Source organism: Solea senegalensis, linkage group LG11, assembly GCF_019176455.1.
Source record: "Solea senegalensis isolate Sse05_10M linkage group LG11, IFAPA_SoseM_1, whole genome shotgun sequence".
NCBI classification, from domain to species: Eukaryota; Metazoa; Chordata; class Actinopteri; order Pleuronectiformes; family Soleidae; genus Solea; species Solea senegalensis.
In genome coordinates, this window is record NC_058031.1 from 8815553 (window position 1) to 8887641 (window position 72089).

Sequence of the window (72089 nt, forward strand, 5' to 3'; positions counted from 1 at the left end):
TGCATGCTGAAAAACAGATGACAAAATGCAAAATTATTAATATTGAAAAAAAAAAAAGCACAGGGTGATTATGTGTCGGAGAACTTCCAAATGATGCAGACCTTGAGAGACGGCACAGTGTCATCGCAGCCGGTGTTTCTGCGTGATGACAAAGGCTCTCCACATAACCACGCTACTAATTTCCAGTGGTAATTAAGGAGTCTTACATTCCACGCGATACCTGCTGAGTGAGTATAAGGAGCTTAAACATCAGATGTGTTCATTGGAAAGTGAGAAATAAAGACTTTGCCTCATCATATTAGTGCCAACCCTTAAAGTGACTGTTTATCATGAGGTAGTGCTCAAGGTTTTAATGAGCTCCTGCCTGTTCTAGTATAATTCCAATTAGTCCCTCCATCTCATATAATGGCATGATTACCTTGTGAAGCCTCCATTGTTTTTTGTACAAGGCTTGAAAGGGACCCTGACTATGTTAATCTGTTTCCCAGTGGCAGCACACCTGCCAGGCCAGTTACACCTGCAGAGTGATCACAGGTACAAGGTTCAGGGGATGGTATGGTATGATTGTACCCAGTCACACCTAGTGGACAGATGAGAACATGAATGTTAAAATCAGACTGGGACTGGATTCCTTCAGTTTTACAGTGGGGGTCTATACTGGAATAGGTTGTGCTGTATTCTTGGGTTGTACTGTTAATGGTAAGTCACCATGTGGCCTCCTGCAATCTCATTTTTGGACTCTAGTTTAGCCTAGGGCCTAGCAGGGTCCAAAGGGTCATTGGTTTTATTGCTTTTTTGGTTTGGTATACATATGGTGTCATGACTGATATAATGTCCATCGTTGGTTTACAATGTATCACATAAGGCCTTGTTGTCAAATTTGAATAATTTATTAACAATATGAACAATAACCAGTAAATGCTTCCATGCAGGGTTTTCCACCACTGAATAAGGTCACATGTCTGATGCTACAAACACGCCTATAGCGCTAGTTATCGCTTTAGTGCGAGTTGAATTTTGAAGAAGTGTTATTAGTTATTTTTGTAGTTACGTCGACGTCCTTATGATACATGTGGCGTGTGCTTTGCTACACACGCGTAACAGTTTACACGCCGTGGTTTTCTTGTTGACAAAACTCACAGGGAACGCAAACTATTGTGCTTTCAGGGAAGTGGGAGGGGTTTCGAGTTTGGTCAATGTGTCACCCAAATCGGCAGTTGCCATGGTTACTAACATTTAGTTGTGCTACAATGGCTACAACCACAACACTGTGTTTTTCCCCCCTCTGGCACGCCTTCAGGGCGTCACACTGGGGGCGTGGTTACATCCTCTATTTCGGTGACACCCCTAGAACTACTCCCCACATTCTACAGGCTGAAGAATCTCAGATCTGCACAAATATCACACAATAATCACTTTAAATATGTTTTTCAATAAAAATGAGAATAATTATGTAAAAATGACCATTCCCTCTAACATCGCGATTTTTTTCCGGGAAAATAATCGCAGTTAGATGTTTATTCCAAACCGTTCAGCCCTTCTGTGTTTGTATGCATTATTTGTCTCATACCGTTCTGTCTGAAGTGATGAGTTTTACCTCCCACCTCCTGACAAGCCAAGTCTGTTCTGATTAGTCAGGTCTGGTCTGATTGGTCACTCTGTTGTGATGAGTTAATGGCTTAGATGCTAACCAGATGCTTTCTGATTGTAAACACAACTGTAGCCAAGGGAACATGGTGTCGCTCTCACCTAACTAAGTTGAGCCGGACCAGCTACAGAGCAGAAATGTTATACGTTTAAATGCTACATGCTACATGGTGAAATTTGCGATTTTGCAATAAAAAACAATGATGCCTGAAAAAGCGTCACATTGACACGTTACAGTCACACCATTCAAAATGACATTCAATAAGCAGTTTTTAAGATGGATACCTGCACAATAACAACATTTAAGCATATTTTTGATCTGCTCATAGGAAAAAAATCTATTTGTGTAATAATTCAGCAATTCTTTAATACCTCAGTCAAAGTGATAACAAATCCTGTTGCTGTGTCAGCCTCCAAAGTGAGGCCCATTACCTCAATTTCATCCGCTGCCATTTCAGAGACGGAGAGGAGAAGAAGCGATTTTTGATCAAAACCCAGGCGAGAGGAGAATCAGTCATTAGCAGTAGACATTTGCACTGTCATCTTGTTTGGACAGCATGTGACTTCCAACAGTCCAGGTTCCCCCAGTGCTCTCCAAATACGACTGATTAACCAAGAAACTCACCAATGACACATATTTATTATTAGTGCACCTCGTAAAATTGCCTTACAAGGAAGAAAATGTGCATCACTTTGCAACACAAATGAGTAACTGAGCTAATGTTGCCAATTCTATTTTATCTCAACTGATTTAGAGCTCCGAGGACACTGTCATGCTTCAAGAAATGCCTCATTCAAATCTTTAACTGGGTACCTGCAACAAGAAGGACAATAGGTAATAACCAGAACCTCAAACTGAATTTAGCTTCTTTTTTTCCCTCAGATTTGACACTCATGCGGAATAAGAGACAGGAGGGAAGAAATGGTAATCTGCAAGAAAACCCTTAAAAGAATCAATTTGGCAAGGTGTCTGAAAATGTGACTTTATCCGGCACTGTGATTCCGACTGTCTCCTGTGAGAGTGGGATGACTGTCTTTCTTCCCTGCTGACAGGCAGACCCAGGCCAAATTGACAGTTCTTTAAAGCGCCTGACAGAAAGCCGCATTAATTAAGTCATTGCTGGACTTTAATTGTGTTAAGAAGTTGAAAAAAAAAATCTAATATGAGAAAAGGTTACCAAGTCCTCCGTGGTGTCAGATTTTCTACTTTCTATGAATATTAATGTGCCTAATGAAGACAATCTTCGCTTCATCTCCCCATTGTTCTGTATTCAGGTGCCAAGCTTTCACAGCCATTGATTTGTTGTTAAAGAACAAATATGTCATGGGAGAAAATGACTGCCATGCCTTTTATCTTACATTTATCAAGAAAAATGCCTCTCTTTTGAGCTGAAGTGCGGATTTCTTTTTTGTTTCTAAAGCGATTTTAGCTGACTGAATGTCATGCAAAAGTTGTCAAGGTGTGTTTGGGTGTTAATTAAATGTGCTCAGCCAATTTTGCTCTTGTGCTATGAACGGAGAACAAAAGGAGATCCTGATTCCATGAGGTGTGGTGGACAACAAATAAAGACAGAGCCAGCAAAGCAAACCAAGTCTTTGTCTTAAGTCAGTGGCATGGATTATTTTATTTATTTATTTTGTTTGAGCTTTTAGCCTCCAGTTCATTAGCATTCAGGTCAAAAATATACCTGTTTGTGCACATAAACCATGTTGAGTGCTATCGGAGCAGAGACGTGTGCGGTGGCTCAGGATTGCTCCGAGGTGGATAGCTGCAAAGGTGCAGCTGCCTACTGCTGCTGGCAGATAAAGTCATGTGATAAGATATTTGATGGCAAGTTACAAGTTCTTTGTGCCTGCCACAGAGCCCGGGGGGGAGAACAACACCAAGCATTCCCCACACTTCAATATTAACTGGGCGTCATGATTGCCAGGCATATTGAAGAGACAGAAATTCAAATGAACCTCTTTCCCCATGATAAGACGACCTGAGTCCTTGTGAAAGATGAGCTATGGCTATTTCTGGAGAACGAAGTGCTCGGTCTCGCCACAGGGCAAACCCTGAATAGCCAGGGTTGGAATTACTTGAAAAGGAGGACTGGCTGATGTACTTGGCACTTGTCATTGAAGGAGTGTCTTTTGTTCACAATGCCATAGATCTCCATCTGAAGAAACTGTACAAAGGAACCCATGTAGTTGTGAATCCTTTTGTGAAAAATTAACACCCGGATGTTACAGAGGGGAAAAAGGGATACTGTCAGAAAAATTTTTTTGCGAACCCGTCTGAATTTGCTGTGTATTTTTTGGGAAACCTGACTCACAACACACACACACACACACACGCATGTGGCTAGTGCATAGTGGTTGTTGTCACCACAGCTAATTTACTCAATGAGTACCCAATGTGCAAGGGATGGGGAACGACTGTATGTGGACCTTTCCGTTGTCCCTCTGTGGATGTAGGATCAGCTCTCACACATCATCAATTACCTCAAGGGGACCTTTGGTTTTATGTGTTAAAAGACTATATGGTAAATCAATATTTTCTTTCTTTCTTTTTTTTAATTAGTTAGCCACAAAACTTTTCATCTTAAGACTACATAGAATAATCAACCAGACTTTTATGATCTTTCAGTTTGTTTCTGTATATTTCCTCGACGCTGTTGTGGATGTGTTTACATTACTATGGGGGGGAATCTTGTTTATTATTATAAATATGATAATCTGCTTTTATAATCCATAAATCAAAGTTATCTCTGTGAATATACTTAACATTTATGTGGACAAAAAAGACGGATAGTAACTTTAATGGCCCTCCCCTTAACAATTTATGTTACATAAAGCAGATTTTTCAAAGGTAATTCTACAGGGGGAAGCTCGAGCTCAGATTTACTTTAGTTCCCATGTGCTGTGAACCAGACTTGTCTTTATTTATGGGGAAAGTTTAACTTCTGCTTTTGTGCTGTAATGATTATCATTTTGACACAGCGCCATAATATAGTTTTGAAATGAATCACATTAATGGCTATGTAGCGTCGATACCTTGCATTTTCTTTTGATGTATTTGTACCTGTATAATAATAACAACAATAATTAATATTGTTTTATTGTTGTTATTGCTTTGTTTCCGCCCTTAATTGTGACGACAGTGACCCTAAAAAGACACAGGAGAACAAATGAAGAGCAGCATCACAGAGAAAGTAATGAAACGTCTTTCAACAACACTTTGTCTCCGTTCCTTTGGCTAAGTCTGGGATACCTATTAACACTCCCTTTAAATTATTCATTCTGATGGATAAAACACCTCCACAATTAATTGCATGTGAGCCACCCTGCCCCCTTAAATCTGTTGAGGAGGCTGAAATTCACAGCGTGCACTCGTTAAAAATATAATTTCCTTTCACTGACTGAACTGGAGCTGACTGAAAAAAACAAAAACAACTTTTACTGTACTGTTCTGTAGGTAAAGACAGTAAAATAGATGGCTGCTGATTAATGGGCATATCATGAAATAACCTCTCTTCAGCCGCCCCCCGCAGCTGTACATCCTGAGGAGTAAAAGAAAAGAAAAGACGCCCTTCTGATATGAAGCGTTCTTTCCGTTTGTATATTCTGTTTCATGGGCATCCCTTCAGAGCAAATGAACAGCACATTTCCTCATGTAAATTACATCAGATTCCCCGTCTCGCACCATCCACTGTGAAAGTGACATTCAGTGTTAAACATTAATCTTAAATATTATCAACAAATGCAGTTTTAATTTTCGAGAAATAAAAACGAGGAGGCAATCTCCAGAGGTGGACTGATTTAGTGGCTATTTAACAAAACAATCAGACAACAGAACACCAGCGGTCCGAACAATTTATTCATTTTAAGAGCATTTATTATCCCGTGTTTACAATTAGCAGTGCACCGTTGGCACAAAAGTTTGCAACGCCGAAAACTACATTGGCATGCTTACATTTTATATGAGAATCGTTTGTAAAAAAGTGTTTATTATTATTATTATTTATCATCAATGTGTATCGTATATTTTAACTAATGTTAGTCGCATTGTCTGCGAACAATTCATACTGGCCTGTGATTTTTGTCTCAGTTGTTTGTTGACAATATTGCATGGTTTCATTTACTAACTACTGACTATACTGCCAGCTCCGCATTGATTTCATACTTGTTTTTTTTTTACGAGGTTTGCTCTTAACTGTACCGCTGTTTCCACCTGGAGAGTGATGGATAATACACTTGTGCGTGACATTCAAGGAATAAATGAGCAGAAATGCAGTATTGATGCGGGCTACAAGCATAAAGACAGACTGATGGCTGCTGCTAAACTGATGTTAGTGTTCGTATTGACATTTCTGGATAATGCTATTTTAAGAAGACATGCAATATAGAGGTGAAAGAAGTTATATTTTTAAAAAGAAAAAAAAAAAGTCATGCAGTAAGCAGAGGGGATAAATAAGCATTGTGTTTTTGTAAAAGTCTTTGTGCAGAGGCTCATCCAGGAAGAGGAGTGTGCTGCCCAGCTATTTATTGCTCTGCTGCTGAATGCAACGCTAGCTCAAAAGGCTTCAAATCATTGGGGAGATTGTTAGGCTTCTGTGAAAATTACGGAAATGCAGGGGAAATGGATGAGCAACACTTCATAACAATTAATCAGAGTCTGCTGATTAATAAAGTTCATTTTTTATTCTCGATGATTCAGGGGATTATCAAAAGGACACTGTCCTTGTCATTTTGATTAACAAACCCATCCTCGCTCTGGAAGAGGACGCGCTGAAGGGAGACGCTTTCTTTTGCCCATAAAATAAATATTGAATGAGAATATTAACTCGTTAACCTTGACAAGTATTTGTAATTTTCGTAAGGGGGTAAACCAGCAGATTCAGCACAAAAACTGCTGTGGGGGTTTGAGAAAAGGCACGGGAAGAGGGGTGGGAGGACGACAACACACAACAAATTAGAGAGAATGAAGAATGCTACTGCATGAATCCTGTCATTTTTATGGGCTGCAATGATTAATTTGTTTGTTCAAATTCTCAATTAAGCCAGGAGGAACTGGCAGAATTAGAAAAAGGAGAGCAGTGCAGTCTTGTCTTGGCGTTGCAAGCACCCTGGGGAGATATAGCCCTACCTGATCTCAGGTCATCAGGCTATTCCGCAGATAGCTCACACAGCCGGGGAGCAGGGGTGTGGCGTACGTCTTCAGGATTCATTTCAAATGGCACGGGGAAAGAAAAAAAAAAAAAAAATGTAGATCAAAATATTTCGTCAGCCCTCCCCCTTTCTGATAAATCATGCTGCCTTTTCTATTCATTTGTCCAGGTTGCCTTGTCAAAGGTAATGCCCTTAAAATGTCAATTGTCAGTGTGAGCATGCGTCGCATTGGATATAAAGTACAGTTCACCTCACACAGAAACAGCAGTCGGTCTCAGTGTTATACAGAAGGAAATAAAATATGGAGCTTGCACTTCCCTTTTCCCTGGAGGCCCCGTGCACTTATTATTTGTCAGAGTGACAGATGTTTTTCAAATGATGGCGTCTCATGTGTGCTGAACTTCCACCAAAGCCCTACCGTGAGAGACTGCGGGACGCTGTACACCATCTGATGGAGGAAACCTCCATGGACTGAGTCCCTCTGCTGTGAGGGCTGTCTGCAGGGAAGTCTGACAGCAGACGAGGAGGTTGTCAGGGTGGTCTGCTCAGGTGATCGCGGCTCCGTACTCAGTCAAAACACAAGGCTCGGACCCGCACCTGAGTTACAGCGCATGCAGCAAAAAAATGCAGAGTGAAATTTGCTCATCGGAATTGAATTTTTTTTTTTGGCTGCTACAAATGCTGTTTACGGCACAGACATAAATATTAATATAGACAGAAAAAAACACACACATTTGCACAAATAAGTAACTCGGTGACTGCTGTGTTTCCAGAAACTGAGAGGAAAGGAAGAGGTCATTTTATGACAGTTTTAACAAAGAGGCAGTGTGGAATCTCTGTTGCATTCTGTCTTTTAGCTCAAACACAGATATGATGAGATTCTGTACAGTATACATATTTAAATATGAATTCCACACTGCTTTGGTAACGCGTAAGCTCAGAAATCCATATCCCACAGAAAAAAGAAACGACGGCACAGGTTTTTGTTCCACCACGTTTATATAATGTCTGCAAACGCTTTGTGGAGATACATTTTCTAAGAGGGAATTGATCCCTTTCTTTAACTGTAAAATGGCACACTTTGAAAAAGAGAGTAATCACAGCAAGTGTTGCTGGATCACTGACTCTAAGCTGACCCACTGATGTGTGGACGATTTGTCGAGGCTTTACTCTCCTTTATGACGCAATGCATTTAAAATCAAGTGCTACACTGTTTATATTATCTCTTTATTAGATTGCTCCCAAGTCTGCTCAGTAAGGGGTTTGTTTACCTCTACAGCCATTTTGTATTATTGAAATCAAACAAAAGGATAAATCTTGCACATTCAAGCGTAGCGTGTCAAAAAAAAAAGGCCAAATAATATTTTGGAGACATGACTGTTTCTGTTCTACATACACTGCAAATTCTCCCGGCAAAAGTGCAACTCTTTTATTGTGTTTACGACCATTATATGATTTTTGTAATGAAATCGCAGTGTGTTTTCCAGACCAGTGATCACTTTTAATAGTGTTGGCCACCTTTTCTTTTTTTCCCCTCATTCAAGGTGTCCTCTATACAGCATGTATATCCAGAGCAGCAGCATTGACTAGAGCCAGCACTTGTGAAGCGAAAATGCTTATTAGTCAAACAGTCCCCATCGGAATAATGCCACGGTCAGCCAGTGGTGAGGGATAACTCTGTGTGTGGATGACACTCTGGAGCCTATTCTGCAGGGGACCAGCTTTAGTACAGCATGCACAAACATGATATATGGACACACAAGCAGAGAAGCATCAAGGGACCACACAATGGAGGAGTTTCTGTAGCAAGAGCAGCGCTCGCATCGGACGTGCGTGCTCTTCAAAACAATGACAGTATGTTCTGGTTTCTGTTTAACGATCCGTTTGCCCCCACAACCTTGATCCAAACCTGCTGGCGAAAAGGAAGCAGTTAAAATGAATGGGGAATTATTTTAGCCTCCAGCCTCCAAACAATCCCTTGAATTCTTGAGGTCAGGGAAAAATAAAACCACACCCAAAATCAAATAGCTTCTTTTGTGTTATATCCAAATGGCTTAAGGATGCGTCAGTACAAGAAAGTGGCATGCAGCAACATTCAACCTGGCTTCTTCTTCAAGTAGGTGGCACTTGAAGCTTTGTTGAGACTTTTTGTTTTACCTGTAACTGGGTATGTCATATACTAGCACTAGTATCACCACTGGTTGTTATTTGTCTATTTAGTCACTGTTATATTTCTTCTCCTATGGAAAGTTACAGCAGTTGGCGTCCATGACGTTGTTTTCCTCTCTTTCCGTTGAGCACCACAGCGATCGTTTGACATGAACTAATACAATATAGACTCAGCAAAGGGGAGACAAACCTCACTTGCCCGAAGATGGATCGAGTATCGCGGCTAACGAGCAAACATACAGTAGCTTCTCATACTCTGTGGCCTCTCTGTTCTCTCAAAGGTCAGCACTGTCAGGACGGGACACATTTGTCTCACTGTTCCCCCAACATACACAACTTGACTGTCCCTCACCCTTGATTCCAGTGATCGTAGTAATTATTTACAATTTACAGTATTACATCTGACCTTCTTTGTCAGAGAAAGTGGTTGTTCGTCTCTGTATGTGTTGCCAACTCCTCAGTAAGGAAAGCATCCATTGGCTAAAAGTCGCCGACTAATTTGCAAAATTTGCCGTGAGTATGTAGTTGTAATGGACGCTGTAGGAGAGAGGAATAACGTCTGGAAGAGACAAAAAGTGAGGGGAAAAAAAAACACCCTTAATATCTTTAGAACTGTTTAATGTCAGAATTCCAACCCTCCTCCTTTATCTGGGTTTGGGCCGGACACAAATTTTACATTTATGGATCAGAAAGTGGCGACTTTGCGCATGCGTGATTCATTTGCAGTCTGGAGGGGTGAACATCTCCTGCTAGGAGAGACTGGGAGTGCTTTGGGACGGGAGAGGGACCCGTGGCAGTACCCACTGCTCGTTAAGAAGTAAAGTGATACGTGCTTTCACATCAGAGTCTCCAAAAGTCTCCAATAACACCAGAAAAAAAACTTTTTTTTTTTTTTTGAAAGGTTGCTAGAGGGGTCTGAATACTCCCTAGGATAAAGTCGCTAAGTTGGCACCACTGGATCTGTCCATGGTGTACCTCGCTTTCACGCTATGTCAGCCGGATTGGCACCAGCGGCCCCCTCGACCCTCACATGGAGAGTAAATGGTTAGACAATGAATGAATGAATTTGCCGCAAATGGGGAAAGGGGAAAATCAATTTCCTGCTCCTATTGAAAACTGATCTATTTTCTTGAGTTTACTGGAAAGATGAAATGGAAATATCTCGTCTATGTTTAAAACAGGGCTGTACGGCTACTTTACTGATGTAATTTTTCAACTCCATTCTCCATTCTACACTCTCTAAGACACCTTATCATTAGCCAGAAAACCTCAAAATAAATCCAATCCCATAAATCTACCTCTGAAGGAATCTGATACTTTTAAAAAGTGACAGCGACTGACCTTGAGATTTATTTTTGTCACACCAGAAACTGTCTCCCTCAGCAACGCAGAGATGTGCCTGTCCAGATGGTTTTGTGTGGCATCGTCTTGCTAATTGTCAGTGATGCCATCAAAGGGATGTAGCAGACCTGACAACTTAGCTGATGAGCAATAAGATGAGCACAGGGGGTGGGGAATTAGAGCCAAAAACATTCGACAGTTATTTTGTGCAGCACTACCTATGCTTTTAAGCCCTTCATATAATTTGTCGTCCTTTGTTTCTTGCATTTGTCAGTCACACTAAGTAGGATAAAAAAAGAACGCTATAATTATTAAACTGGGGATCAAAATAGTCATTACTGTGTAATTATTACATCTAACTATATTATGCAAGCTATAAATACTCCTGAATAAATATGCATAAGGAATAGGTGCATAACAGCATGCTGTATGAAACGGGCCACGAAAATTGTTCCTGTGGTAATAATACATTACGTGTTTTTTGAGGCTATTAGCGGTCGGTGGCTCACTTTAAAGTTGAACAGGCTACAGCGATGCGTCCCATGTGACCGTAAAACATGCAGGACAAAACATATGACACAGGGGATGATCCTGACCTGAGACTGACATGTGCTAAAGTACATTATAATCATAGCCGGGATAAAGGTCACATTGACTCCTGTTATAAATTGGACAGGACAGCTCAAGCATACATGGAGTGTCAAGTGTGAGGAGGTCTGAAAGAAAATCCCTTGGATGTTTCAGAACACACACACACACGCACACACACACACACACACACACACACGGAAATATAAAAGTGTCCACCTCTCGCTCTCACTTGTCATTAGCACACTTCATCACCGCATCGGAGGAGAAGTCCGTGCTAAGTTCATCGTGTAATGGAGATCCAGAGAGTGAGATGCAGTCCTTCAGGAGTTTCTGCATGTGGTCATCAAAATATTGGAAGTCGAAGCGGGCGACGAGTTAAAGTGCAGGGTTTATTGTCGCTACGGGTTGTGCCGTTAATGATCACATTTGGCGGTTTCAGCTATTCTGTTGCAGGGGGAAAAAAAAACAAAAAACATCAACACACCGTATATTTACATGTTTATTTGAGGCTTTTGACTAAGAATATCCTGCGTGGAATGAATGAATGGTAGCAAGCACAAGAGCAGACTTTTGCTCCAAGATACAAAGGGAAACGACTTGAAAGGAAATAAGCAAATGAATGCAATGCCTCATTAGGCGGGTTTTATTTGACCGTAGCCAATTAGAGAGCATCTGTAATTTAAAACAGTCAACCTAAAAAAAGACCCAACGAAGAACACATCTCTCTCATGGGGCCCCTGAATCCTTTGTTTTGTTTTTGTTGAAATTATTATTATTATTTTTTTTTTTTTCCACCAGTGATATTTTGTATTTGATCGAATGTAAATAATCCACAGAGGATACAGAGATATGCACATAGTCAGTCTACTGTAGGAGATTAGAAACTGAGATGAAAGAGCAGGGTTTTAAGGATTTCATGGGGGTCAAGGTTGTGCGCTGATGTGTTTGGCCTTACTCTTGGCTCGCCGCGCTGACTTGTTTTGCCTTTGCTCTCCTGATCAATATCTCTCCCTCGGTCTTAATCAACGACCCGCCGAGGTATCCGCGGGGCCACTACCTTGACGACACAAAGGTGCGTGCACTTTAAAAAAACAGAGCTGCAGCCTGGGCGAGACTGACAACTGGTTTAGCTATGAATCACACCCGGGTGCAGATTAACGTGGCACTCCTCACACAACTGAGACGGCACTGAAATACTGATAGGGAGAGGTAGATCCTGACGCTCGTGTGAGTGATCCGCATCACAAGATATGACCTAAACAAGAACCCGACTGCTTACTCTGCAGGGGCGGGGGCTTGTGAAAAATAGTAACACCTGTATTGCTCATACTGGTTGTTAAGCATTGGAATAAAATTTTGTGCAATATGCATAACCAAATGCTGGAATAATGAGCCATCTGTATGTGTGGTCCCTTCCTTGGAGATGCCAAGAACGGCGCCATCTGTGATGCAGCTACCAGCTGTTTTCCTTCTTATTACATGTTTATTAAAAGCTGAAGTTGTCCTCTTCAAGAAGGGGGAAAAGGGAGCCTGGGTGGCAATGTTGGTTATCTGATTTCCTCCATCTCCATTAGAAACAGACTTGAGCTCTGTTCCTAGTTCCTATAAAAATACACTAACTGTTTGAACAGAACAGAGGGGGTGCTAATTAAATACTCCTTCTTTTTAATCAGCGACTCACAGGAAATTAAGAGAACAAACACAAGATTGACTGGCAGCAAAGCAACAAACATGAAAGCGGATGGATGAATCTAATCCACCAGGGCTGAATATCAGTAAATAAACAATGTCACTTACCCCACCTTCACTTAGCCCTTTGGGCTTGTGTCTCAGAATCCCTCAGCGGGGTTTAGGCATCTTTTCTATTTGCATTGTTTTCAATTTTCAAAACCTATTAGCAAGATATCGATCGACCACAATTGAGCATTTATGCACAGCAGGCAACCTACATCCCTCAAGTCAGAATCAGATCACATCTCCCATAATTGAGGGTGACAGGACTGCAGACCACCCTCTGCAACTGTCAACAAATTTCAGGAGCTCAAACTAAGATGCGTCAGGAATGCATCCAGCACCGAGTGATGGACACCGAGAAGGAGAACTGGAAATGTCCATCAGCATCCTCTGCCATGTGCTGAACAAGACAGGTCAGGTCTGAATAGACACTGACAAACCCAGGGTGGACACACTGTCGACGCAGACTAAAGCAATACCAAGGGACAAGTGACAGGCTGCTCTGATGCTTCACCTAACTGCAGAACATGCACGCGGGGCAGACCAAAATAGTGTATAGTGGATTATATACCCACACACACACACACACGCTTGTTTATATGGACAGACGGGCCTTACATCCTGACAAGGGACATCGGATAAAAAAAAAAAGTTCCCCCCCCAAAAAAAACTAGTGTAAAACTAAATTTGAAATCGTCAAAACACACATGGCTGCACTGTGTATTAATGTGTGAGGAGAATTGTGAGTGCAGAATGTCGCCTAAAACGGCAAATTGATATTTCTGACAGTGCATCCATTTCTGAGGTTAGTGTGTTCACTCTGCTCATTGCTCAATAAAACAAACAAAATGCCCTCCATTTCTGTATAAACAATTACCTTCCATAGATTGTAACCTTATTGGATCGAGTGAAATGTTTGAAATAAATCATTAAAGGCGCTGACAGGGCATTTATCTTCACTCTTGCTTTAATGCTTTGTTCACAACACAGTGGATGAAGTCAGTCAAGGGTGTGTTTTGTTTTTTTTTTTTGTTGAGGAAACCGGGTCCCAGTGTGCCTCAGTGTGTGTGCTCGTAAGAGCGCCATTGCGTGTGTCTATCCTCCTGTGGAGCCATGTTCTCAATGCTCTTCATTTTGAAATCAAGCATGAATAATTAAGCCATTTCACAAGGCTGCTTTAACGATATATTACATGAGAGGAAATAGGTCAAGCAGCAGTGTTAGCAGGGTTATTTGAATGGGTGTTACTGGGTTAAAAAAAAAAACCTCCCTCCGTTCACACCCCATATACTGTACTAATGACTGGCAGCTCCTGCGTTACACACATTTCTGCACAGATGTAAAAACTGAGAGATAGTACCTTTCCACCTGAGATAACCCTTTGTTCACTTGCACACAAGCAAAAACAACAATCACAATGTTTTAAAAAAAGCTTTTTTTCCCCCCATATTTCTTATGTTTTGAAAGAAAAGTAACATTTCAAATTAATTAGCAAAGCATGTTGTTAATCATTGAAGAAAAGCATCACAATATAGTTAAATTAAGGTTAGTCACAGGATACCTCGCGATACGACACAATGCGATACATGGTCCACGATACCAATAATATCATGATACAGTGATTCTGTGATAATCAATGCAATCATATAGCGAAACATCACAATACCTGTCTAACTGAAGAATATAAAATGTCCGTGAAAAGTTACAAGTGCAGGATTTCTCTTTTTATTCACGACATAGAGAACAAAGTGTATAAAGTCTTTGTACTGATCGTGTGATGGAGCATCTCTTAACATCGCGTTCTCCACAACTATCAAGAAACAAGTTTCCTCTCATTCGTTTATCATTTATGCTTTAGAACCACAGCACAGTCCATCTCACCGTTCGCAGTTTGTTTTTCTGTGACATAAAGGTCAACAGGAAACGCACTATTCAATATTCAATACGCACTAGCTTATAGAGAGATACAGCGCCACCTACGGATGTGGAGTCAGACATACATGGCAAATAAAATATGTAATATAACATAATATATGTTATATAGTATACTCTGCTAGTTGTCCGAGTATTGCCTGACTCTGACCTTAGCTCGATTAAAGTGTGCGTGCAAACGTACTGAGTGTGAAATAAGTTCACACAATGCTGATTAAACCTTTATGTTTCTAAGTGTCATCACCTGAGACGGACGGAGTAAAGGGAAGTAAAACACCTGTGTTCACTAAACGAGACAACGGCGAACTTAAGGTGAATGAATCATTCCTGCATGGTTCTCTGAAACAGAATGTTGGAACATGGACCTAGAGCTGTCAGTCTGGCAGTAAGTAAGATAAGATAAGCTAATGCTTTATTCTGCGTTGTCACGGCAGCAAAGACAGTCATGGTAAAGATAATAAGTAATGAACAGTGTTTTGGTGACAGAAGTTACACACTGGAGCTTTAATGAAACGTTGTTGCTTTGATGAGCACAAACCACATTCACCAAGTCAGATTACAGTGGTGTATCTGCAATATTGTTACTGCACAGTGATATTAACATACTTTACAGCCAATCTTTCTGCTGGTATATGTTGTGATGCACAAACCCAAAGTATAATATTACTAATAATAATAATAATAATAATAATAATGGATTAAGAGAGAACAACAAGTTACCACAACCCCATCACGAGGTGTTTGTGTTTCTATCTTCAACTATAACATTGTGAAAAGGACAAAGTTCTGACTGATGTGGGGGGGAAATGTCTGTCATCTGTCACATTCAACCCTGAGGACAACAAAGCACTGTTAACTTTGCTTTCAACAACAACAACAACAACAACAACAACAACAACATCAGCTTGTTCACGTTTGCAGGACAGAACCACGTGTTGGACTGTTCGTATAAACCATGATTACTCTTCACATCTTGGTGCTGTTGAATGAAGTGAAATCATTTCTTAGAATTTCGTATACATTTTCAGCCTGAAGTTCATCATCAAACACAAAGGAAAACAAGAGGCATAATTTCAAAATGAGTTAAACGATGTTTGTATCTGTTTATGCGATCACAGACGACTGCCGTGCAGTTTCATGTCTTCCTCTTGTATTTTCCCGACCCGAAAACAACCTCGTATTAATCTTGCATAATCATATTACTGCAATATAGGGGTGCTCTGGAAAATGTTATTTTTAAACTGCTTGTCAATCATTCAACCGGAGATGTTTTTTTTTGAGTTTGTAACAGCTCTTTGTTTTTTTTTTGTTTTTTTTTTTAAGCTTTGGTTGGTTCTCACAAGCATCACACCAATTACATGTTAAAACCGAGCAGCTGCTTTTGCATATTTTGTTTTTTTTCCACTTTGAAAATTATGAAACCAGACTTCAGTCACAGGCTGTCCATTGTACATGAAATTTCCTCTTTGATTTAAGGACGGGTTTGGATCTCACAGATCATCCTCCCTTTAGCGTGACTACAACATTATATTTAAACTCCCTATTGTCAAACAACCACATCATTTGAATGAGGCCTCTTTATGATACTAGAAACCATCTCAGACTAAGTCCGGATTTTTACTAAAATGGATAATTGTCCAGTTTGAACTGTTTTTGATCCATAGAGGGTTTTGTAAATCTCATAATCTGAGCGAGTCTGTGAAGTTTAAGACTGTGCTTGTTTGAGTTCACTTTGAACTCGGTCTGCTCTTGCACGGCGCTCTCTTTGAGTTGTTTGCTGAAGTCTGCATGCCTTTTCAAGAAAAGTAGATCCAATATTTATACTTCTAATGTTTGTTACTGGAATTACACTCCTGACCTAGGAAAAAGAGTCCATAAACTCTTGTTAATATTTACTGAACCGTGGGGCTATGATAAGATAAGGTGAAAATCCTGAGACTGTTCTTATTCCCTGGGACATTTCACATGTTAGACGGTTGCAAAAGACATTTAGAACAGTTGTCTTTCATGTCATTGCAAGTTATGTTTTCATTTTTAATACAATTATTGGAAGATGACGTATTATCGTTCAAAGAAGGTGCAACTGTGGTAAACGTGTTATTGTTTTTTATTTACTCATTGAACAGGAATAATAACTTTATTGGTGTCATTTTAGGTCCATAGTTCAAGTTACGCTGCTACTCTTCTTCTTCTTCTTTCAGCTTCTCCCTTTATCTTGTGTGGCTACAGAGGTTATAATAAAGTTGTGAAAAGATATTTAAATAGTGATAAAAGTTGTGGTTTTGGACTTCTTAAGTACTTCTTAAATAGTAGTTCATACATAACGCATTGTATCTTAAAGCAGTGCTCAAACATTGTCCTATATTGATGTTGACTACATTATAATGTACATTTTAGTTATGCATGTCATGTTTACTGCAGTGGCTTCAGACACCAACAACACACTGAACTCTTGAAAAAACTCTTGAAAAAAAAGAAAAGAGGGATCCGTGTTGCTTGCACTCTCTCTCTTGCACTTTTATCCCATGCAGGTTGCAACACTGTCTGTACGTAAGACATAACATTCAAGGTTAACCTGAAATGTCTCTGTCTCTCAATAGTCCAGAAGAGACAGTGAAGATGAATCCCTCTCCAAGCTGACATGATAAGAGGTCACAACAAACATTTTTGCAGCTGCTTTGTTGACAAGAAATAAAAGGCTGATTTCGCAGACACTCCAAAAGTGCCATGGGTGACTTCCAAGGAATGTGGGCATATTTTTTGATATTTTTGTTTTGTTTCAGAGCTGCCTGGATATGGAGCTTACAGTACATGGGTGTGAAACCTCAAACAAACATTCAAAGAATGCACAAACTCTGCTTCCTGGTCTTTGTCAGAGAAGCAGCTCCAGCCCTTGATGAGATATGAGACAGAAGAATTACTTATCTGATTTCAGGCTTTGGGCAACATCTGCTTGTGTAACTGGGAAGATTTTGAAATATGATTTCAGTCAGATCCACTCACTGTATAAGACTGTCCTCGAACTCGCAGACTTTCCTCGTCTGCATCTATCGCCACGTGTTGCATATTTCCTGAAGGCCACAGGTGGCCTTTAAATCAAAGCACTAACAAGACAAATGTTTGTCATATTTTGTTGCAGCGGAGGCAGCAGGTTTGAGACGCCACAACAATGTTCAGGCTCGCCAAGATTTACAAGATGACAAGCTCCACTACAGGCTCGTAGATCTGCTGCTAATGGATGACAGGTAGGTCAAAAGTTTTTCAGCAACAGCAGTCGCGGGTAGGCGGACAGAGGTGTGGCCAAGCCAGTGTGGCCATGCAGATGACGTGTAAGGATACAGTAGGTGTGAGCAGCAGCAGCAGCAGCAGCAGCAGCAGGGAAAAGGCCAGTCAGGGAGAGATAAGGTGGTGGGCACTTGTGTAACGCTGTCACCGTGCACGCATGCTTTGTGTACACACAGGGTGTTAAGAGCTGTCAGACAGGTACGGCTCAAGCTCGATCTGAGCCGTGATTGATCGTACAGGTTCAGGTGGAGTTCACGGGAGGTCTCTGGTATCATTGGCAAAATGAGTGACAGACACAAAATAGGGTGATGGAATATTATCAGGAAGCCATTTGTAATGCGGGGCGAGCCTGGATCTCCAAGGGGTGTTGTCTCTCTGAAATGAAGTCATCCATCACCTCGGCTTCATATTTGATTAGGTCATGAGCAGCTTTTAAACAGAAATGGAGGCTTTAGTGTTGGGCTCACGCGACGGGATAACCAAAATTCAAAGGTTTTTGCATTAAAAAAAGAGGATTGTCTTAGCAATCTATTACAAGTAAAAGAGAAGTGCAAAAAATATGCTATATATGTTTCGCAAAGTCTTCACACAGCTGTGAAATACAAGAAACAAACAACATGTTAATTGAATATTTCAGATCTATAAAAATCTGTCAATCAACTATTTTGATAGAAATGCACTTAAGTTTCCTGATGAGATTGTAGCTCTCTTTGTTTTTATTTTAATGGGTTTTGGTGAGTTACAGGGAAAACATTACATATAATGACAAAAAGAATCAATCACCATTTCAAATGATAGACTAAACCAATCTGTAGTACCTTATTTTGACTATCTTTGTTGCTTTTTTATGACACTAATGATTCAGTTACGAGTTACTTTGCAGATTCTGATTAACAGATTAATAAACAATCATTTCCTTACATCACTGTATCAATAGTAAATAAACGTCTTCATTTAGCAGTTACTTTAAAACATCACTGCATGTGCTTCATAATCCAATTGTTAAAATGATTCTGCATCATAGGTTTGTTATGTCTTTACCACGACTAGATTAATCAAGAACATAATCCTTTAGATTAATCAATAATAAAGTAATTATCACTTCCAGACTTTTGATTGGAAACAGTGTGATACCAATGAGGAAGGAGATCAACTGAATGTGACTTCTCAGAAACTTACATTTACATTTTCTATTTTCTATCATAGATTTGATATGAAGTTTATACAGTATTTAAAACACACAAAGGCATGTTTATTTAAGTGACTTTGCATAAACAAATGTATATTATAATACATGCGGCATATTTAATGTAAGGGGAAAGGCATTGTAGTCATGTTCTCTATATAAAAGTTGTTTTTGGTGAAGTACATGCTTTTTTTTCCAAGTGACACTAAAACAACATGAAACTTGTGTGTCATGTAAGGAGATGCTCCCGGAAGCAGTTTATATAGTAAGAGCAGAGTGACGAACACTTTATATAAAAAATATAATATAATAATATATAATAATCTGTATTTCTTTATTAAAAAAAAAAAAAAGAAATGTTCCTAAACCATAACCAGACTGCGTGACTGAAGCTGCTCTGTCATGTCTGGAGGAAATCTTTCTGCAAACTTTATGTCTTTCCTCCGGGACGCAGAGTAAGCGGAAGCTGCAGTAACGACAATGAAAGAAACGAAAAAGAAAAGGAAAAACTGCACGAAAAGACAGCGAGTGATCGAAAACAGTCAGTGCTGCTGCTGTTTGTTCCCTCTCTTCCTCTGGCCTCTGTTCCTTTAATATACTCATGGTTATCTAGTGTAACAAATGTCTCGCTGCCATCATCAAGTCCAGGCGAGGAGGGAGGAGTTTTTAATGTTCAGTTTGTTCTATGGATCGATGTCTGCTGGCATCGCCTCTCTCCTCTCGCTCGTCTGCACCGTGCGTAACAACGCAGCGCTGTTCCACCACCACCGCCGCCGCCGCCGCCAACACCGCCACAACCGCCGCCGCCAACACCACCAACGCCGCCGAACGCCTTTTTACGCGCAATCCCTCCATATTTGATCCGCCGAAAAACAGCCCGAGGGAATGACTGACACACGTCGATCAGCGTATGTGGCACTGATGGACAAAAGCGGATGGTGAAAGGACGCGACTCGCCCCCCGCTGGAGGAGGAAGAAGAAGAAGAAGAAGAAGAGGAGGAGGAGGAAGAAGAAGAAGGAGGTGAAAGAACAAGCATCTGTTCCCACAGAAAGCTGGATTTTTGTGATAGTCAGAGAGACTGAACTATTCCGAGAGCCAAAATAAAGACTCTCTTTTCTTTCTCTCTCTCTCACACACACATACACAAACTCTCTCTCTCTCCCTCTCTCCCTCTCTCTCTCTCTCTCTATGCATGGACTATCGTAGACCGCATTCAGATTTCACCTGGGCACAGTATTGAACTGCGACTTCAGAAAAAAAATGCCTCGGAGGAAACAGCAGGCGCCCAAACGGGCTGCGGGTAAGCGAATGTTCTTTCTTTAATGATTCTTTGAAATATTGTATTGTCTTGTTTTCTTGTCAGCGTGAGTGCAACATTTGTTGTTTTCCCTGCGAACACTTAGACTTTCAACCTCAAACTTTTTCTTTTCTTTTTTAATCATACGGGACCCCTGAGTAGATATAGACCCCTCTCTCCGTGTGTGTGTGTGTGTGTGTGTGGGGTTGACAGGTGCCCATGCAGGCTGGTTTTTGTAGTTGTTTCAAGTAAATATTGAAGTACTACCTGGATTAATGACACAGGTGCTCTATTGGGCTTGTGTTGCATTTAATGTTTCACTGGAGAATCTAAAGCCCGCTCCAGGACCTCTGACCCCAGTTTGGGGCGCCATCACAGAGTCGAAGGTTAAAACAAAAAGAGATGTAGTTGAGAAGGGGGCATTTCAAATTTAGTCAGATTGACAACGCAAACGCCAAAGAAAACAATTCCCGTATACGCTTTAAACAATAAGAAAGCTCAGTGTTGTTTTCCCCTTCAGTGACCCTCCAACATGTCACAGGCCATTTATGTGTTCATTGATCACAAAGTTTGATATCCTGTTCACATATATCCAAGAGGGGGGAGGGGGGGGGGAGAAAACTCCCTCACTGTGTTTGATTTGACCCGCATGAAGTGCAGAGAGCGGCTGAAATATGTGGAGCTGTTGTATCCGTAGCAGATGAACTCTGTATGAACTCTTCATAATCTTATGGACAAATGGAGAATGGGTTACACTCACTCACTCACTTACACACACACACACACACACACTCCATCCCTGCTTATGACTGTGACACACACACACACACACCCTGCACCTCTACAACACAATTTAAATTGTCATGCAGCGGTCTAATGTAGTACAATCTGCGGTAGGTGTGATTTAATGTCCGTGTGTCAGATTTATTGTCGGTGTGTTGAGGCTGCAGATAATTTAATAATTTCATCTTGAAGGAGGCCCTTACACGGTTTACGGCTTGCGTGTCTAGTCGTGTGAATGTGTGTTTACTTTGTCTCCCTGTAATGTAATCCTGTAATATTTAGCCGCATCGAGACGCCCAATCACAGCGTCTTTTACGCGCCCTGTTTTCCTGCTCATGTGCTTCTAACGCAAACTTCACTGTGGGAAATGTCAAATTCACAAGGTCACGGCATCCACATCGCTCTTGACCCTGCTCTCTGCGGGTCTCTCTCTCTCAGCCGCTTCCTTACTCCATGTGAATTGTAATGTTTCCCTTTAACTGCCTCATTATGATGGAGTTGGCGAATTAAAGCTAGATTGATCAAGGGTATTCCAGTGTTTGAGGATGCAATTACTTGGTTGAGGTGTGTTGAGAAGTTATCAGTCTTTATTATGGTTGCGGATGCAGCAACCAGATGGCGATTGTTCTCTGCCAATAATAGTGTCTCTTTATACCCGCTTAAGATACTGAGACCCTTATCTGCACGGCACACTCTCAGTTCATGCGTACACATGTATACACACACACACACACAGGCACTCGGTGCCATACGGGCGCATGCTAAATATTTTTCCCACATCTCAGGCTCCAAAAGCCCCCTTTTCTTAAAAACAATGCCCCCGGTTTTTATTCAGAGAAGTTTTGAGCAGATGCCTAAGTGATCCCTTTACACGCTCTCAGCTGCCTCGCCTGTACTCTGGTAAATGTGTCAGCCCTATAGAGAAATAAGCCTTCCAGAAGAGTTTCTTCATTGTTGAGGTAATTGTCTCCTCTTTGACAGGCACATTCATCAGTGGCTTAATGGTCAATCAAAAGTTGGCAGGCAGAGTGTTTTCATTCTTTCCTATCCACTACATTAGGAATACTTAATCAAAATGTCTCCCGGTAATGGCTGTGAAGAGTTCATGACTGACTGATCCGTTGTCTGTGCCGATAGAAAATTAACAGCTCGGCACTGGAGAGATGTGGGCCTGCAGATAAACAAATTGTGCATTAATATTTCATCTTCAAGACCTGGGATGTGCTATCAAGCGGTGGAATATTCCTGGGCTGTGTTGTCATTTTTCTCGCGTTGGTTTTTTTTCTCCTTCTCCTCCTGTATTCTTGAAGGCTCTTTGCAGCTGTAACTCATTTCGCTTGATGACTTTACTGGGGTTACAGAGAGTGACGACAAATTGATTACCTGGCAGAGCAAGAATGGAGCGAAGAGAGATGCAGGCTGACAGTCATGTTATAATAATATGTTTAATGATGTGTGGAGGGGGAACAAGGAGAGAGGAGTATTGAAATAAGAGCATGGGAGATGCAAACGAATAGGTCTCATTTTTTTGTGTAGGGCTCTTAAAGATGCAGTATCCCTCCTGGTGGAAATTATATTTTGTAAGGTGAAAAAAAAAACCCCATCCCTAGCTCAAGCATTAATTCAGAGGACATTCAACATCCAGGGTGCTTGTATCCTCCAGTGGGAATAGTATTATTAATAGGCATATTTGTTAACTTGAGACCACAGACGCTTTATGGTAAAGGCTAGTTCTTTCTGATTTACTCCCTTTGCATACATAGTTTGTATGGTAATTTAAAATGCCAATTACCCACTGGTCCAGAATAGGAGGTACTAAACCTTTGCTTTATCACTGAGGAAGCATCACTAAGACAAGAGGACGGCCAGGCTACGGATTCCTGCAGGAAATCTGTGTATCAGTTTTTATATGTGACATAAACATAAAGTCTTATAAGTGCATGGGATGCATTTTTGAGTGAGGGGAGCCATATGTTATTTTTTCGGCCGTGGGAGTCTTCCTCCTGGCTTTTTTTCTTCGTCTTCTTCTTCACAATAGCTCTGTGCCTCAAACCGTTAGCCCAATTTGCTGTTAACAAGAAAAATTGGAGAACAGACAAAGGCATTAAGTGTTGCAGTGCCAGATAGTGACTGACAGCAGCTTGTGGGAATTGGCGAGCAGAAATTCCTCCTAAGTGGTTTGTTCAGAAAACATCCTACGATCAAGGCAGATGTTGTTTATCCAGTTTAGGTAGAAAAAGGTAGTGCAGTTTGAATGACAAAAGCTGGTAAGAAAATGCCAGTGGAATACAAGATTGTCATAGGTTTGTTTGTTTACCACTCTCCTGAATTCTGTCCCTGTATTCTTTGTCCTTTTGTTTGGGAGCCTTTGTTACAACATTCTCATCCACTTTGCTCACATTTATTGAACAACTTTAGTGAATTTAATCAAAAGGAAAATTATACTTTTCACTTGACAAACTTGACACAAATATTTGCCCTTGATTCCTCATTCAATTGGTAAGGAAAATAGTTTTAGCGCGTGGCATCGCTTTACAGGTTAAACATCTAAATGACCGCGTTCAAGTTTGAATTAATAAAATGACCAGTCGAATGATAAAGGGATAAAACAGGGATTTTATAACAACTTAACTCGTTTCAATGAACTGCACAGTAGGGCTGAACGATTTTTGAATGAATATCTAATTGTGATTATCAAAGGGAATGGTCATTTCTACATCATTATTCTCATTTCCATTCAGAAAAAAAGACATATTTAAAAAATGATTTGTGTGATATCTGTGCAGATCTGTGAGAAAAAGACGTGTATAGATCAACACAATAATTCATCTAAAATTATATTTTGACGCACATTTTGGTTTTAACAGATATTGCACCTCCTGCCATTTGAAAATTGCAGCAGGCAAAATTTTGATGAATTAATCAGCCCTAGTGCACAGTTCAGTCGAACAGTGAGACCAACCTTTGTCTTGCTCATGGTCAGTCATGTGACTTTAACATGATTAAACATGCTTTTTCCCCCCCCCTAATTAATTTAGGACATGAATTGTAATCTTGGTCTCTCGTGAATTAGGCTTTGCATATGCAATGATAAAAGCAGATACTGTAGTTTGTGTTGCATGTTTTATCTTTTTGAGTTCCCCCCCGACTGCAAAACTCTGCCTCTAATAAAAGTTTCCAAGTGATATTACTATCAGTGAGCAGTGAATATATGTGCTTTTCCCCCCTCTCTTCTGTGTATTTCTGGATCAGTGTCAGCAAAGCAAAAGTTTTTTTTTGTTTTGATCAAATCCAGCCTTGAAATTTCCTTTGGCTTATGAGCGCAACAAACCATACACTCTCACTTTGTTGCAATGCTTGCAAATTTCTCTAACTTGCAGGCGTTCTCCATACAGATACCCTTTAATAACTTTCACCTCATCAGCGAGTTTTCATGCTGTATAATCTTAATACAGTCAAAACAGAAAAAGAAAAAGGGGGTAATATTAAGTGCGGTGGATTTAGCGTAATCTCAGTGCACGTTCTCCTGCATGCCAGTTAGGTGGCAGGTGTAGATAGCTAATAGTTTGCGTAGAGGGCTTTTGTTTGCTTGTGAGGCAGACAGGGTGGTGCACTGTCTAGGTGATAAGAACCAAGACTCCTGTGCCCTCCAGCACAGTGATCGCTCTCCTCCGCTCTGCGCTCTCCTGTGTGGAAAAAACAGGCTGTTATGATTGGTCTCAAGGCAAGTGGTGCCTGTGCAGTGTTGCACCTCTCTACAGCAACTGCTCATTCACCTTGCCTTCCCTCTGAGACCTGCGCTAGTTTCCAGGCAAATGACACAATTTGATATGCCGTTGGGGTGATTCATGTGGATAATGTTTCCATGTGATCATCGCTGCAGAAAGGAGACTTTTTCTTGTTATGTGTTTTTTTTACTCATTAAGTCTGACAATAACTGGAATATTGGGAGAGTTTATTGCTAGCAGGCTAAAACTCATTATTTTCTACTAGACATCCAAAGTACAAAAGAAATTATGTTGTGGTATTTTGTCCAGATCCCTACAGATATATTGATTTACAGAGGTGAAATGGGAAGGAGACTTTACAGCTTGGGTTGTTCATTTATGTGGATTTTGAGGATAAGAATGCAAGGCAAGCTTACAGTTAATACAGTAGCACAGTGGGCCTGGTATTGATTACACGGAGGTGGTGTGATATGTTATCTATGGTTTGTTTTAAAAAAAATAAAACTGCACTGCACCTCATGTGCTTTGTATTATTGTAAAGCTCGTCATTCCCACCACGGTTTGTATCTTTCTCTGTAATTTATATCATGTGCAGTTTCGTCGAAGAGCATGCACATCATCTCCTTTCCCCATACAGAGTCGCGAAGATTTAAGCCAGGACATTCATCTTGTAGTTGTTGACCTACATGTATAGTCAGTCGGGGAGATCACACATTGGCCAGATGGTTGTGTGCTCTTTTAAAACAAGCACAGCCGGAGCAGGTTAACTTAACCTGAGATGAATAAGGTTGCTACACAAAAACAAATGTCCGTGCTTTGATTTCAGCGGTGTAGACCAGGTGAGGACCAGGTGCTGCTTCCATTCAGAAAACACAACACTTGTTTTGCTCTGGCTCACATTTTAGTTACATTTAAATCATCTAAAAAAAAAAAAAGAAAAAAACGTAACGAGGCAACATTCTGAGTAATAAATGCATTTGACATTATCCTTCAATACACGAGTGCCCAAAAAAACAATGAAAACATTAATCTTAAGTTATCCGCAGTGTACCTGATTTGCTTCTTATCAAATCCATAATGAGCTTCAATTAAGATTTATTATGCAAATTAACCCTCAGCTGCTACTGACTGCAGGAGCAGGAGCTATGACAATATTGTGCTAATGGTGTGATCTGTAACAATTACAAAGGTAAACTGCCTTCACACTGCACGGTCCGCAAGTCGCTGAGAGGTCACTCCGCTAAATATGTACTCACGTGTTCCCGGCCATTTGGAGAATTGTTTATTAAGCCTCAGGTTTTAGGTGTTTTTTTTAATTTCTACACAATAGCTCACATTTTAATTATTATTAAATCAAATATTACAATTGTTACTGTTATGAATCTCAAAATAAGCAGCGAATATCGGCGCACGTCTTAAACACACTAAATGGATCTCAGCCTCGGTTTTCCCGATCACCACGGTTACCGCACACAGGGAGGTTATGACCAGAGGAAGTGCAGCTCTGTATGAAGTTGTGAACCTTGCACCTTTTGCAACTTGGTTTAGCGCGAGGCGGATGGCGTCTTGACAGCTTTATGGCTCGCGTGCTTTATGAGTCGTCATGCGGCGCAATTACATAGGAACTAATTTGATGAATCAAGACAGTGTTCCAGCCGAATCCGTTGATCTCGCTGGCCTGTGAACCGCTGTCTTTTCACCCAGGTCAGAAAGAGGCTGTCACAATTTCTCTTTCTCTCTCACACACACACACACAAACACACAGAAAGTCTTGAACATGCATCTCCGATTACAGCGACTCGAGGATAAACCGTAGGTTTGTTTTAGATTCCTTAGGCAAACCATCATTCCAAGAGAACCAGTTCATTAGTCAAAGCAACGTAAAACATTTTTAAATGAATTATTCCTATGTATCTGATCCTTGTTTTTTTTTGTTCTGGTCTTCAGGTAAAATAACTACATATTTTACAGCCACTGCACCACAATTAAATGTATGTAAACCGCTTTAACTCACTGACTGAAACCGATGTTTTTAAGAGACAAAGGCGACATAAAGCACTGCAGGAAAACATCAAATGGCAAATTATTAACGGCTTCAAATCAGTCGTAAGGAAATTGCACTGCCTTCCTCGCATTTATTTTATATGTCTCTTCAAATATTGTTTCAAAGACCCAAACCATTTTTAATGCTTTCAATTGTTATATCTAACAAACTCCTCTCTGAGTAGAGACACTGATTGAGGGAATAGAAACTGGAGATTTTCCAATCAGTAAGGCTTTCAAATACTGAGTGGTTCTTTTTAACATAGTTGTGAACAGCAAAGTTTTAATGGATGTAAACTGACAAGAGGAAATATTTTCTTTTCTTCTTCTTTGTAGCAGGAGGAGGTTACGCAGTGGATCGTGCGGCCTATTAAACATCTAAACAATTCTGTCCCGGACGTCCTGAGGCAAAATTTGGTGAAAAATGAAACATGGTCTTGAATGAAGAGTGATAAGTGCCAGTGTAGTGTATCACCTCAACACATGTGGACAAAGAATACAAATGTCCCACTCAGATATACAACATGCCACACGGAAAAAGTGCTTTAGTCGTCTTGCTATTGAATCTCCCTCGAGAATTAATAAATTGTGAACACACTGGAAATTAAAGTAATTAAAAAAAAAAAAAAACCTCACATGCAGGTGTGTGTTTCTGTGCTAAACCGAAACACTTAGGGCTTCCTCTAAATGCCAAGTTAATAAATATGCCCCGCGTTTGCATTGTTTTAGCCATAATCCAGGGCCCTCACTTGCTCAGCGACTCTGCACCGTGTTGTGTTTAGAGCCCGTTCCTAAGGGCTGTGCCTGCCTGTTTGCGTCTGCACTATGTGCTGAGCTAGTCTGTTGAAACAGCTTAATTGATACTCATTAAACAGCAGTGACAGCTTAGGTGTCCGTGATGAATGTAGAATAATTCTGTTGTACTTACAACTTGATTAAGAAGAAGCACACAACATGTCAGCGGTGTAGCCTATGGCTTGGACTGTGTGCACTTAACCAGCCACTTAAAATGATCGGTCTTATTGGCTGTGCTACCTGCAGGCCACCTTTTTTAAGTTAATCTTTTCTCAAATTGTGTTTGCCTGAAACAAACAACTTTTCAAACTCTAAATGAAGAAGTTTCACCAGTGCACACGGAGATTAAAAATAACTTGAGTGTAACACCTAGCAATAAAATTAATCTAAAAATGTGAATTATGTTGACTTGTCTGTGTGTTTATTCAGTCACAGTCTGGCATTTCACTACAATAATAAAGTCAATGGATGTCAGGCAGATGAAAAATGCGCGCCTGGTATTATTTCAGTTAGAAATTAGAGGCAATTGGAATTGGTTCAAAATTGACTGTCTTTGTAATGAGTGCATGACGAATAGTATAATTTAGAGAAGAAAATGAATGCCGGGAAACCAAAAATATTATTCTAAAGTATTTTATATGCCATGATATTCCATGAAGATCAACTCATTTCACTAAATACCCCCCATAAAAATCTACTCATAATATTTTTGTACATTGTCATAGCCAGTGTTCACACAATGGAGATCAGGTCATTAATGTGTGTGGCAGATTCTCAAGTTTTTTGTTTGTTTTCTTTGAACGCCACATTAACAGTCCTTATCACTTGTGGATTTTAAGGCCTGCGAAGCTTCTTGCGTTACTGACATCTGAACAAACTGACACTCCTCGCCGTAACAGAAAGAGCCCCTTTTCTCTATTTTGAGAGCACATGAAAGACGGGGGATTTCCGCGGAGGATGGATTTACAACTTTATCCTCACATGATTAATATTACACAGTGAGGTCCTTTTACAGGAAGCGGCATGTCTAATTATGGTCTGACTTTTGTCTGACTGAGAGCAAACACGATGCCAGAGGCTGCTGGTGGGAACGGCACTGACACGTCACAGAAGTAGTGGTGGGTGTGTGGTGGTGATGTCATCATCAGCCACATTTCTGTGACGCTGAGGCCACGACTGATTGAGCAACAGCAGGAAGCGGGCTCTCAGCATTGTAGGTCCAGCTGGTATTGACCGACGACAAACACTGTGGGCATTTAGTCTCAAATGAAACTCAACAGGGGAAGTGTTTCCCCCTTCTTTTTTTTTTCTTTTCCGTCTTGTCAAGGTTACACATTTCTCTCTGATACGCATGACCTCACCCGTGATAACTGCGCTGTGTCCACATTTGTTGTACCGTTAACAGCAGATGCAGATTCATCACCCCCTTTACAAGAATTTCATGGACTCCACGTCCTCCCACGTTTGCCTGTTCATCGTATATCTCAGGCCAGACATTGAAGAGGTTGCTAGCCGGGGCAGCCATAAGTCATCCTGTCTATCAAGACGAGAGTCTGCCTCTCGCGATTTTCAGCTGTTACTTGTAAACCAGAACAGCATTGGTAAGATTAACTGAGTGACAGGAGGCCTCTAAAAGCAAACTATAATAGTACAATATGTTACAGTCATATTTTATGGCCTGTAGTGTGTGAGGCCAAGTATGTGTGTGTAGATGGATCAGCTGAAGAATCTAATAGGCCTGCATTGCACCTCGGGGAAGAGAGAAAGTAATGGTGTTGTGTTACCACTGTTTTTCATAGGGTGGTAGTAATGATACAGGTGCGCACGTGACAGGAAACTGGTTGGACCTGGTCATCTTCTCAAGGCGTTTATTCTTTTTGTCTTAGAAATATCCTCCCACCAAAAAAAGCCCATCAAATATTAAATATTACAGCTTGATTTCCTTTTGAAGAATACACTAATGTCTTCGTGTTTGTATGTGGAGGGGTTTGTCCGAGAGAAGGCGTTGATATAGAACTAACTGTCAAAATAAGTCTTGTTCAATCCAAAAACGTTTAAGTTGTCAAGGACACATTTTCCTCCCTCCCATATCCTGGCAAACATTGAGTCAGCAGTTGTCTGTTGTATTTTCAGCACTGGTATCTCGTGCTCCCCCCCAGGCCATTTTAAAGTTGTAGAAAGTGGTCATTTTCTCTGTGTCAGTGGGAGGTCAGTGTTGTGGCAGTCAGCAAAGCTATTCAGTCTGGTGAAACAGTCTATTGGGAACCCTAAAGACATTTTGTCCGACGCAGTCGCCTCTCGCTGTCTGTCTTCATGTCTGCCCCCCTGCACTCAAGTGCACTCGTACGAAGTGTAGAGAAGCTTGAAAAATTTGTCAAATTACTTCCAGATCTCCAGTCTTTTATCCTGACCTGACACACCTAAGACTTCTTAGCTGAGAATGACATGGAGATACGCTGACCATATTTGCATTTGGCACACCCTCCCTCTCTAAATGGTCATTTGTTCCTTATATGCAGCCGGGGTATCTACCTATTCATCTCGTGTTCTGCTTTGTTCGCTGTGTTAGCGGCTGACATGTCCTCTCTGTGCTGTGTATCCCTGGTAGCTGTCGCCGGGGGCCCTCTCATCCCTAAAATGTTACAGAGGTCATGCACAGATCATTGCTTTTGCCAAAGGCCCTGACTTTAACAGAGAGTGACCCACACAGGACAGTGGCGCAGTGGCTGCTCAGTGATGGATCTGGAAATAACACAAATGTAATCTGCTCTCTTATCAGGAGGCGTGCTATAGAGCGCCTGGTTGTTTTCACTGGTGTGTTGAATGGACGAGAGGAGAATATTGTCAGTGAATGTGATTCATTAGAATCAATCGAACAACAGAGACATCCCAGATCATACCTGCCTCTAAGTCTGAGCACTTATTTATACATGTTTCCATACAATAATATTCCGTTTTAATTAGATTTGTAACGATAACACGTTCATGCCTATTTTAATTAACTAAAAAAAAATGCCAACTGTATTGTTGAACTGGACCAATTTACAATTTCTCTGATTTACTGATAATATTGACATTTAAATTTACTCTTTCATTTTTATAATCACTATCATCATCAGTCAAAGGTGTTCCAAGGTGACAGGCATGTTGTTGTTGTTAATTACTTACTGTGATAATGACACAAGTAGTAGTGGGGATAATTAAAATGAAAACGACACATAATCCAAATTCTGTTTATGTTTTAAGTGTATTCAGATTAACATAGTGAAATAGTGGAGCCATTAAAATGTCTTTTTCTGCTCTTTCACGCAGACAAACAGGACAAGCTGTTATCAAGAGTTTTAAATTTAGAGTGGTCCAAAGTATTAAAGTACTAAAGTATCTCACACTAGCAGTGGCTGTTGGTCTAACTAGCTGTGAGGCGTAAAAACAGTCACTGCCTGGCAAACGTTTACATGCACATTAACCGTAACAGTCAGTGGTCTTATTTTGTAGTTTGCCTGTCGCGGCTTTTAAAATGTAAAAATGAGAAGATCGCTAACAGCTCCTCCTCTGCCCTTGATTTTTACGGCGGAGCAATTAGGTGCGCGGAGGTTGTAGGTACATTTTACATTTTATGGGGGTCATTGCACAACGGACTGGGCTTGCTCAAACCCTTAACACCAAATTATTTCTAATCTCACTGTTGGTGTCTAACAACAGCATAATGGGGCAGCTGACCTTGCACTGCACAACCTCATTAAATAAGCAACCTCAACGGCAGTTATATCAGTTACTACAATCAACTTCATATGAATCTTCTGGAGTGTAGTTTGCCTCGTTTCTGCCGGTGCCGCTTCTTTATCCACCTTCACAAGCTTCCATTCAAGTCTTGCTGTAATCCCTCGCCAGGAATTCCTCCCTCCTTTTAGTGAAGTAGTTGTCGATGTGGTGGATCCATTGCACCCAACTTCCAGGGGGGGCACCGTCACTCTCCAGTAGCACTCTTCATCTCCGGGCTTCTGGCTCAGCGCATCTGGCCTTTTTTAATGTTTCTTATGCACCGTCTGTCACATTTTCACATGCCACAGCGAAGCACGCAGCACCCCGTCGGCGCCAGGCAACTTCTTATAGAGTAGAATCCGTCCCTTTCACTCGGAGACTCCTGACTGAGAACTTGATTAAGTTTCAGCGTTCTGGTTTGTAAGGATACCCTCTGATTGTCATGTTGAAACATGAGAATTAAACCCAGGTGCGGAATGGACACATTTCCTTTTTCTTTTTTTTCTTTTTTTTAGTTAAGAGCTTATCGACATGGTTGGCAGATCTTTAATTTGCTCTTGTCTTTTAAAGACACGAGGATGACTCTCCAAGTCAGTCTGATTCTCTTCACGTATTCTACCCATTTATAATATTCACATTAAAAAACAAAAAGCCCTTTAGCTAATCAGTCGGTGTTTGATGTGGTGTTGCTCGCTCTTTTCAGGTTTGTATGTGTGAGTAGTAGGGTACTATTTTTTGTTTGCATGTGTGTCTTACGGCAGCCCTCACACCCTGGCAGTGGCCCAGCTGAAAAGTTCCGGTACTGTCCAGACGCATCCTTTAGGGACCTCATCAGCCCCTGAATTTCCTTCCCCTCATGCCTGAGGGCATCCATATTCATTTCCTCCTCTGATTTGGGGAAAATGATGAAAGGCTGGCTTTTTTCCAATCTCCTACTTCCTGCCAAGGTTGTCTGCATTTCAATGCAACGTAAATCTGCAAAGACCTGCAAATATGCTCCCATTTGGACCTGACCAGTTCCATGTTATTAGTACCATGCCATGTCAAAATTAAGAGGGAGAGAGTAGGGTCCATGTTTGTTATTGCAATAACACTCTCTTAGTACGACTCTCTTTAAGTCTTTAAACTGTCTTATTGTTAAATGACTTGAATTGTATTATTGTCATGCAGAAATGCCCCTCCTGTCTTCATAGATGTCTGTTTTTTGTAAAAAAAAAAAAAAATATCCCCCCCTCTCTGTCAAGTTGTGAGGGCTTGATGAAATCATGGAGGCAACTGCATTGGTTTTGAAATAAACCTGTGATTAAACTGATGGGTGGGTATTTACTCTTACCGGAGACGGGAAATGAACGTTAATGAAAATAACAGTCACATACAGTAATAAACCGGCTCTGTAATTATTGCCATGCTTTGATGATGCCATATATACTCAACACACACATGCGCCTAGTTAACTAAACCTCAGGTAGACTATTAGCTCCGCTCGCAGAATCCTGCCCTCTGCTATGCACAACAGTGCTACAGGGCGGGGCTACCCTGCCCTGTGAAGGAGCGGGCTCGCAGTTGCCGAGACAACCCTAAACACACATGTACACAAATGGAAGAACCCACGGTGAGACAAGATCATCTCCACCTCTGGCTGGATAATAGAGCGGTGTCGCCCCACTCATTGGAATGCACTCCTGCCCCACAGGCGTATACGTCCCACACTGATCATTATTGATGACGCACTATGCACGGAGGTTTATACTTGAAGAACTATACTGGGAACATGTTCACGTCACATGTTTCATCCATAAAAAAAAAATAGGTTGCTACAAAACTGTGCTGTTTTGTTTGATGTAAGAAGTGGGATCCCTTGCTTTTGAAGACTGTGTTGACAAAGCTAAGTTGAGAAACCAGCAGATTCGAATCCAAATAGAAAAGACTGATAAATTAAAGCTGTCCGGATGATTTGTAGTCCGCTTTAAACTATAATTGAAGGTTGAAGACTAAAAACACTCTGACGTAGTGAGCTGGGAAACAGTACATCACATGCTTGCTGTTTTTGCTCTCTCATAAAAAAGCCCTTGGGTTTAGTTTTTTGTTTTTTTTTAACCAGTGGAATTATAGAGCTCAGAATACAGTATTGTATTTTTGGGCATCAAATCTGGGCTACATACGATAAGAGAATTATCATTCATACTGTACAGTAAGCGTGTTGATACTCCTGCAACTGTCTGTCATCTGAGGCCGGCAAAGATGCTAAATAGCTTGAGGCTGCAGGCGTCAGAGAGACATGACTTTTTTTCTTTTTTTTTCCCGCTGCATATTGTAGTACGGCTTCACAGAGAGAGAGTGGGCATGTTTCACTCTGACCTTAACTTTTCCTGCTGACCAGTGCAGCAAAGTAGTTTGTGTGTGTGTCTCTCACCATGAGGGTGGGTTATATTGTGTATTTATATCATCCAATTTTTTTCACAGTGTGAAAATAAACGTTTTAATTTGCCTAACTGTAGAAGATGAGATTTAAACAGCGCTTGTCAACTCAGACACTACAGGCCTCGTGGAGTCCAGTCAATTCCTTTTCAAATGCATTCATTTTAATTCATGTTGTATTAACGGCCGCACACTTCGAATTGCATTGTGCTCATATAGTATATTAAGGAGCTTCAATGTGAGGCCATCTGGAAAATACAGATTTTAAAGAGGCTAAGTAAAACTTAAGTACTGCTATGGGAGACAATTCGGCTAATTGTAAACAGCTGCAGGTGATATCACCCCTCAGACTACAGACAAAGCAGGGTCAAAAAGTCCCAGTGAATAGCTGAGGATTAACTATAGCACGAGGGACATGAGAATTCAGGCTGACATACTGAGGAAAATATTAAAAGTCTGTTTTGACAGTAAATGATACCCTGCCCCCAAGTGATACATGTATTTTTTTTTCTCCCTTTTCTTTTTTATTTGAACAGTCGTGCATTTGCACTGAAACATCCTACTGGCAACAGGCCGACTGGAAATCCCTTTAGAATCAAATGAACAGCGAATTCACCCAAGTGTTTGCACAACTGCAAACATCTAATGTGGCTAATTGCAGATAAGTATCAGGGTGAACATTTCTGTGAGCCTGAGATGGTGCAAAATGGCAACTTGTCTCTCTCTCCCCTTTCAGCACTTTTGTAAAGGTTTCTTGTTGATGTGCCAGAAACACAAGATTTCATTTAGAAACTGACAAATGTGTTTTCCATGTTTGTCAGTGGTGAATCATGCTTGTTGTTAAGGTCAGTTTACGAAAAGAGAGAAATAAAAGTGTTGCTCTTTTCTCAAGACAAACATTTACATGTCACATCATAACAAAAAGGAAACAGTACACAGAACAATTAAAACAAAAAGCTGGATTTATTCTTTGTACATATTCAGGGTGTGTTCAGGACTTGAAAGTAAAAATGATTCATTGTCCTCTCAAACAATCACCTATTATATTTACAACAGTATTTTCTCTTCCGCTTGGCCAAGACTAGCAACAGTAACTAGTTCAAATGACTTGTCATGACACATTGAATCATAATTTGCAAAAGTTAATTTGTCACTTATTATTTTGTTAATCGGTTAATGCGTCACTTTCTTTAAATTCACATGCGGGGCCCAAGTCACATTAAATATTATAGTTATTCACAGCAACTCACAGTTCAATATGAATGTCAATAAATGCATTTAGTTATAAAGTAATTGTAGGAATTATCATTTATATAATAATTATGTGGTAATTATGTTTTTAATTAATTGCTTTCAGCAATTAGTCATCGACAATGTTGATCATTTTCTATTCATTTGCGATCATACATGCAAACTTTATTCATTCATTCATGTGTTTATATATTATGAAATCTAAATATGTAATGAAAGTAAGTGTCATTATGTGAAGATAGTGTTTTGTTGGTGGCCTGTCAGTGTTTTGGGTTTCTGTCTCCACTCGTCCTGGAGTTGTCTACTGTTGCCATGTAGCAGTGCGACTGGGCACCATCTTGTGTCCTGAGCAACAGCGGCAGGCTGTTGGATGGCAGCTTACCAGCTGCCTGCCTGCCTGTTGTGGGGAGGGAGAGGAGAGGATCTGGGCTGGGCCTATCTCAGATTTTGGGTCTGTGAGTTATTGACCCTCTTTGATAAACCCCTCTGAATGACACCGGTATAATTCACCCTAAAAGTTTGCACTGTCAGTGGGATGAGCTAACTGTCTTCGCTGAATATATGGGTGCAATTTTCGAAATAGGTTTATAGCAATTCTTGGGAGAGGAGGGCGAGATAGTGATATTACTGACTTTATCACTGCAGCTGAGCAGCATCTAGCACCTCTCTCCTCTGTATCTCTCTATTCCTCCACTGTACAACAGTGAAGGATCACACGGCACATACATTGTAGGTTGCACTAAACAGAAAACAGTCCTTCTCTTAATGGTAGGCAGGGAAATGATGTGTTATTATTACAGTAATGCTGTGTCGTCATAATCCTATATGTTTCTTCTTCCCTTATAGGAGTGTCCATCTTATTTAATCGTATCTTAACTAACTGTGTTTGTGGCCTTCTTCCCACAGCGGGACTTTTTTCTGTCTCTCCGTATTCGTCGTGTTAATGTGTTTAAATGGCATTTTTAATGTGGTCATGGAGAAGTCTCACTTACAGTTTTTCCTCTCTAATCTGTTGTTTTGCGTGTAATTCAAGGGCATCGCCAGAATCAGCTAAAATCGTGTCCATCTCGTTTTCACTGACTGTCTCTCCAAGTACTTCGTGAGATGAGTAAAATGGAATCCCAGTGGATGTAATGTAATAACAAATAATAAGCAAAATAATGAGTCATCTCGTCTATAAACCACACCTTTAATCCAATCCCATCAGGTTTTTTTCCTCAGTCTGTCCACGTTCTTAGCGTATTTTCATCAGTGTAATTAGAAAAAAAAGCCATTGTTGAAACCTTGCAGAATCTTTTTTTTTGGTGTCAAAGCAGACCCATAAGAATGTAATACACCGAGCTCAGTATAGTGCATCCTATAAATTGTTTTTGTGACCCTGCCTTTGAACAAAAGGAACACTGTTGCATTGCCATCCACGGTTGATGCCACTCCCTCTTTGGCGCTCACTGAATACTCTCCTTTAATAGTGTGATGGGCGGTAGCCGCCCTGAAAAAAGTGCTTTATTTAGTGGGTTGAGGAGAGGTAGGCAGCACGAGGATGGGGTTTCTGTGACTGGCACCGATCAATCACTCAGTGAGGGGAAGCTAATGAAGCAGGCTGTGGTTTATTAAAGGGTTAGCAGAGAAAAGATTACTGCAGGGTCTCAGCTTCCCAGAGGCCCAGAGAAGGAGGATACAGTGCGCCTCTAATGGTTCGGGGCTAGCCATAAAGCAATCAAGGTGTTTACTCTAAACTGACTCCTATTATGTGAACTGGGTGTGAATGTGTTGTTTGAACGTCTGTTGCTTCATTTTGTGGCTGAAGTAAAGGAGAAAATAAACACTAGTGAACAGTGTTGATCTGCAGCTTTGGGTCCGGTTCACACGTTTGGATGGTGACGTCAAGAATGTACTCGAGTTAATGATCCCAGCAAGTATCCAGACGGCACTGTTTTATAACACGTGAGCGCTGCAAATTAGCCCCTGGTTAGGCACGTAGACTTTGGGCAAATGTTAATCTGATGAAGTCTGTAAAAAATAAAAGTTATTCTGAAGAAAATATGAGCGCACTGAAACCAAGGCACTCTCAGATAGTTTGAAAGACAAATGAGTAGCAGGGGAGTGAAAAATGCAAAGCAGATGTTTTTCTCACCGTTTTTAATGGCAGCAAGACATTACTGATGCCATTACAGGGACCTTTTATGGCTTCTTTTAATCCCCTGGCCTGCCTGAGGAAAAGAAACCCCTTGTGGTGCAAAGTAGCCTCTTTACTTCAGAACGACAATTTGAACCCATTTCCAACTCACTTCCCTAATCTGCCACATGGTTTTACATGGCTTCCTCTGTAATTAGACTGCCCTGAAATCAAAGGTAAAGAGGCATTAAAATGCACCTCTTAGGTAAACATGTGCTGCTCATCATGTAGGACTTGAATGTCTTGTGTAACAACTGTAGTACCCACATCGTGCGTGTGGTTGGTGTTTTTTTTTCCTCGCCGCAACTTCACAACTGCACTCATTTGGTTCACATTTTCAAACAAAGCAATCTTTGATAATGAGAACCAATAAAGGCCTTTTCAACTCCAGTTTCACATTTTCATTTGGGGGTTGCAGATTTACATGTGTCGTTCACGGACTGTCTGCTTCCTGCATCAGACCCAACCTGTAAAGCTCAGAGGAGCACTTACAGGGGTCTGGTTAGGGGCTAAAAATGAGGAGGAGATGAACTATATGGCTCCATCCCACAGTCCAGCCGACAGTATATCAGCGGAATCGCAGCCGCATGGGCGTGTGTGTGAGCACTCCACTCATAAATATCTCTCCCAAACCCCCGCCTCCCTCACACCACCCTAAAGGGGCCTCTCTGATGGTGATGGCGAAAGGATGTCGCTGTCTGGGTGATTGAGTGCTGCTGGTCCAGGCCCTGGGCACATCCCTGCGCTCTGAGCCCAAGTGGGAGGCCTACCGCTGAGCGCTGACCTGAAGGGACGAGCCTGAAAGCGAACAGCCGCTGCACATCAGCGGGATGCGCCTCTCTTTCTGACTCTGACACAAAAGCACCAACTTAGAAGAGCTGCTCCAATGTCTGTGAACACAATATGCAGTATAAATTATTACATTCATGGCATATTTTATTCACGTGTATGTATATATTTTTAAATTTTATTCATTTATATATCTAAATTATCTAAACTTGAACCCCATCTAAGACAGTCATTTTCACTCACTCAGAAACCTGCAATAATCAAGGTGCTGTAATTCGCCTCACTTGCTGCATTATAATTGAGGGCAGACAGAGGTTGCCCACTCTATATGTTTTTAATTGCAGAATTTACCATGCTCGCTGTTTAAAGTTGTTTTTGTCTTCCTTGTTTCCGTAGATGCTGCTGTTTTTTGGGGGGGTTTTTTGTTTCTTTTTTTAAATCCAGTGGCTCTCATGCCTTTCATTTGTCACCAGTAGCTCCAGCATTTTGAGAGAGGGGAGAGTTCATTTTGGAAACCCACTGTCTATTCCCTTTTTGGGTTTCAGCGCCGTCAGCCTTCCCAATGCCTCCGCCATGAGAGCTTTGACACTGTCCAGGTCCGCCCTACTTGGCAAGAGGGAGAGCTACAGAGAAAGGCAGAGTTTATTTCCTGTTCTTGTGAATCATATATCAGTACAATTCCCCTCTGTGCTGTTTGGCAACGGTGGAATGACGGGTGTCATTTATCATACGGACTGAAAGAGGCTGTGGGAAAAGGGATTTGAATTCTTCTGGAAGTGTGTGGACTCTCCTTAGTGGTGAATCATTAAACGGAGGAGTTTTTCAACAGGGATATGAGTAACTCCTGACGCTGGCACTTTGCTCCCCCAACTTCACTGGCTTGCTCAATCATTAAAAGACTCAAAAATAAGGTTTTTTGAAGTTGTGAAGGGAAATGGCATTTAACTTGTAATACTGGGATTTTGTCCTGCTGATTCCATTAAGTCGCTCCTCAGTCTTTGGTTTGATGCAGGCACCATTGGTCATGCTTTTCAAGAATTAGATTTAACCTCATTTGAATGTACAAATTTGATTAGCATTGCATTTGTCGGCTTCATGTTGTCCTGCTAAGTGATGACATTTTCATCTTCACTATACACTCCCTGCCTTTTAGTATTCAAGATTGTGCTTTATAAACATTTTAGGGCCTTTTTTTTTTCACTTGTCAGGGACGGTTACTATTTGCCACATTTTGAGTGGGGGGATGATCAAAGAAAATGACTTTTGATTGGCTGTCACCAGCTGTTCAGTCGCACTGGCAGAAATAAACATGTCAAGCTTTAACTTATCCTCAGAAAAACATACTCTATAAACCCTGTTGCTCTAATTGAGTGTAACTCCCAGAAACCTGTGAACACACATGCAAAACCGAGCAGATCATAAATCAGGCTTCTAAAGACAGCCGCTGCCCCCCCGCCCTCCCAAATCCTCCCCCCAAAGGAAGTGCTTCCATGAGTTGACTGGAAATCAACGTTTTTCTTTATGGTATTTTTGTACCCTGCTTTCCAACTTTTTATTTCTCCCCCCCTCTTGTTTAAGTTCATGGAAATCCTCATCAAATGAAAAGTGTCAATAAGGCATTGTACAGGGAAATGGGGCTCACTGTGTTGCAGCTGTCAGCAACTGTTAGCTGTCTCTCATGTGCAGATCACAAAGTTAAATGTGCTGTCAGCAAGTCCTCAGCTCGAAATAGACATGTTGAGGTTAGGCTGAGAAGCACCGCCACCCCCTGCTGCCCAGTAGGATGTAGATTCGTCAAACAATGTGAGCACATATCTGACGTGAGCCTAAAGGTGTAATGAGGCACACTCTCGGGTGTCAAGGTGTGAGCCGATCTGTCTTTATCTGTACGATTAATAACACAATGTATTTTCATGTTATTTAGTACTACTACAGTATGCGGCGCCGCCTTTATTGTAGCTAAAATCCTATTTGATGTTTTCTGAATCCATGTCCTGAGTGCGTGACCTCTCCCAGAGGCTCAGAGTCCCAGGCCGGTATCTTGACATGTTCGCCTGCCACCACCTTCTAAAGCAGAGTGGAGATACCCCAGAGGTAAATGAAAACATTTGGTTCTTGCCAGACCTGTTCACATCTCAGCTGGGCCACATGAGCTCACAGGTGACACGTTTACTGAAGAGAATCGGAGACCGCAGCGGTGGCCTACTTCTTTTCTTCCACACACATGCAGGCTGAAACTGACAAAGACCGACCTGCATCCAGGTGAAATTCAGGCTGCTCAGGGATCTATTTCAGTCACTACCTGTTTGCAATAGCAGTGTTTCCTCTACCATTAGCTTAAGGGGATGGGATGGTTGGAAGCCTGCACCTCCAACAGCAACCCCATATGAAACCAAAGACATTTCATAATCCCTTTATTATTTGGTGCATTCACTTGTTTAATATCAGCTCAGTGTGACAGTCGATTGGGTTTCTTTCCACCGCTTTCATCGTGTGTGTGTTGTAGCTCCTCCCACACACGGAGCACAGCAGAGGAAAGACAGGTTGGCAAGAAGTTGCCCTATCAATCCCAAAGACGCCAATGACGGTCAGACGTTGTCCAAAGAAAGAAGAATCTTGTTTCTTTTTGTAGCGACAGCAGAAAGAATGCTAGCAGCGAAGACAGGAGTGCTGACATGAGGACTAGCAGCTCTCCTGATGTTACAGCTGTGGCCTCCGACAAGTACAGGAGGACAGCGTTGACCCACCCTGGCTGTCAGGGAGGAATTAAGTGTCCTGGTTAGTTGCAGCTGATTCAAGTTCATAGCATGTTCAAAATCAAATGATATACGAATGCCAGACCTATACGGAACAGAAGATTCCAATTCCCTCTGGCCAAAAAACCCTTTTAATCCCGGGTTTAATTGTTATTGTTTTTTACTAGTGGGAATGTGTTTAACAGCAGTCACTGCCGAGTCAAATGACTCTGCAATGGACAAAGGTTTTTATTGGCTCCGGCTCCAGTGGGCATGAGAATGAGAGTGAGAATATTATGTGCCATATTTTTGCATTATATTACTACATTAGCATTATTGTAACCTTACTTTTATTAAAACTTGGGGGAAAAAGTGTATATTTCTTATTTATCAGATCATCTGAACAACAGATTTAAAGAGAGACTGAAGTAGGGCTGAACCATTTAGAAAAAATATCGAATTTCCATTTTGTCTGATCATTCTTTTGAAGTCAAGCTTCAGTTCAGTATTCACTGGGAAACAGAGCTAAACTGTGATGTGATGGAGCATTACCACGAGATACCATCAAAATATGAGCTGTTCTATATTGTAATGCAAGGATTCCTACATATTTGTATGCATTTGAACGTATTTATACAATTTTAATTGGCATAAAACAAGAAGAACGTGTAAAACCAAAGACGGTCACTGGTTAAGACCATTGGTAACACAGTTGAAACGATGGGTCATTAATATTGACTGTAATGTAGTAATAGTAACCTCCGCAACATCATCACTGAGGGGTATGTTGTTGTTTTGTTTCCGTCGTGTCTGTGATGTCACTGTTCACGCATGGAAGACGCAGGGGTGAAGCAAACCAGCACAGGGCAGACCAACAACTGGCAGTGGGAATGGTGTTAATTGCCCCCTTTTCTGTTTAAAAACCCCCTGGTATACCCACTAATTTAGTGTGAAAGAGGCCCCAGTGTGTTTTGGGTAATTCTTGTAGGTTAGTTCTTCACTGCGGTGTCATAAAGTTTATAAAATGAATGTGTGAGAGAATTTATGGCGTCATTCAGTGGCTGTGAATTGTGACTATCTTTCTTTTTGTTCAGTCCCTTTTTTTTTTTTTCTCCAGAAACCGACTTGACATTGTGTCATCGTCTCTCATATCAACATCTGCAATTACCAGACAATTCACATTCAGGTCTCATGGGAAAGTATGATTGCAATTAAAAGCACGGGGCAAATGTTAATTAAGTTAACTACTTGGAGCTGGAAACAGCAACTGTTATGAAATGTTTTTTTACTTTTAACCTTGCACTCCCATCTCACTTCCATCTATTTCTGCAGCCTGCTGCAAATTAAAGGAGTAATGGTTAAGCACCAAAATATTTCATATCAACAGCTGATTAACTGGAAGTTTTAAATTAGAAAAATGAATTACCACTGCATGGACAAATAAATTCACACTTGGAGTTTCTCTGCCACATAATGCTGCTAAAGTGATGGGACGTTGTTCAGTAGAGTTGAAGACAGTGCAGTGGATAATACTGCAGTTCACAGGGTTATTAAATCAGAGGGAATAACAGGCCAACTTCTGGCCATTCTCGTGATTGATGAGCCAAGCTTTATTTGCTGAGGCAGTGTGTTTGTTCCCGTGTAATTGTCTACCAGATGGCTAAGCTAACTGTTCTTAAATGCCTTCAGACCTGCAGGGGTCCTGGGTCTTAACATTTTCCTGGCTAATGACATTATGTCTGTAAACATCTCATAGTTTTTTTTCCCCCCATCTTTACTTTTTGATCTCTAATGTTCAGGACCACAATGACTCTGCCAGGCATTTAGTGCACATTATTTCCTCTCTATGACTCTGTTTTTCATTTGTTTGAAGTAGGTGTTTTGATGTTGCCCTGTTCTTCTCTGCAGAAATGAGCCTACTTGAATTTGAAGTTGAGAGAGAAAGCAAGAGAAAGAGAGAGGGGGGGTGGGTGACAGAGGGAGGGAAGCTGTGCTCCACTCTACCTGTGAGGAGTCAGATTGGAGGAGAAAATGGATCTAGGTGGCAGTGCGAGTCATCAATCACGGCCCCTCAAGGGGAGCTGCAGCTAAAGCTGCTCTGAAGTGCTATCTGTCAGCTGCTCCAATCCAGCCAGGGGACCAGAGTGGGGCCATATCGCCACCCATCAGCGCATACTCAGCACACAACTGCCATGTAAACATGTGCAGGTGTTCTTGTCAAAGTAAACCTTGTCCCAGTTCATGAGTCTGTGCATATTTTTGGCAAACGGTCAGTCGGTGTCCTCATTGTTAGGAAGGTGTTCTTCTCTTCAGAAAGAAAACCTGCGGATGCGACACTTCATGGGATTTTTTTTTTTTCATTGTTCAAAGTGTTGGCTTGTTTCTCCTTGTTTCCCCCCTCTGTTCTTTCCATCCCGATCCTGAACAAAGCCTCCAAGTGCTTCTCCACTGACGTCGAGCAACGTCTGTCAATACCTCTCAAGATGGATAGTTGTTCTGCATGCTTATTGATTCAGCACAGGCCAGAGATATAAGTATCATTTGTCATTTCTGGAATTATTTGGAGTCCTAGTTAAAACCCAGAGTGTGGGGGGTGGGGTGGGGTGGGGGTTTCATAGTTGGGGGTGGGGGGAGCAGCAAGTTGTCTGAGCTTTGATGAATGACTGCATGGGTTTTTGGTTTTTACTGCGAGCGCCGGGGCCCTTTAGCTGCTATTTGCTTTCACCGTAGTCCAAGAAAAACAATGCGATGGGTCCAAGGACTGAGTAGCATCGTCCTGTCATGTAGCGTAACATGGCGAGCAGGGTGGTCCAGGCAGAAGAGTCGGGAGGAGGGTGGGCCTTGGACACTATACGCTGCTTTTCCGTCAGACCCAGTAGGTTTCAAGCTGCCCTGCTGCTCTTTGGTCCCAGCTCACAGGCCCCCAAACACGTGATATGAATATTTATCTGAATCTGCAGGACAGTACCAAACTCGTCTTTTTTGTTTTTAATTCTGAACTACCACACAGCAGCGAAGAGGAGGGATCTTGTTGGGTAACAGTAGCTACAGCAAATCCCCTGTGACTTTGATTATGTCCTGTTTTGGGCACCAGGCCAGCTGCCGAGCTGGCTTCATTACTGTATGGATCATCTTTTAAGACCATTTAAGATCAACGAGAGCTATCGCCGCTAATGACGGAGACTCTTAGAAGTTCATTACACTCAAAGTCTTTGATTCATTCAGCCAAATCGTTGCAAGTTAAGAGATTTATTATTCCTCTTTTGTGAATTCAGTGAAATTGTTTCATTTTCATCACAGAGTGTGACTTGAAAGTTGGAGTCAAAGTCTTTTTGTTTTGGGAGTTTGGTGTGGTGTGTTTAACAGGCGAACATGTTTAACAGCAGCAAAAGAAAGAAGAGGAACCTCAGACACATGAATGACAAGTAATTATTTCCCTTGTCCGTCAAACTGTGTTTTGATGCAGGGATGCGATCAAACATGATATGAACAACTTCAAGCCTTCAAGTGAAAATGATTCTCAAATCATGCAAAGCGTGAGTGTGAGCTTTTGTGTTGTGCTGCGGCACAAATCACTCACACACACACACACACACACACTGGGCCAGGCAGTCTTTTGCCTGACCAATATTATTTCTACAGCTTTTCAATGCGAGATGACCATTGTGCATTCATTTCCATTTTAGCTTGCCAAAACGTCCTCTCACAGCAGGACAGAGATGGAGTGGTAGTGACAGCTTTGTGTGTCTTTCAGTTGTTTGTCCGTGAATATCCCCGTCCACAGTGGGCTGACCGACTGCCCCCAGTCTCCTTGCACAGTCGTCAAACAGGACAGTGCACCGGGCATGCTATATTTTCATCACTTGTCCTTTTTCCTCACGTGGCTGGAACTGGCCTCCACAACACTGCATCCTCTGTTATCAGCATGTTTCTATTGTGCTGTGCTTTCTGCAGAAACCTCCTAAAGAAGGTTGTAAAAAAAACACCCCGGAGATTAAATAATTAACAGAAGTCGTGATGATATAGCGTAGATGTATTCTTTTAACCGCGCTCGCTCGCCACAGTGTGTCATGAAAGAGGGTATTTGCATTAGTGGGGCAGCTTCTCCATTTTGTTTTGCCAGAGCTGCAAGAGGACAGACAACAGAGGCCCTGGCTGCTTAATCTCTTTGGAGAACTAGTGCATGAATTGATATATCCTCCTCTCTCTTCGTCTCTCTCCCCTCTCACTAATGTCTTTCCTAGAACTTGAACAAACAGCTTGTGCGCGTAGGACATATAAGACAGATGTTTAGGATTACTTTCACCTCATTGCTCTATTGTGTGCACTTTAAGGGAGCTCAGCTGATGTGGAATGCCACTCATTCAAGCTCTGTGCTCCTACAGGGCTTCTCCTGTTTATCAAAGTGCCATCTGTACTCAAGGCTGAACAACATCATTTTTAGGAGAGACATGTTGGGAAGATGGATTGAAAAAAAATCGAATGTTCCTCTCATGTTGAATATCAAAATGCTGTTTGTTTATATGGAACTGGAGCCTATCATTGAGTCTGTGTGTTTGTTTTCTTTAAAGAAATGAAGCTACCCTCTTTTCTTTCATTCTTTTCTTGTGTGTGTGTGTGTGTGTGCGGGAGAGAGCAGTCATGCATGTGTGTGCGCGTGTGTGTGCTCGCATGTGTGTTTACAGATGTAGAAACAAGATGGCCAGACCCACATTGATATTGGTGAGGGGTGACATTATCTTTTAGCAGACTACTTATCTAATGTGGCTGCTGTGAGAAGCTGGAGGAAGTGACTATGGGACATGGGCCGGGGATACTGCATCTTTAATTACCATTGATATCGCAATAGAGAAGAGAGGAGCATAGCCGGCAGGGGAGGGGTGGGAGGGTAGCGGGTGAAACGGGGTGGTGGGGGGTTTGAGAGAGGGAGAAGACCCGTGTTCACTTTTTAATTAAGGCTCCGTAGTGTAACTCGTCAATGTACATTATTGGAAGAATGAACGTCAATGCCATTGCTTTTTCTCCCCCTCCTTTATCTCTGTCAATGATTCAAAGACATGATTTATGGTTCGTCTCCGTCTTTCAGGATCATCCATCAAGCGCTGGCTCTGCCGCAGCGCCACCCGTTGTAAATCATTCTGAAAGCCTGTCACTCATTTCCATTAACCGTTCCTCTGTCGCTCTGGTCTCCACCTCCCTCAACCTCCCTTTTTTTTTTCTCCCCCTGCAACCCCCCCCACCACCACCACCACCTCTTCCACTCCCCCGCCCCCCTCTCCTCCCCGCTGGTGCACAACCTACAGCCACGCAGGGTATCAGTTCCGTTCCGCTGCCTCGTCCGCCTACCTTCTTTTCAATAAATTAACCACTTTCTCCCATGCAATGAATAAAAAAGCCTCTGCACTCGTCTTGCAGTCGGCACCTACTCCTCCTCCATTACAGCTGAACACCTTAGAAATGTCATGCCGCTGACTCGTAGGCTAAATGAGGATATGGCACAAAGAAAATATTTTTGTTGCACTGACTTTTCCAGTGGCAATGTTTGAACAGCGTGGCAGTGTTTGCAGTGGGCTGTTAATGAACATATATGCCTCACATACGGGGCACTGCATGGGGTTTTATTATGTTTCTTTTACTGGAGGTGACTTAAGGATAATTTGGCAAAATGTGAGCACACAATAAAAAACCACAAATATTTTGTCTGTAATTATATGTAGTAAAAAAAAAAAAGTGGGCAGTCGTGCCATTAAACACTGTTGGTTTTCTGTGAATTCTTCCAGTGGTTTGATTCAGACGCTCCAACAATGAGTTTAGTCTTTAACTGGTTTTTATTGAAACAGGTCTTATGAACGGATATAATTAGCTCAATGGGGTGAGTGTCAATCTCTTACAATGGTTGATGTGCCTGCTCTCGGGAGCCCGATTCACTGGCTTCTTTTTTCATTCTAATCAACATCTAGATATCAACACAGCAGAATACCCACAAACAGCAGAAAGCCTGTTTCGAGGGGGAACTTTCAACTACGGGTGCCAACACATTTCACTATTTGGGCAGCCATTGTTCTCAGAATTGGCTGTCAAAGTGACAATGCACACCAGGCAAATCCAGAAGTTTGCACTTTTAGAGAAAGCAGTGGGTCCTAATCATTTTGCGGAGGACACTTGACAACAAATTTTCCATTAAAATGAATCTGAATAGGAGGGAACAGAGCTGTTTTGAAGTATTTCTGCCTCTCTTACTGTTGCTCATCTTGTCCCACAGAGCTCCAGGTTTGGCGGGCTCGCTTCTCTCCCTTTATGCTTGCCATGAAGCAGCCTTTGGTCCCACTAGAAACTGACAGTACCACGCTTCAGCTGCAAATTCACTCTGTAGCCTCATTGTATTTAATGAAGGGAAAAAGTGGCAATCTACTATTAATGAACTTGGAATGTTAAAAAAATGCCTCTCTTTGCTGAAAACTGCATAAAACTGCTTGTACAAGAAAAGCTTTGACTGGAAACCAGAATCTAATGAAAGATCCATACAGGGACAGAGCGAGCGGCAAGAGTTAGTGAAATGCAGATTGTTTTAATAGAATATGCACAGTCTCTTCCAGCTGCACTATCAGAGTCATCGAGGCCTGACCTTGAAGAGGGCTGTTGTTGTTTGGGAGGGCCAGTGTTGAGGGTTCATGCAAAGTTTATGATGCAGGGACAGAGTTGGGGAGGAATAGAATAAGAGTAACAAAGTGTGGAAACTGTTGGTGAGTGCGTTTACACTTACAATGTAAAAATGGGATATTCACAAGACTGTTCTATTCATAAAATAAATCATCTACTTACACCAAACCACCCACTTTAAAACATGCATACTGTTGTAAATTGGACCAATTATTTGTTTCCAATAAAAGTCTAAGTACTTTGGACAATTTGGGCTGATGCCAGTGCCAGTCTTTATAAATCAGTGCAGTCAGTGCCAGTTGTATGATGCCAATTAATCCAGGTTTTTTTGTCAATATGTTTGTCTTTTTTCCCTCCATTTGATGAAATGACAAAATTGTGTGTTTTTTTTTTAATTTCTTTGGATGGAAAACAATTTGAATGACTTTTAATTATTCAATGTGTTGAATATTATTCCACCTCTACTTTTATACAGGCATTAGAGAACGCCTAACAATTAAAATACCTTCCCCGCTCTGTGCAGCCTTTGAAATGAAATGTATTTATTCACTTACGTGCACAGTACATTTACGTGTTTTTACATTTTGGTTGTTTCATCTTAATACAGATAATCACAGGGCCGGATCAACATCTGTGTGAGAGGGACAGGACAGGGCGCTGATGTTGTTGCATGTCACATGATGGTAGAATGTTAGGATGCTGAAATCATTTAAAATAACTCACCGCAGCAGTAATTGCCATATTATTTGATTTGCTGTAAACAAGCACAGGCTGCAAAAATGAATGACAGTGTAACAGATATATATATATATATATATATATATATATATATATATACATATATATATATATACATATATACATATATATGTGTGTGTATATATATATATATATATATATATATATACATATATACGTATATATGTGTGTGTATATATATATACATATATATGTATATGTATATATATATATATATATATATATATATAAATATATATAAATTGTGGTCTCTGAGGAACACTGAATGGAATAACGTCCTTCAAATAAAGATGGAGAATATATACAAGAAAATACCATAAAAAATACCGTGATATTTTATGGAGTGATACTGTGTTCGTTCTTTGAATGATTATATATCATAATATGGAAATGATTACATTATATAATTATTATTGGCAGTGGTTTTCTCACAGTGGTAGAAAACGTGTGCTGCTGACCTCTTGGCCAGGTCACCCTTGGAAAAGAGATTTCGATCTCTATGGTTTCTCCCTGGTTAAATAAGGGTTAAATAAAATAATAATAATAATTTGAAGCCTCCTACCATTAGTTGGCAGCATTAGTTTTAGCCAGTTGACTCCTTCCCTGCCTTCTAGTCCTCTTTCTAGACAAAGAAAGAGGGAGTTTTCCATTAAATAGTATTTTTTTGGGAGAAAATGCAGTATATCACCTTGCTTACAATATTCCAGTACACTGCAATATAACATATTATCACCCTTTTATCAGGATATGAAATGTTTTGCCAGGTTGTTGCCAATACACAGCCCTAATCACAAAATAATTGGAGATTACATTACATAAAAAAAGCAATTTAACACTAAAGGCAATTAAAACATTTTTGCTTTGCATATGCAAAATAAAGCAGTGAATCAACTGTTTGAAAATATTAAAATCAGATTACTGAATTGAAATTGAAAAGTGATTTTTTTTTTTTTCTTCCTGTGTAGCATGCAAAACAAACAGCTCATTGCATTTAAATGTGCGGGCCATCATACCTTTCACTCAGCATCTCATAAAATTAGAACAAAGGCCTTATGTGTTCAAGGCAGTGGTTCTTTAAACGATGGCCCACTTTCCTCCATGCTGACACGCAAACATTCCTGACTGACATTCAATCAGGGAAATTTGAACCGAAGCAAGATGGTCTTTTATTAGTACCGCCCTGTTTGCTCGACTGGTCAGCTCCAATATGCGAAGCAGTTTGAGTGGCGTACTGTAAGATGATGGCTTCTCTCTCTGATAAGGGTGAATGAGGGGTAAACTGCTATTCTGCAGAAAGGAACCATCAGACCTCATCATGTCGCTCCTGGAGAGCGATGTCACTGGCTCTTCAGAAACCAAGTGACAGTGCGGGGGAGAGGCAGCGCCCTCCCCTCCTCTGTGGAAAACACACTGAAGCTGCAGCCGCCCTGCTTCTGCTCCACCGACTGGAACTTTGTATCAGTCAGGGCAGAAAAGATCAGATATATAATCTGACATGTATACACTGAGGCTTTTAAGCCTCTTCAGTTGTAACTTTATCCTATATGCTCAACAAAGTGTTTGTGTTTACCCTTGCTTGTTAGCAGAAGAGGGCAAATAGTATGCCGTTGTGTTGCGTACAGTGGATATTTTATTTTTACAGTTTATTCAGCAGTGAATAATATCATTTGAAGGGCTGCTTTACCTAGATTAAAAAAATAAAGTCTCAGTTTAGTCTGTCTGTCTCTGAGACGTCTGCCATCGCCTCAATACAATGGAATTATGAAATGCACTTTAAATATCAAAAGTGGCACCTGTGAGTGTTGCGTTATTTTACTATGAGATCATATTATCATTAATGCATTAAATTATACCTGTTTTTATTAAGGCAGAACACTGAAATATACATTTTATAAGCCTATGTTTATATGCAGTTTACATGTTATATTTTATTTGTTTGAACATTTACCTTCAAGGTCTCACTCCGTGTATATAATTTCACAAACAAATAGCAGATCTGCACCTGACTGTGTGGCGCTGGTGCTGGTGAAAGTCTGTGAGAGACAGGATGTGGATGTTGTGTGTGTATATTTGTCTCTGCTGATAGGAAACCCTTTGGTGAGATGCAACACCAGGCAGATGCATGTGATGCGGCGGCTGTGGCGCGTTCAAAGTGATGACTTAGGTGCCGGAGTGCAGATTGCAGTGTTCTCCCACTGCTCACTTCCAATTAGGCAGTGGGCTGACTGATGCGTCTCGGAGCAGAAGCTTCTCGTAAGGTATCAAAAGGAGCAGCTTCACATCTCTGGAGGGGAAGGGCCTCCTGAAGCCAGGCGGGGCAAACTGACGTGGCTCCGTAAAAATTCATGATCTGGCATCCTCGCAACGCACAAGGACAGATTATTTTAGAGATCCCCACATTTGTTCCGTTAAATAGAAATACCCTCATAACCCAAACTAAACATGCAGCAAGGCCATGTGGCTCCTCAGAGCGACTGCCTTCACATAGTTTTCTGAGTTAATCGTGTGTTGATTGTGCTTTGCAAAGTTCTCTTGTGTTTTTAGTTAACAGAATGTTGGTTGTGCAAACACTTTTTGATTAATTGCCATAATTATTGTGATCATTTTTGCCCAAATGAACAGCCAGATGGCAGGATATGGTGTCATATTTGTGATCCTATCATATTAATCTGGCTCTGGGTCCATCTGAGCACATTGTGCCATTTGCTTTGTTCACAATCTGTCCTCAAGTTGTCCATGTCTTTTTGTGAGCTGCTAGTTTTTTTAGTTTTTAAAAAAAAAAAAAAAAAATCTGATTATATTAGTCTATTAAATATTAAAGTTGAGGGTGTGTGAAAGCAAAAGGCATTTATCTGCATGAATAGCTCGTGTTTAGCGAAGTAAGTAATGCACTTTAAGTAACATCTCCATCATGCATACAAAAATTAACACGAGTGTCTCCGTCTCATGGTTGTGTAGTCAAAGCCTCACAAAGATCCAACAAAACCACTTTGTGGGAGTTCACGGCTGCTTAGAAAAACCAGCTTTTCATTGTCTGATCTATGCTTTGTCCTTTTTATTAAATACAATGTCTGCACAGTTTTGTTCCGTTAAGGGCATCCTCGGTGTCACTTAACGCCTAAGTGTTTTAAAGAAATAGCGGGTCAGATGAGAACTAATGGCACATTCCTGTTTAGAAGCAAGTCAAAAACAATTTCGTTCTGTGATATCAATTAACCTCCAGACAAAATTTGTCAAAGGGAGCAGACTGAGTGTGATTGTTCTCTCTTTACTCTGCGGTGTCCTTGGGCTCGGAGAGACTGTTTCCTGACAGGGAACGATGAAGAGCGAGGTGTTTACAGATCTTTATGGATGGCTCCAGGCCTCAGAATTAGCTCCTCACTGTTTCTCATGTGATTCAGTTCAGAATTAACTTTAGATGTGTCATCAGGGCTATCATTGGGATGTCTGACAACTCATTCATTTGATCTTGACGTGTTCTGCTCACCGAGTAAGTCAGATATCACTGTCAAATATTAAACTTCATGACATGTGTCTTATTCTAATGATAGCTCGCTGAAGAAATCACGTCAGTGTGACTTTTAAAAAACAATCCTTGCTTCCAACAGCACAGGCACAAAAGAGCTTTTTGAGGGAGTTTGTGCACCAAGTACTTTCTGACTGACATTTCACACCTATTTATAACAACAGATGAATATACAGTTATTTTTTTATTTTTTTTTAAATGCACAGACACAATTAACTTGAGAATATTGCTTATATGTGAGTGAAAACAGATGACAGTGACAGAGACAGCCTGGGGATTGTTCAGTGATCCTGACCTGTGTTGTTAGCGTGTGCTGTGCAGATCCAGCAGACCTCCCTTTTTTTTTCCTCCCTCTCTCTCTCTCTCTCTCTCCCTCTTTTTTTCTTTATACAGCATAAATCTGGGAGATGAAAATGTCATGGAGCAGGTTCATTTTGCAAAGAGGTTTTGATTGCCATGCGCTTGTAATTGATTGTTCCAAGGACAGGGGGAAATCTAGAAATGTCATAACAGTCCTGCTTAGGTTGGTCCCACTGCTAGGCAATCAATGAGAAGTAAAAAGAGATATTGATTTGCGAGCAGCAAAAACTGTAGCTTGAGACAACCAGAGAGCACTGGGGAAAGTGGCACAGACGTGCAGACCTGTCACTGGCACCTATGAATTACCCAATCTTCTCTGAAGATAGTGTTACCACGGATACTCGCAAAGTCCTGCGCTGGGTATTGCAGCTGTCCATTAGCTAAGCTTCTCAGGCTGCTAACTCTCCAAGGCTTGTCAGATTAATGAAGGAAATGTTGACCTTCCGAGGGATAAATGTTGATGTTCTCACCACCACAAAACTTTCTGCTGGCATGTTGATACTGGAAACGGAATGCCCTTTTACAGCTGGCACGCACGTCTCTGAAATGATTGACACATTTTGAATAGACTCACTTGTTCGAGGGAGGAGGGATTGTGCTCTGTGAAGATATTATTCCCTAAAGTTGAGTTCAGTGGGGTCCAAAAGTCTGAGACCACTTTCTCTCTTTTAGGTGTTGTCATGTAAGCACCAATCCAGTTGGGTAGCGTGCTGCCATGAATATAGCAGTAAATGTAATGTACTGTTTCCTGTGTGGTTAGCGAGTTTCTCTGGATGTAATGAAAAAAGCCTTTTGGCTCAGAAACAGGCCGCTGCTTCTGTAAATCCAGGCCTTGCTTTGCCAAGAGTCTGTTCTAACGGATAAAGGTTATAAACACTTCAACTGTCTGATTTATGATGGACACCTCAGGTTTTTTGACCTTTGCATATCTCTGTCTGAAGATATAAATTTGTAGTGACACAGATTGGAGCCTTTACAGGAGTTTATGACATGCTAAATCTCAGGCGAGGCATGCCAGCCTCTTGTTTTCTAAGGCTAGTTAGACTGGGAGAGGCCTCGTGTGGAGTCACAGACAACATCTTCAAAGCAGGCATTTCCTGTGCAAGCACTTGCTGTTCTTCACTTTTTGTTTCTGACACAGAAACACAAGTCATTTCAGGAGCGGTGTTCCGTAACCCATATTAGGAGTTTATTCTGAATTCATACAGTGTCTGCGTTGTTGTGGCTTTAATCTTAAATCTGTTCTTGTATTAAAAGGTATCGCAAGGGTGGCATGGTAGCAGTACTGTGGTAGACCAAGAGTTGGCAGTTGTGTGTGAGACACAGACTTGGACATGCAGGTATCCTGGAGTGGTCCCAGCCAGAAGGTTAATTGGTGCCTCTGGATGTCTGCTACTTAGGGCATCTGATAGAAAGGCAAAGACCAGCAAGAAGGGCAGCTGTTAATCTCTGTCAATTCCATCCTCCAAAACCAAGATAAGACACAAACATTCACATTAAATAGATAATAATCATATATATATATATATATAAATGTAATATAAGTGGTCATTTCTAGAACAAAGTGCTTGGCTCTTCCTTTTGAAAATTCATTTTAATATTGTGTAGGTCATACTGAATGGCAAGTATTGGTGGTACATAAAAAATTAAGGGACATAAAACATGCAGGAAATAGCAATTGCGTGACAGAATGAGCAATTTTTTTTTTTTTTTTGACTTACCAACCACTGGACTGGAAAAATGTTCATCTGTCCACTTTTGTGCATTTTCTCACCACTTCTTCAGCTTAGGCAATGACTTTGAAGAGAGTGGACATCAACTGGGAGCTTGTCATAGCCACTGGTGTTCTCCACTGTGAATACTATATATAAGACTATAAATAAAACATACCTCTGTGCTCTTGACAACTCTCTCCCTTAGCATCAAGGGTGTTTTGGAGGCCATCACTGATCTCAGTTGGCCAATCAAAACATCTCTCTTGCGGTGGATCAAGGTCACGACACACTGGGGCGTGTGCACGGGAGCGGGCGCGTGTGTGTGTGTGAGCGGGCTCTTGTTCACGAGGCCCCATTCTCCATGTTTGTTTTGAAAGTCCGAATCCCATCTCCATCTCCATCCATTAGCTGGCAAGCAGTTCACCTCCAGGGCTTCTCTTGAGGCACTTTTGAAATATTGATAAAAAAAAAAGTCTTATTTTCAGAAGGCAAAGAAGGGATGACATTCTGTGGGGTCGCTCAGTGTGGGACTCCTGAGTGCTCGGCTTCAGCCCTTCGTGGAGTGCCCTCTATTCAGAAAAGAGATATTAACCACATAAAATGCATAAGTGCCTGGACAGGGCTGTTATGTCCTATTCATATTTAACTCAAAGCACATCTCCCACATCTCTCCCAAAATGCACATTTTCCAGCATGTCTGTGAGGTGGAAAATATCTCAGATATGTGACAACACTGACAAACTGCATTTATTGCAGGATGTCCTGAAAAGCTACGCAAACACTGGTTGCGTGATATTGTCGATGTGGGTTTTTCTCGACTTGAAAATAATCTGAAGTAGTTATTGTCAGAAAGGACATGTTAATCTTCTGTGACTGTGTTCGTATAGTGTCGTATAGCAGACCCTGCAGCCACATGTAGAATCTGTATGCTTAGTCAGAGTTTCCCCTAATTGGATGATGGGAAATGTGTCAATTAGAAATACTGTTGTTTAATTATCTGTTAATTGAAGCAATAATGTTTGTGCTCTATGAGTTGGGAGAATGAACAGGTGAATAATGAAAGAAGTAATTGCTGTTTATGAGACTGTCAGAGAAAATATAATGGCATGACGGATTGCCTGTAATCATTTGAAATTCTGTATAATTGTCTAGTTTTAACACTGATAATTGAATCAGCTTTTCCACAAGCACGATCAACATCTTCATCAACACGCACATTTGCACATATTTTTATCTTGCCGTCAACAAAGTCCATTTCCCAAATGTGAAATGACTGCATTTTGAAACTTTGTGTTTTACAAACTAATGTTGCTTCGTCTTCTCCAGTCAAGTGTTTTAATTTATTGATAGAGCAATGTGGGGACATTAGACTCGCTGAGTCTGTGCTCAGCCATTCCTCACATGTAGCTTCGGGGAGACGGAGAAGTTATTCAGAACAGAAGGCTTACATTTTCACTGCAGTTTTCGTGACATCCATAATCACTATGGAATAGGTCATTTGCAATAACACTTAACAGGCAGTAGAAGAATCAATTTCCTTTTGTCACTCAGTGGCCAGTGATTGTTGTAAACATCTCAACTTGAGGCCAGAAAAATCTTGGACGCAGCACTAAGTCAATGGCCCATCGTGAATTACATTGTGTTGTTGCACCAGCAGCAGTCTTTTAGTAAAGACATTATGCCCAGCCATACTCTCCAACCTCTCCAAGGCACAACGCAGCTCTCATTATGTTTTCTTACACGGGCGCGCGCAAAAATATTAGGATTTGATATTATTAGATGTCTAAATATTGTATTGTTTAATTTTGGTGTCAGTAAACTCTTGTTACATGTTTTAATGTCATTATTTTCCGTCTGTCTCTTTTCCAGTGTACATGCCTGATGACGACGCTGCTCTCCAGGATCCCATCCCTGAGGAAGATGGAGAGAACGACAGTCAAATTGAGGAGGAGTGTTCAGAGAAGGCCAGCCCCAAAGTGTCTGAGGACAGAGAGCTCGACAACAAGAGCACTAACACTTACAGCAACCAGAACTCTCCTATTAGTGTCCTTTCCAATCAAGAGGCAGAGCTAGAGTCACGCCTCAGCGACAGCAGTGACAGACTCTCTGACTTTAAAACCTCCTCGCCACCTGAGAGCCAGAAGGATGACGAAAGTCGCAGCTCCAAACTCAAAGACGAGATGGGCAGCAGCTTGGAGAAAATGAGGGCAGCCTATGCAAACTTTCTGTCCGACTCCTACTGGACGGGGATGGGAATGAACTTGAAAATGGCCAAAAACACCAGCAAAGCCAACTGTGACAGCACCAACGGAAGCACCAAAAGTGAGTTTGACTGGCACCAGGACGCGCTGTCTAAGACCTTGCAGCAGACACTCTCGCCAAAGCCGGTGTCAAAACCCAATCTCTTCAGCTCTGTCCACCTATACAGGCAAACAACCAAACCCTGCGCCTCGGTGTTCACCGGAGCCAGCCGATTTCGCTGTAAGGACTGTAGTGCAGCTTATGACACTCTTGTGGAGCTGACGGTCCACATGAATAAGAGTGGACACTACCAGGACAACAACCACAGTAAAGAGAGTAATTCCTCTGCCTCATCTTCTAAATCTAGGAAACGAAATTTGCATGATTTGGAAGGGAAGGAGGACGCACAGAAGGTTTTGAAGTGCATGTTCTGTGGCCACTCTTTTGACTCACTGCAGGATTTGAGCGTCCATATGATTAAGACGAAGCATTACCAAAAAGTGCCTTTAAAAGAGCCAATCCCAGTTATCACACCCAAATTGTTGCCACCAGCAAAGAAACGAGCCTTTGAGACAACAAGACCTTGTTCCCCCGATTCTACGACTGGTTTATCTGGCTACACCGAGGCACAGCGAGCTGCCGCCATTTCAAACGCTAACAGTAATCGCTATGGCTATCAAAACGGAGCGAGTTACACTTGGCAGTTTGAGACGTGCAAGTCTCAGATTCTTAAATGCATGGAGTGTGGAAGCTCTCATGACACCCTTCAGCAACTCACCACACACATGATGGTTACTGGGCACTTCATCAAAGTTACAAACACAGCCTCTAAAAAGGGTAAACAGTTAGCGCTCGACCCCCTGGCCATAGAGAAGATCCAGGGTTTAGCTGAGCCTGCTGTCAGTGACAATGAGGGAGAAAAGGGGTCTTCAAAAACGGATTCCCCTGGGAGGAGTGAGGGGGGGGGCCAGGGGGAGGGAACATCAGAGAAAATGGAAGAAACGGAAGCTAAAGACGACAAGCAAGAGAGTGAACCTCAAAAAGCAGACAATGGGGCTTTTAAGTACCCTTATCTCCGCGAGGAGGATCTTGAACAGGACTCAAGTGGCGGAGGCGACATTCTTAAATCTTTAGCCAACACCGTGGCCTCTGCCATCAATAAAGCTCAAACAGGGACACCTAGCTGGAGTGCCTACCCGAGCATTCACGCTGCCTATCAGCTCTCTGGCATCATCAAAAGTGCCCCTCTCTCTGCATCTCCCCCAACTCCACTAAAGCAGACATTTAACCACAAACTGAGACCGATTGCCCCAAAGGGGAACTTGTACCATGGTGCTGTGGGAGTTGACGCTCCCCAGGGACAGCATCAAACTGTGGACATCAAAAAAGAAAAGGTTGGCATTAGCGATGGTAAAGAAAGTCAGAATATTAAGTTTGATCTGGCGGAGAACGATGACAGCGATTGTCAGGATGATTCTTCTTCCTCTTCAAAGCTTGACGCAGACTGTATGAATGAAGGGAGTGAAGTGATCAAAGAGAAGTTGAGCCCAGATTTCTCTGACAGAGGCAAGACACCAAGCCCCGCTGCCAGCAATGGACGCAGCACTGCTTCAGAGCCTTTCAGTGACACCCCAGATATACTTGGCATAAACCCTCTTAGTGCGCTGCAGTCAGTTCTGAACAATCATCTGGGCAAAGCAAATAAGCCCAATAACTCAAGAGTAGATAAAATATCTTCTCACACCCAGTCCATTTTTGCTGACATTAATCGTAGCGTTGAGAAACCAGCTTTAATGCTTGGAAATCCTACGAGAAAAAGGCCTGATAACGCATTTCTCTTTGTTAATGATGACCAACCAATAGACCTGACCAAATCTAAACAGAGCAAGGCAAGTTCAGTGCTACTGCAGCCGTCCACCCCGATTCCACAGAAATATGCTTTGTCTGATATAGCTGACATGGTCAAAGTTCTTCCAAAAGCCACAACGCCAAAACCCTCCATACCGTCAAGGATCCCGACGATGAAACTGGAATCAGATGTCCGGCGCTTTGAGGACGTGTCTGCCGAGGTGTACTCCGTCCACAAGCGTAAAGGCAGACAGTCCAACTGGAATCCTCGCCATCTTCTCATCCTGCAAGCTCAGTTTGCCTCCAGCCTCTTCCAGACCTCTGAAGGGAAATACCTGCTCTCAGACCTCGGCCCTCAGGAACGGATGCACATCTCCAAGTTCACCGGATTGTCCATGACCACCATAAGCCATTGGTTAGCAAATGTGAAATACCAACTGCGCAAAACCGGAGGGACCAAATTTCTGAAGAACATGGACACGGGCCACCCGGTCTTCTACTGCAATGACTGTGCTTCCCAGTTTAGGTCACCGACATCATTCATTTCCCATTTGGAATCCCATCTTGGCTTCCAAATCAAAGACATGTGCAAAATGCCAGTAGAGCACCAGACAAAGGTCGACGAGCCTGAACTGTCGAAGGTCCTCAGTGTCAGAGCCACGGAGGCTCTCATCACAGAGGAGGACATTGACTCAAAGTTCAAATGTAAGCTCTGCTGTCGGACATTTGCGAGTAATCACGCGGTCAAACTCCATTTGAGTAAAACTCACAGCAAATCTCCCGACAACCATTCACAATATGTGGAAATGGACAAGGAGTAGTTTGTTTGTTTGTTTTTTTAAATATATATATATATATTATTGTCACTTCTTTTTCCCTTTCTTCCTTTTTTTTGTTTATTTTAATACACGGGTCAGATATTTCAATCATTCTTCAATTAGCATTGTGTAGTGTGCATCATTATTAAAACATTTCATTGCGTACAGCGACGACACACTGGTTAGAAATTGTATAAGGAAACACTAAGAGGTACTTTTGCACCCTGCTCAAATGCATCACCAGTAATGAAATGTATTACTGCTTGAAGAAACTTAATTGCTGATGTTTGCATGCAATAGCCCCGGCTATGACTACTATTTATTTGTATGATATGTCAAGTTACAATTGTATTTCAAGAAGACAAAATGATGAACTAATTGTACTTTACGACTTCTGTGATACAGTACATCTGCAGAAATGTGCAGCTGTTAGAACCGGTACCCCCGACAACACAGTAACACACACACACACACACACACACACACACACGCAGACCTGTACAGTGTATTGCTATGTAAAGATGTTTTTGTGTTGCAATGAAAAAAGAGGGGAAAAAAAGCACTTTAATAAATGTTTAATCACCAGTTTAGACTTGGATTCTGTACATGACTCAAAAATAACAGGGCCGTTTGGAAACAAGGATATTTCACGTGTAAATACATTTTAGAAGAAAAAAAAAAAACAACAACAGTGCGTTTCATGCAAAAGGATAACAGCAAGACAGATGATACCTGTGATACCTGCACCTTTTTTTACCTATTCAAATAAAGAGTTAACATTTGATAACAGCTTGTATTGTTTTTTATTATTATTATTATTTTCAAGTTGGTTTTTTATTGCATACGTGATGTAAGAAGCTTGAAAATGTTCCTAAAGATGTTAGGATTTCCACACAGACTGATGAAACTATACTTATATTCCAACAAGTGAATAATTGCTTGTAGTTTTCCTGGAAATTCAAATAAAAAGGTTACATTTGTTTAAAGATTTTAAATAGAAACACTTTGAGTGGCACATTCCAATTTTATATATACATATATATATATATATATATATATGTGTATATATATATATATATATATATGTATGTATATGTTAATTTTTTCAGTTGAATAAGCTGAAAAAGTGACAAACAATTACAGTCCATACAATGCATCATAAAGAAATTCCAATTCTCCTTGTAATTAAAACCAAATTACAGAGGTCTTTCCAGGAAACATATGAGGAAATCACCGGGAAAACATTCAGTAATTATATGGATGAATGAAATATTTAATATAGTTTAGAATTTGAGTATTAACCACCAGTCTAATATTTAAAGTCACAATATCTTTGCCATCTCTTCCAAGTATCGGTGGAAAAAAAGCTTTTAGGAGACAAAGGACAATACCCTGCTACTGTACAGCACACTGCATCCTGTTTTTCAGCCATATGACTTTTAGATACACCTCATAGATATATCTTGTTGTCAGACTTTATTGCTTTCCTGTGAACACTGCTGCTGTTGCTGCAAGATGGTATCATAACAATTAAACATATTTCCTCCAGCTCTATTATTTCAAGGCTATTAAAAATAATTGCCTTCTAAATTCATAAACATTTTATGCAATTCATCTCTTTTCAAGCAATCAAGTCCTCAATTACCTCCACCCATCAAATCTGTATTTTATAACGGGCGACTGACATTTGATGGTAAATGGGGAAAAGCACACGGACACTGTGGTGATTTGAATGCTGTGACACCAACTTGCCCCCTATTGTTGGAAATGAGCAGGCAATCACGTTGTTCATCAGATGACTCTTAATGCAGTTAAAGTATTCAGCTATAATTTCTGCCTGCATTTATAATTACTGTCAAAGACCACACACCTCAGTGAGCAGATTAAAGCTATAAATTATTTAGTGCCTTTCTTCGCCCATGGATCTCTGATTTGTCTGTAGGGCCATTATGTTTTAGAGGAGCAACTTATTCTAAATGGAAGCAGGCATTGTTCTTCAGCTGCGGCAGAATGCTCTGCAGTAAACCGCTGACACGTACTATGAAGCATTAATTTTTTTGTTTTGGCTTAGTTTTATCCAAAGTGCTTCTCCATGTGTGGCTCCAAAATGATTATTCCGAGCATAGATGGTCTACACGTACATTTTGAGGATTCAGCACAACCAAGTTGAAATTTGCCCAAGGCTAACCAGAGAAAAACGCCATCATCGGTGCAATCAAAGAGGGAAATTAGTCGTCTCTGACCATAATGTGCGCTAATAAGTCAGCGTCACCGTGCGACTTGTTGTTCGCACACGAGGACGATAAACAGCAGCGCAAACTTATGTCAGGTTAAAACCATTCTAAGCCTGCAATTGTCATGCGAAGGCGCACGAGATGCTGTGAGCGGGAATCAAAGTACATAACTGCGTCATAATGTTCTCCAACATAAACACATGAGTTATTAAACACTGATTTACTTCAGGTGACACATCTCAGGTAATTAAGTGAAATGAACCCATACTTCTCTTGATGCTTTATATTAATCTGTTTTGGATGTTTGCATACTAACACACTTAATCACACTGTATATCTAACATGTCACGCCTAATTACAGATCACAGTCAGGTTTCTGCAACTAAATATACAGCACACACACACACACACACACACAATCTTCATTTTAGACTGATTGATTAGGATAAAATATTATGCACAAAAATGTACATGAACACACATCACATGTTTTTTTGTTGCAGTGCTCTTTATTAGACAGAGATGACACAGTAATAAATTCTGATTGCATCCGTGTTTACCCTTAATGAAAGTGGAAAAAATCAAGAAACGTCTCACCCTCTGTCTTAAGAGTTGAGTTTAGGCTAGAGTTAAGAAAATTTATTTTCTAGCTTAGCTGAAACGACTCAAACTACGGACGAGTATTAGGGCCACATGTGAATTTTTTTTTGATAGATTAAAGTCTGAATTCTGAGAAAAATCTCAGAATTCTGAGATTAAAGAAAACAACAGAATTCTGAGATTAAATAGAAACTCAGAATTCTGATTTTAAAGAATTATGAGGGGAAGAAAAGTCAGAAATCTGATCTTAAAGAATTATGAGGGGAAAAAAAGTCAGAAATCTGAAATTAAAGTCAGGAATCTGAGAAAAAAAATCAGAATTCGGACTTTAATCTCAGAATCCTGAGATAAAAAAAAAATCAGAATACTGAGATTAAAGAAAAAGTCATTCTGAGATTAAAGTCTGAATTCTGTGGGGAAAAAAAAAATCAGAATTCGGACTTTAATCTCAGAATCCTGAGATAAAAAAAAAAGTCAGAATACTGAGATTAAAGAAAAAATCATTCTGAGGTTAATCCGAATTCTGAGGAAAAAAATCAGAATTCGGCCTTTAATCTCAGAATCCTGAGATGAAAAAAAAATCAGAACACTGAGATTAAAGAAAAAGTCATTCTGAGATTAAAGTCTGAATTCTGTGGGGAAAAAAAAATCTGAATTCGGAAAATCATTCTGAGATTAATCGGAATTCTGAGGAAAAAAGTCAGAATTCTGACTCTAATCTCAGAATTCATGCCATTTTTTTTCTTTCTTTCAATTTTTTTTTACATGTGGCCCTAATATTATAATAATGCACATAAGTAAGACTTTTGTTGCAGACACAGTGAAACCAAACCTTAGCAGAAATTGACGCCAGCTCGTGTTTGGGAATCCTTTTGTCAATCTGTCATTAAATATGCTATCAAATAATGATAAGTGTACGCTCCTTGCTCGCACTAGCGTGTGTGTGTCTCCCTGATGCTGATGTGCTGTAATAGGGTAAATGTGCATCAGAATTGTCCTGCTTGGTTACACACAAAACATTTATACTGTGCCTGACTTTGCTTCACCCTGTGCTAGACAAGCATGGATTCTCTGCATCATCTGGCCTGTAAACTAGAGGAGGAAGAGAAGGAGCAGGAGGAGGAGGAGGAGGTTTAAAATGTTCATCACACAGCAGCCGGGTAATGACTAACTCATGTGTTTAATGAAGGGCTTTAGAACTTATAGCTATAATGACCCACATCCTCACTCCCTTTTCTCCCATTTATTCCTTAAAGTCCTCAGGTTATTATGTCCCTTTGAGAAATATCCCGGAAAGAGCATTCCATCTCTCCGTTCCAATTCTCAGACATATCAGAGCATCTCATCTTTTTTTTTTTTTTTATCTGCATCGTAGCGTTGTAGATACACTGACATATTATTTTCAAATGTGCAGGCACAAATGCTTTAAAAGCCGTGAAAAATGGCTGAACCAGATCCTGTACCTTTTTGCTTTTTCATAAATAATAGGAATATAAAAACCTGCTTTATAATGAATTCTTCCCCCCGAGACTGTGAGTTCTACAAGACAAAGAGGAATGCATGTATGTCTGCTCTGCAACATACATCATATCTCTCAAATAGCCCATAGTCCTCCACTGTTAATGGTGTTGCTTCAAATATGCTAATTAAGCAAAAATAAGTGATGAATGGAATACATTTGATCAATCAAGTAGGCCTAAGCCCCTGGTGCTGCATATTCATTGTACATCATGAATATGAAACCAAAGTCATTTATCAAATATCAGTTGCACATTTGTATCTTATTAATCATACATGCTGAAACTTCTGTCTTGTCAAAAAAGCTGAAGGTTGATGAAGCACTCGCAGAAAGGATTAAACTCGGGGCAGCACTTCAGCTATAATGCATGAGGTGTTTTCAAACTTCCAGAATCTTAAAACAGCCCGTCGATCTTTGCTCCTGATAACTCTCAACGCAATCCTGGAGCCCGTAACACGCCGGGCGGTTTAACTGACTTCTTCTCCCCCTTTCTCAATAATTACAGATGTTCACTATTCATTTTACTACATGTAAGGTTTTACTCGATCAGGCTCATGTGTAATGTGAAGCGTGTAAAAATTGACATTCAGGACGGGCAGAAGTTGTGTGAGTGTATAATCACTTTAAAATAAGATTTGGAAGAATTGGCCCTTACTTTAAATGAGACAGCAAGGGAATCTTTTCCTTTAAAATGTCGTCAAATATGTTCTGTGATTGGACAAACGCGGCAAGAACGTCACTTCCACGAAAGCTCAGCTTCTCTGGGAGTCAATGTAGCAGTGGGCGGGCACAGACGCTGGGCCTCTGCATGATGATTGGAGGAACTGTCTGAAAGGCGGAGCCAGTTTTCGATTGACAGGTTTTGCGGGAACGTACACGACAGCGGAGCATTTTCTGCCTCAGTCCTTTGTGGATTTTGCGATTGTGTGTTATTTACTCGGTGATGAAGCTCATTTTCTTTTGAAATATACACTGTAAATCAAAACAAATGTTTTGTTTTACATAATTATTGCGGCCCTGTGATGGACTGGCGAACTGTCCAGGGTGTACCCCGCCTTTCGCCTCATGTGGAGGATACTAAAATGGCAGAAAATGCATGGATGGGTGGATAATTATCGCATTTCCTTGTTGTACTTGTCCATTTTCAGAATCTATGTGGGCCTGAATTGAGCTGCTGGTTTCTACAACAGCCTCAATAGCTTCTTACTTTTTGAAGCAGATGCAAACAAAGAAGAATTACATTATTTTTGGTCCGTCAAAGCCACCATACTTCCCCTTGGGAAAGGTCATGTTGGGAGTCCTTTATTATTATTATTATTATTTTTTCACCATTAGATGTCACTGATTCTCACACACTGTGCCTTTAATGAACATGTCTTTCTTTAAATGTAACATACCAAACGATGCGCTTCTTTAGTTAAAAGTACGACAGTGAAATCACGCTGTAATGCAGCCGTAAGCAAATGTAGTGATTGTTAATGTGTTTGTCGACAGCTGACCCAGACCCACACTCTGACAACAATACACCGTTTATTAATGTTTGTATACGGCTTATAAATGTAAAATATGCAGGTGTATAAATGAGTAATTGAATCATAACAAAATGAGTGAACAAGAGATGAAATAATAAATCACATCTCCTTCTAATTTAGCTGATATATAATTTTTTTAATGATACCATTAGCTGTGGCAAAACCTCTGCGTAACAATGCGTGGAGGTTTTCATTGCCATCATATATTGGATGAGAGAACTAACACTTGATTGCCAGCAGTTCATCAGTGCATCCTTCATTTTTGTCACCCAGCCTGCCTCAAGGCAGCGTGCTAGCTCAAATTGAAGCTGACATCTTCCAAATATGAAAGCAACAAATCACACATTTTTATTGGGCTTAATCTCCAGCCTAGCCCCCTGCAGACGTCAGCACAATCACGGGCGCTGCTCTAATTCTTGCCGTCTGGCTGCCTGTGTCTCCCGAGCAACTCTGAACCTCGCAGAGCAAACGGCAAAATGGCCAGACACCAGAGACACAAGGTGACACCTGCGCTTATTAGGGAGGCCGTAATGTGTCGGCAGCAACATTCGTAGCCCGTGTCGCGTGGATCATGTTTTTGGGTAATCACAGATGAGCAGTAAATAAGGTTTATGCGTGGACATTTGTTTGAACATATTGGATCTTGTGACAGATTAGCAGCAGATGTCCATTTCTCTCATCGCAGCGGATGATTCACTTTGTTTGACTTATATACGGACAAAACGCTGAACAAGGACTTGTGTAGAAAACCGAGAAATCATCTGAATCCACGACTGAAAAAAAACAAACATCGAGGACAGATGATTCATTTAGAATAGAATAGAATAGAATAGTTATTTATTGTTACTGGTGACAAAACAACACTGATTACACTAAACACAAGACCTTAAGAACTAAATCATTTAAATTAATATCAATATTGTCTGACATAATAAAAAATGAAGAGCATTTTTTTTCTGTACATTTTTCTATGTCCCAGCGATGTATACATACATAAATTACACTTACATGGACTGAGTCACCACTAAATATTAAACAATTACCAGGTGCAGAGAGGGGGCCAATAAGATGTGATGAAAAATGATACATGGAACAACGTCCCTTATAAAAACTGTTTTTATAGTGGGCTAAAAAAGAAAAAAAGAAAATGTATCAAGAAATTGAAAGGAATAAAGTACAAAGATTATTTTTTAAAATAAAGATGCTTTGATGAGCTCCAGGTAAAGAGGAAAAACAACAACGCACAACAGGAACCACAAAGACTTGATGTCTGAGAGCAAACAGGTACCCAGTCACTTTTTTGTCACATTTGTGCCAATGGAAAGCCATATTTCGTGGGAGGAAACCAGTGTGTGACAAGGGGGCTTTAAATGATCTTCAAAGATAAACTGGAAACTAGAAGGCCAGTGCCAAGAGGAACAAGATAGACAATTGACTGCAGCTTTCTGTGGGATCAGGCAGCAGCAGCAGCAGCTAGATGTATCGTTGCTGTAATTTCCAGCTTGGCCACTCTGAGCATTAGGCTCAGCTGACCTCTAAATAACAGAGGAGGCGGACCCCAGTCACATAAGTGACTTAAGTCACAAGTTTGAGGACTTGAGACTTGCTTCATATTGGTGAAAGACTCGACTTAGACTTGAGTCAAATGACTTGACTTTACATTTTTTTAATTATTGAGGGGTTGGGTTCACTGACTGTCTGCTTTTGCGGCCTTGCGTGCAAACCTGGCAACCAAACACATTTGGTGAAATTTAACTGAACGCTTCAAATCCCAACGCTAGTTAAAGTCTTGGTTTGTCAGAAGCTGGTTCTGATTAGTGTGCCAATTTTCTTTTAGCCTAATATTTTAAATTAATTGCCATTGTTTAATATAGGTTTATGTTAGTATTTTAAGCTCTGTAGTTTTCTTCATTTTCATTTTATTGATGTTAATTATATATATATATTTTATTAACATTTCAGTTGTATGGGACAATGAAGCAGTCCTTCCATTCTTTGAGTAATACAGTGGTTCAGTTCTTTTAAATGTTTAAATCATATTTATCTTCTATATTCTATACGACCTGACTTGTAACTTTGTTGATTTAAAAGACTCGATTGGACTTGCTTGAGCCTTGAAGGTTGTGTATGTGTGACTTACTCCGATCTGTGGGGTCTAGGGCATCAGAGAATAGATTTGTGTAATGTGATAAACTCTTCCACATAACTCCAAACCACCAGCTTGGGTATGTTAAATATTAGCTATGGTTGCTGTGTTAGCTATAGGAATGGTTGTTATGGATGATGTCTTAAGGGGTTTGAGCTTTGGGCACAAAGGGACTTTGGGTTTTACCAAAATAACAATAACAATCTGTGCAAGCCAAAACTGTTTATTCTCTGTTTTCCTCAAACCTACTTTAATTAAAACATTGCTTTGTTGTTTTATGATGTAGCCCATATGTCTAACCTGTTTGCAAAACTACAAATTCAGCAAAAATAGAGAAAAAAACTTACTTTTTTTAAAAAAAGGAACAAAAATGTATTTTACTATTATTGGTCTTTAACACATCCTGAGGGAAATCTAATTTGTTTGCTGCTAATTTTCTCAGCAGCCAAATATAACACACGTGTGTCGCTTCAACATCAAGTCTATCACAGCCTCAGATGATGATGATGATGGTTGACATAAACTATGAGGCTCAACCGGAGCTGATGATGGCTGACATTTACTCTGATTTACACCTTGTCTGCATATGTACAGTGTGCACAGCAATGCTTTCATTGAATTTTCAACACATTTGGTGGGAATATAAACCAGTGAGGAGTCATTTGATTGATGCGACCAATTATCCTGATTCATCTTTAGAGCTGGTTGGACAAGCGTTGAGGTAAACAAAAAAATACGAGCTGAAAAACACGACATATCCTATTTGATCCTCCACCATATTACATAGAAATGAAAAGTCACAAGGGTCCTTGAAGTCCTTGAAAGTTAAAGAAGTTAAGTTGATATTTTGGTTAATGCTTACAAGTTGCCCTCCCGTCCTTAGCTATGTCGGCATATTCAGTCCTTGAACTTCAGGGAGTTTGTCCTGAAAGATCCTTGAATTTGAGGTGTGTGAACCCTGCAGAGAATAACATTAAATTAAAAAAAAGTTAAAGTTAAAAATTTTATAGGACAATAACTCAACTTAAAGCTTGTATAAATTCAGAAACAATTCATACTCGTATACATGACATCACAAATAACGTAATGTAATGTGGTTGAAAGGGCAGTTTGGCATCCATAATGTGGCATCACTGTCTTCCTCTTCTTCTTCTTCTTCTTCTTCTTCAATGGAAGCTAACTTTTCTTCTTCTTCTGTGCTGCATTACGGCAGTTGGCATCCACATTGCCATGACACCACCTCCCCCTGGATCCAATCATCCATTACATTTGAAATCCTTCTCATTCTTCTGCGGTGTTTTAGAGCAGCTGGCATAATGCATAATGTTGCATTACTGCCTCCACCAATGACATTAGAGACCAAATACTTTATTTGGAGTAAGTAAACGTTCCATTGCGTCACTCTTCACTCTTCCATTGCTTTTTATTTTCTTGAATGTAATCAAAAAGTGCCCATTATGTTACTTATCTCTAACACACACATACATACATATGTATATATATATAGACAGATATAGACACAGATGAGAATAAATGATATGAATGTAGGTAAAGTTGTGTAGTTCATCTGACTGTGTAAAAATGAATTGGCCTGCAGCACAGCAGCACAGCCTCATCCCACTTTGGTGCTGCTGAAATTTTGGGTAAATGATGAAACCCACAGCTGTGTTTTCAGATTTTCACACGACGACGAGGCCGAGGAGAAGCCACACAACATCTGTTTGCTCATTTATGTGTGAGACACAAAACATCAGACGTGACTGATCTCGCTTTGACAAAACTTGGAAAAAAACAATGCCTCTCTCTCACACAGTACTGCTGCCTGGCATGCAGCATTACACTGATTGGTCCAAGGGGAAATTACATTTGGAAATAAAGTAACACATTTGTTGCTGATTGGCCCAGATGGGGACATTCTGGGGGACAACATCATTACTATTACTTTGTTTCACTAATCTAATTTTTCTTTTTCTAGAATATGAATGTTTTGATTTGTTGACTTTCACCTGTAAATATCTTTCTTTCTTTTTTTTTAAACAAAATACAGTGAGGTTTAACAATTATAAAAACCCAAGGAAGAGCCTGGAAAGACTGTGTCTGTCAGCACTGTACAAGGTTGTCCTCACAGTAAACTAACAACCAGAATTGGATGAGATTGGATTTGGACCCCTCAGAGTGTGTCAGGAGAATTCTGGGTTTGTTAGCTCTGTTACAGCCAGCAGTCAACAAGGGCACATGAACACTTTCTTTTCTTACAAACTGAAGGATTTATTTTGTCTTTTTGTCCACTTTTCCACCTTTCTCACATTAGATCCTTCCTGATTTGCAACCTTCAAACCACAAGCACTTACTCTTCACTTCTATTGGGCCACAGTGTAATTACAGCTGCTGCTACCACATTAAAAACACTGACGTCATTGTCTGACACGCACGTTTGACAAACTGCTGATTTACACATATACTACCAAAGTGCAGCTTGGTATAATTTAGATACTAACTTTAGATGCTTTTGTCAAGTGAAGTCAAGAGAAGACAATAAATAAGACCGACTGCAGACACACAACCAGACGTCACGTCAAGATTAAAAGCAATATTAAAAAGGTAAAACTTTGAGTTGGATTTAAAAACGTGAATTTCAAAGAGAGGATCTGATGTGGGAACTGAGCTGTGGTGGTGATGACCTGAGTGACCGGGAAGCAGAATATGTGGTTAGAAGGTCAGTGACGTATGGAGGAGTGGTACATAGAGTTGAATATAGAGTAGAGTCAATGTTGAAGTGGGTGCAGTTCTTTATGACCAGTGCAGCTGTATTGCAGAACAGTCGTGATATGTTGTCAGAAGTCTGGCAGCTGTATTCTTGTGAGTGTGGCAGTAAACACAGTCCCGTATATGAGGACTTACAATAATCTTATCAGAGTGAAAGTTAGTGGTTACTGTTGCCTCAGAGCAAGATGTTGCAGCTTTCAATCCAGAGTTGGGTGCAGTGGGTCAGGTTAGTCAATACATGTTTATTGATAATGACAATAAAAATCCTTCCCTTTCCAAATCAGATAGACCCTGAACACATGAAAGTGCAATGGAATGATCCAATCAATCAAAACACTAATTATCACACACACAACTGCTCTAGCAGCAGGTAGAATGCTTAGGCTTCAACTCTACTGTATCGCTTGAATTATTGATTCATCACTTGATTACTTTCTCCATAAACAGATTTGTTTTTTTGGTCCATAAAATGTCAATGCATTTGCAAAAATTGAATGTCGTGTTTTGTAACGGAGAAGAAACCAAAGATAATTCAGTTTCCTGGCAAAGAAAGTACAAAATGACACGCCGAATTCAGAGAACATGTTCTTATCTCATCTTGATGAATCAATTATGAAAATAGCTGGCAATTAATTTAGCGGTCAATTATTAATCAATTCATCCATTATTTGTTGGAACCCTGTGGCAGAGGGACGTCCTCTCCTCAGTCTGTTATTTTAGGACGACCACACCAGTGGCAAGAAAACACAATAACGTGTCATCAGAGGAATCAAATCCCTGTTTAATCTCAGTGTGGACGCCAGAGATGTACGAGGTTATACCAGGTACAATCTGGATTGGAAACATATTTTAAAGCCCAGTGTGAATGCAGTCAAAGTCACAGTGGCGATGAGTCCATGTGACAGAGCAATATTATTTTAACAACTGAATGTTCTCATTTTCCCTCGTCTATCAGTCAGGATGAGAGGATCGTGGCCAGGAGGGGGATGGTGGGTTGATGGATGGATGGAGGGATGGAGGGGGGGGTGAATACAGAGCTCTCCACCTCTTGCCCTCCTCCGCTGTCATCTGTTGCCCCACAGCAGGCCAGAGGTTGTTGGCGTTTTGCTCACTTGTAATCCGTCTCACTGTCTGTCTGCCGGCTCTCGGGTCACCTGCCACTCAGTCTGACATGAATCAGCATTGACGCCAACAGATTTAAGCTATTTCTCTCAGTGTGTAAACACGGCCTGGGTCTGTGGGCTTTCAGCTAAATAAATAAAAAAGGAAAAAACACAGCCCTCATCACCCGCTCCAAAAAAAAACGACCCAACGTTGCCTAATGGCCTATAAGAATTTGAACGTGGCAAGACGTTTGGTTTTTCCGTGATATACGTCCAATTAAATGTGGAGAGAAAATCAGGTTGTGTTAATGTGACGTGGCGTGCTGCTACAACTCACTTTCCCCGCCGCAGATGAGGAAACCACAGGGTCCAGCAGTAAATCTCCCATCACTCTCAAACACAGTGATTTGATGACATTAGGCAGATTTACCATGAGGTCTAAAACACATTAAAGAGAAGTCGGTAACAAAACACCCGGAGCCTGCAATTACCTAATTGGTAATTTAAACAATACTATGCAATTTATTTCTGCATCTCTCCTCAACACAAAGTTGTAAACTCCTTATTTCCTAACCTCTTGTTCTCCTCATATATTCCTCTGCGGGTTAGAAAGAAAAGGAGGAACAAAATGGGGAATTGTAACAACACAATTTGATGCTTTGTCTTCTTTTTTTGTTGTTGTTTGGTTACAAAAGAAAGAAAGTGGAAAAGGATGTGGGTTCAACCAGGAAAGTTCCTTACTTCATCCTGTAGTCTTTTCATTCTTGTCATATTATTATATATCATATTATTTTATCATGCTCAAATAAACAAACACATTCGATAATTCCCTTCAGTCTTGATGATGTAAAAAAACCCTCTTCACATTTTCCCCGAAACAATCAAATGTGTTGGAATTCACTTGTCGAACACGCAGCAGATGTTCTGGTGTGAACAGGACGTGTAAATCTACGTTTTGTTGACGTCTTTGTAATGAGTAGTGGATACAAGGTGAGCACGTTTTAAATACTGTCAAGTGTGTTTTAAGACGGGGAAAATATGTCCGTCTGTGTATTTATGAAAACACAAAACTGACCCCTCTCTGTTGCCTTTGAAGGCCGATAGGTGACATAGTAATAACCTTTGTGTGTCTCACTTTATCTTTGTCATGTGAGACCTGATATCACTGAGTCATAGCAGTTTGTTTTGGTGTGTGAAACGTAGGTGAAATAGTTTTCATAAGGCAGAAATTGAAGAAGCTCTACAGAGGCTGCTAGTTTGGACCACCATGTTTTCTTTTGAGTGTTGATGTTAACTGAAGGCTCCATAGATTCTCCAACACGCTTGGATGGGAAGAGGGAAGTGAGGGATATTTAGCTGCAACTTTATGGAATTAGATTTGTGCTTTGTTTGCGATTCTGACCATGGGCGGGCCTTAGGCGCCTCAGCTGCCTGCTGATTGGCCA

At 40.8% G+C, this 72089-nt stretch overlaps 1 protein-coding gene across 1 annotated transcript; it reads left to right on the forward strand.

The window, feature by feature from the left end:
- The first annotated feature begins 19734 nt into the window (after positions 1–19734).
- LOC122777540 (teashirt homolog 2) lies at positions 19735–59528 on the forward strand. Its single transcript, XM_044038852.1, has 3 exons — positions 19735–20060; positions 20247–20340; positions 55707–59528. The coding sequence occupies exons 2-3, from the start codon at positions 20301–20303 to the stop codon at positions 58745–58747; spliced, it is 3081 nt and encodes a 1026-aa protein (XP_043894787.1). The 5' UTR covers positions 19735–20060; positions 20247–20300; the 3' UTR covers positions 58748–59528.
- The last annotated feature ends 12561 nt before the right edge of the window (positions 59529–72089 follow it).

Coding starts and splice junctions, on each gene's coding strand:
- LOC122777540 (XM_044038852.1), top strand. CDS start 20,301: ATGCCTCGGAGGAAACAGCAGGCGCCCAAACGGGCTGCGG. Junction 20,341..55,706: donor GGCGCCCAAACGGGCTGCGG/GTAAGCGAATGT, acceptor TCTCTTTTCCAG/TGTACATGCCTGATGACGAC.